The following is a 72,089-nucleotide window of genomic DNA, read 5'->3' as shown; positions in this document are numbered from 1 at the left end:
CCTGGCCTATTTAAAACGGGTGCAGCTGGGCCAGGAGCGTAAGTTACGGCAAAAGCCGACTGAGGGCGTCGTTGAGAAATTGATAGCAAGATTGTGCACATTGTTGGCAGTCCTGTTCATATTTCCCCTGACATCATTGACGAGGTAGCTGCTGGAATTTCTACTTTTTCATCCGCTTTGGGCGAATTGCATCGCAAAATTCAGTTTCTCGACGTCAGCGAACCCACTTGTAAACAGATAAGTAGGGTTCAGGCTCAACTCTTTCATTGGTATAAAAGAGTCACAGATTTTGAGCATCTTTAGCTTAGTAGGTAACAAGATGTGGTTAACCAATTGTTCAGTCAGGAGGAAGAACTACAGTTTAGCGCAAGCACAATGGGTTTAGACTGGGAGGCGAGCGGTACAGAGAAAGGTAGCCCCACTGAGAGTCGGTTGGATCAGACTATCGAAGACATAAATTTTCAGGTTGTGAACAGATCAGTCCCAGACTTATCTGATAAGTTACCAAATCCGATTACGCATTTGGTTCAGGGTATTTCGGGACTATCCGTCGGTCAGTTAGCCCAGATTGAGATGATGTTGCGGTTGATTGTTCGTTTTGAACTCGACGCGGATGCTTTACAAATTTCAGATATTGTTATACTTCGTTTCTTATATCCCTTGACTGCGTTTGTTGAGTGGCGTGTTTTCCGAAGTACTTCAGAGCCAGGACACCTTGAATGAGTTGAGGGAGCGTATAATACAAGGTGCGCCACTCAAACCTCCCTGATTTCAAGGACCCAGGAGAGAAAAACCACAGTAGATACGACAATGAAAATTGCACCACATTGTAGAGCATCTAAAAGAATTTATATTCCCTCCTCAGAAGTGCCAAGAATCATCACCAGAGTGCAGCATGGTTGCATGAAGTGAAAATGGCGACTCCAGAGCACCGCCAGCAAGCGGTAGTGTGGTTTAATGAAACAAAGCTTCCGATTACTGTACAAAGAAATTGTCGTCGTGTGGTTGAATGTGATCCACCTGATGTGAAAACATTTAAGGAACAGTGTAGGAAGTTTCTGGCAACAGGTAGTGTTCTGAAACATTCTGGCGGTGCAAGTTACAGAGTTTCAGAAGAGGCAGTTGAGGACACCAGACAAACGTTTCTCAGAAGCCCACGTAAGTCAATTCGTCAAGCATCTAGGCAACATGATGTACCTAGATCAACATTGCATCATGAAGTTCACCAGCGTCTTCGTATGTGTGCTTACAAAGTGCAAATTCTGCAACATCTGACGCCGAATACAACAAACCACACCGATAACAATTTGCTGCAGCGTATTGATATTGATGCCAGCTTCCTGGAAAGATGTTTCTTCTCAGATGAGGCAACCTTTCATCTATTAGGAAGGGTTAACAGGCATAATGTTCGGATTTGAGGTTCCCAAAATCCGCACGTTGTCATTGAACATGTTCGTTATAGCCCTAAATTAAACGTCTGCTGCGGGCTGATGCACGACAAAATTGTTGGACCGTTCTTCTTTGAGAAATAAACAGTGAATTTGTCAGTGTATCTGGACATGTTGGAGCAGTTTGTGTACCCTCAGATACATAACTTGTAACGCAACATCATTTTTCAACAAGATGGACCTCCGCCGCATTGGTCAACGCCTGTTCGCAAGTTCCTGGATAGGAAATTTCCCAGTCGTTGGATCGGACGAGGAGGACCCATTGCCTGGCTACCACGTTTACTCGACATTACGCCGCCTAATTTCTTTATTTGGGGATTCGTGAAGGAGCGCGTGTATGCGACCAAAGTGGACGATATTCCTACATTGCGACATCGTATCGCTAATGCGATTGAAACAATAACAAAGGAAATGTTGCAAAGAGCTTGGCAAAAAATTGAATACAGACTAGAGTTAAAATTGATGGAACGCCAGGTCGACTAAAACAAGCAACATTTACAATAAACCGACCTGGATTATTCTTTGGACAATGCTCAGAAATTTGTGCTACAAATGTGTCACAAGTGGAGGTGTATTGATGACAAATACAGAAATTCTTTGAGATGCTCTACAATGTGGTGCACTTTCAAGGTCGTATCTACTGTGTTTTTCCTTCCTGGTCGTGAAATCAGGGTGGTTTGAGTGGGACACCCAGTACAAGTAAAGCTTTGGCCCCGCATTCAGAATGAATTGGAGCATGAACATCATTGGCGAGTACAAACATGTACCGAGACCTTGGTCGAGTATATCGTGCACATCCGCAAAGCTGTCTTTGCTTTACAGATGGGAGTCATGGGACGTGACAGTGTTTTAGTCGTTTTACAGGGAATGGGGCCGGAAGATCGTTTGCGGATTACCTATGTGTGGAAGGTGGTCACCTTTCTTGAGGTGGACGAATTGGTTTCCTCTATGGAGGTTTTTAGGTTTGCCGACGAGTAGCGTGACCGACGCGAAGGGCTAGAATCCGAGCTTTAAATCCGAGTTAATAAGAGCCGCGATCCACACCCTAATTCTTTGAGGCGCCGGGGGTGCTTCCGATGAGGGGAGAGGATCATTTTGTGCGCAAGTGTCCCGTCCAGAGATATATTCTGAGCTCAGTCAAGAACCTGTTTGCGCCTTTTGGATTCGGGGAGTTTCGTACCCTTATGGAACTATGATTGGTATTTGGAATGTGATGGTTTATGTAAAATGCCTACCTTGTGGCCTATTTTTCTGAGATATTGGGTGGTCAATGGGAAATGGTTGCCTCTGATAGGTGAGGTGCGAGGGAATGTTGTCAAGAATTTGTTTATAACCTTGATTCTCGGTTTTCACTTTATTCAGCGGACTGGTTTGGTGCTGGATTTTGGTAGCAAGATCGTCTTATTTAAGCTTCGTCCTTAAGAGAAGATAGCCCTTTGTTCTTGTTGTACTCTTAACAAAGTCAGTTCGCTTAACCCATTTGATTCTGAGATCAATGAGAGTCATCTGGGGGAGGTTGAAGCTAAGCAGCAACTGAATTACTCTGGGATCCTCACTAATCAGTTGGGAGTAATGGATAAAAATCCAGTACAAGATTAGTTTAACTGATGTTCAAGTGCGACAAGCTCCTTATCTGTCCCCCCCTCACCCATCCTGACCCGAAGATGAGGTTATTGGATCAAAATGTCAATCACATTCTTAGGGATGGGCTTATTAGACCCTCCACATCACGCTTTCCCCATATTTCTGGTCACTCAGGGGAAAGGCAAGGATTACAGGCCGCTTGTTGATTACAGAGCACTTAATCAAAAGGTTATTCTGAAGTCTGTGCCACTTCCTTGCCTGCACAATTGTTTTCCTTGGTATTCTGCGGCTTGTTACTTCACGGTGCTTGATCTGAAGCAAGCCTGTTACCAGATAACGTTGACAGAGTAACTTCACCATGTTACTGCATTTTGCACTTATCGGAACCTATATGAGTTCAATCGGGTGCCCTTTGCTTTATCTACCGAGGCCGCTTTGCTGTCCCAACTGTAGGATCATGTTCTGACCGACCTTAACTTTATCAGCGTCTATAACTACCTTGATGATGTTCTTGTATATAGCCATTCATTTCAATAACATTTGTGTCGAGGCAGTTCTGCTACAGCGTTGAGCAGCTGGATTAACCGTTAAGCCATCTAACGATCTCCATGTGTCAAGGGATGAGATCAGAACTGATCTTACCTCGGTCTTACTACGTTTCAGTCGCCCAAGGAATAAGAATGGGGTAGTTAAACTTATCAGCATGGGCAATTATTTTAGGAAGCTTGTTCTTAATTTTGATCAGCTCGCTGCCCCTCTTAATAATTTGACTGAAAAGGGAGAGACATTTGTTTAAGGGGAGAGCCATCAGGCTGCTTCTGAGGCTGTTAAAACCACCTTGAGTAATCACCCTGCCTTAACAGTAACGAACTTCCAGAAAGGCTTCATTGCCCAGACTGATGCGTTTAATGCTGGCGTCTCCACCGTGCTCTTGCAAGAATGTCCCAGGGAAAGGGGTCCCATCGCTTACGACTTCAGGAGTTTAACTGCTGATGAATTAAAGTATTCCGTTTACGAGTGTGATGTTTTGGCCCTTCTATTCATCTTTGATAAATTTAAATTCTATCTCGACCACACGGAGTTTGATTTGGAGACGGGCAACCAAGCCTTAAGCTGGGTTTTAGCGGGACCTAAAAGACCAGTAGGATGGCCAGATGGGCAGTATGGATATCCGAATTCCACTTCAGAGTTTGGCACATTAAACAGTCTGACAATCCACACTTAGTCGCATGTTCGAGGAAGGCACCGAAGGAGTAGGAGGGTGTCACTCCTCGTCCATGAATCCTGTTTGTAGTGTCATGACCGAGGTACGAGAGCTTTTCACAAACCTTCAGTCTAAACAGGGCCAGGACCTCTTTCAGGACCCATTAGAGAAAATATGCTGGCTGGGGAAACGTACCCGGTTATCTGTTTAAGAAGGGCATGGTTCGTCAAGAGGTTGGGAGATCTACTAATCTGTTTTCCTGTGGAGCTGGTTCCTTCTGATTTTTATCACTTTCATGCTTCCTTGCTGGGACCGATGGCCTTTGTAGTCTGGTCCCTTCAACCCCCACTAACCAACAGATTCCTTGCTTGGGGGGCATCTGGAACTGCCCAAGACCATTGCTAAGGTGCGACAACACGTGACAAGACCGTCATTGTACAAGGATATCCGGCGACTAGCGGGGGAGTGCGAGCTATGTAAGATGCGAAATCCCAATCACAGTTCATGCAAGAGACCTTTGCAGTTCTAGCAAGAGCAATACACCATGGATAAGTTTTTTATTGATTACTTGGGGCCTCTTTCTGGCACAGAGGGGGGGGGGGGGGGGGGTCGTTGTGTTTTGATTGCGGTAGATGCCTTTTTCCCGTTTCGTTTGTCCTGTCCCTATTAGGGGTGTTACTGTGTCGCTTGCATCCACCATCGACCAAACCAGCCAGCTAAAGCCCTGTTGAGTGACAACGCCCCAGCCTTTCTGCTGAAGGAGTTTAAGTAGTTTTGCTGTGATAACGCCATGTCACTACTACCCCTGTTATCATCAGCCCTTTTTTGCCGAAAGGTTGAACAGTTATCTCAAGGCTGATCTTAACAGCTGACACACCATGTCTCGAACCAATTGGGACAGCTCACTCCCTGTGATTAGTTTCACATGTAATTCTGCTCAACACGAGACGGTGAAGGCTACTGTGGCCTCCTCAATGTTGGCCTACTCCCTTAAATCCCGTCTACCCAACTTGTGGAGCATCAATGACCTTTTGCCTCGAGGTATACCGACGAAGATCATAAAACGGAACTGGGATATGGCTAGGCGCAATATAGAAACAGCTCACTGCTGCCAGATGAGGCGTTTCAACGAAGGGAGGCAGTCGTTTCATGCTAAAGCTGGGGATAAAGTTGTTGTTCGTAATTTCAGTGCCATTGGCGGCAGGGACGCGGCTATTTCTAGGAAGCTCGCTTCGCGTTTTGCAGGGCGTTGCCAAATCCTTAGAGTCCTGAGGCTAGTTAACCTTTTGGTCTGCAATCCTGCCACTGGTAAAACCTTGAGGGTGCACGTCAGCCAGGTCAAGGAAGCCAGATATGGCTCCCTTGCCTGGGGATGGGGTTCTGGTTTTACTGGGGGAACATAAAACCTCCGAAAGATTAACAAAATTTCACAATATAATTTTACAGTGACTTCTGATACGTGGCATCCCTAGGCTCTGGCTCACGCCTGAGTTTGAATGCAATTACTCGTAACACAATGACCTTTTACGGTACCTTAAACAAAACTGCATATTCGCGACTGGAATTGGCTTCGGCTGTCATCTTCGCGAACGTTCTCTACAAATTCACTCACAAGTGTATTTCTGCTTTCGTAACACCGCATCTGTGTCGAAAGTTTTAACAAATCACAAAGGAAGTAGACGCTATCTTTTACGGTCATGATTCACTGACCCAATGGTAGAAGAAGGCACTGTTTCCATGTGGGTTGTGATACCCCATCACTGATCACGATGATCCCACTGCTGTCTTCTAGTCACACAGTGTGCCTTCTAACTTACTGCGCCATGTTTCGGGTACCAATTTGACATAAATGTTATAGATTCCACCGCTTATTTTCCTTTCAAAGTGTCAAATTCTCAAAGATGGGAACAAGTTTCAAAAACCTTGAATTAAGCCAGGAACTCCCTTGCCAATTACACTTAATTTGGAACCTCTCATTTTAAGGAATGTTATGAACTTATAAACTAAACTTAAATTAATGTAAGAATGAGTAAATACTAGGTTGTTATTATTTGAACATTTTATCTCTGACTAATTGTTTTGATATTTTACAGTATGTCTGAGCTACATAAAAGTAATCGAATCTCTTATCTCTTTCTCTAGTAAAATTTTCTCTAACTACGTTCTGATCTTCAAGAATCAAGCCATCAAAAATGGTAACTAAATTATCTTTACATTCATCCAATGGAATAAGTTCATCGTTATTTTCAACGAAAGGAGCTAGTTGTTTACTACTTGTACCTTCAATTTTTTGCAGCTTTTTATAAATTCTAAGTATTTTGATTCACCAAACTTCTAGAATAAACATGAAAATGATTAATTTTGTCGCAAGTTTAGCCATCCTGGTGCTAGAATATAATTATCAATCATTAATGTAGCTTTCCTGAACCACTTGCTCCTATTATTGCACAGTTTCTTCTCTGGAATCCATATTTTTGATTCCCCATCAGATTTAACTAAATAACATTCTATTGATATAAATGTCTCATTTATTTCAGTTGGGATATAAATCATCTATTCTCAAAACCGTCTTTGACTCCAAATGTTACATCAAAAAATAGTAAATAGTATTGTGATGGAGAAACGATAGAAATTACTCAGTTAGTCAGTATATCTCAAAAAGCTTAAAAAATTTATTCATACAAAACATCCAAATATTCATATTTAAACAGCTGAAATTTTAAATGGAGTTGTTATCAAAAGTGATGTTACATTATATGTGGATATAAAGTATATTAGGATTTAGTAACCAAGTCGTTGAAGTTAACGAAAAGAGTATTGCTAATGATGTTCCTACAACTATTCCATTCAAATTAATTGCAATTTGGCTGATGGAATGTTTGTAAAGCGTACTGGTCATTTTCTGAGACATACTAATGTTACTACATCATTCAAGCTTAATACTGAATTTGGTGGACCAATAATCATGAACCACATCATCCTGTACATACTCCTGTTTTTGATGCTAAGCAAGATACGGAAATTACAATAACTGATGAAAATGACGAATGACTGACTTTAATGGCGCTTCTGTAAAATTTGTTTTAGAAATGTCTTTGTTGTGGACTAAAAGTTTTTTTATTTGCTGTCGTTTAATGACTATTTTTCCTTAATGAATACAGATGAGAATCGAGAGTTTTCAGGTTCACTTATTCCCTGTGAATGATAAGGCTAAAAATAACGTAAATCTCCTCAAGACCACAGAGATTAATATTAATGTCGAAGATGGTTGGGTTCACCCTGATCATTCTCAGCTATATATGAGCATCAGTATTACTGGAGCTGATTGTACGTATTATCATAAATATGGTGGAATATCATAAAAATTAATAGGCAACTGTGTGGCAAAGCTGTTTCAGGTTTCCACAATAAAGAAAGGAAACAATATTTTCACTAGAATGGAACATCCGTTTATTTCATGATCGGCTGATATTTTAACTTCGTCTATAGCAAATTAATTGGCTATAGAACGACACATTCTTAATAATGAGACATAAAAAGAAAGAAAAACATCTCACATAGACTGACTATAATAAAGCTGGTGTGGAAGAGGCAACCACATTTTCTAAGAAAGGAAAAATTGCTGTGGGATCGATGGAAATTCGTGTACCAACTGTTAAATGTGGACCGAATTATAAACTTAAAATAGAATAAGAAAGACTAAAAAATTTGAAAAATCGCAAAGCTTCCTTCGAACCACAAACCATAGAGATTGCTGAATTAAGTGGGAAAAGAAATTTTTAGTTAGGTACCACCAATTACTATAATTCTGCAGAACGTGACACGCCAATTTCATTTTCTTTGTTTTCCAGACAAAAAGGAAACAAACAACTAAATGGTTCTTCCTTGTTCGAGCAGATTTAGCTACAAAGTACACACCTTACAAAGAGGCGAAATGAAGTTTTCCCCAATAAATCTGGAATCTAAATTTGCCAAGTAATGATCTAAAGGCATACGATGCTTTCCTAGATCTTCAGGGAGTCTTACATTTTAATAGTGATGTTAATGCAACCACCTTCAACTTTACTGAAAATTATCCTTCATACACACGTCAAAAAAAGGTTTGCATCGCCCAGGTTCCCAGAATTCCTGCAGATAGACGTTGACTGTGGATATTATATCACAGACACAGTCCCTTTGACTGTTCATAGATACCACTAAACCCATCCAAAGATGTAAACAACCATGGATGAGAGCGGCTATTAGATGGAGGAGGTTCGACAGCCGATCAGCTCCGGTAATTCACCCAGAAAGTTCAACCATGCCTAGAAGGTCAATACCGTTCGATTCGTGTCCACATTGTTACTTTGTGCCAAAAAGCGCTCTAAAAAAATAAAAATAAATAAATAAAATAAAAAAAAGATTTAAATGGCTCTGAGCACTATGGGACTTCACTTCTGAGGTCATCAGTCCCCTAGAACTTAGAACTACTTAAACCTAACTAACCTAAGGACATCACACACATCAATGACCGAGGCAGGATTCGAACCTGCGACCGTAGCGGTCGCGCGGTTTCAGGCTGAAACGCCTAGAACCGCTCAGCCACTCCGGTCGGCCAAAGCGCTCTCAACAATGGGAGTGTCCAGGTATCTTGGAGTGAACCAAAGCGATGTTGTTCGGACATGGAGGAGATTCAGAGAGACAGGAACTGTCGATGACATGCCTCTCTCAGAGCGACAAAGGCTACTACTGCATTGGATGACTGCTACATATGGATAATTACTCGGAGGAACCGTGACGCATGCCACCATGTTGAATAATGCTTCTCGTGCAGCCACAGGACGTCGTGTTACGACTCAAACTGTGCGCAGTAGGCTGCATGATGCGCTACTTCACTCCGGAGGCCCATGCTGAGGTCCATCTTTGTAACCAAGACACCATGCAGCGTGTTACAGATGGGCCCAACAACATGCTGAATGGACCGCTCAGGATTGGCATCACATTATCTTCACCGAAGAGTGTCGCATATGCCTTCAACCAGACAATCGTTGGTGACATGTTTGCAGGCGACCCGGTCAGACAGAACGCTTTAGACACACTGTCCAGCGAGTGTAGCAAGTTGGAGGTGTCCTGCTGGTTTGGGGTAGCATTGTGTGGGGCCGACGTACGCCGCTGGTGGTCATGGAAGGCTCCATAACGGCTGCACGATACCTTTATGCCACCCTCCGACTGACAGTGCAACCATATCGGCAGCACATTAGCGAGGCATTCGTCTTCATGGACGACAAATGGCGCCCCCATCGTGCACATCTTGTGAATGACTTCCTTCAGGATAACGACATCGCTCGACTAGAGGGCCAGCATGCTCTCCATAGATGAACCCTATAGAACATGCTTGGAATAGTTTGAAAAGGGCTGTTTATGGACGACGTGATCCACCAACCCTCTAAGGGATCTACGACTTGACGAGCGGGACAATCTGGACCAACAGTGCCTTCATGAACTTGTGGATAGTATGCCACGACGAATACAGGCATGCGTCAATACAAGAGGACGTGCTACTGGGTATCAGAAGTACCGGTGTGTACAGCAGTCTGGACCACAACCTCTGAAGGTCTCGGGTATGGTGGTACAATATGCTATGTGTAGTTTGCATGAGCAGTAAAAAGGGCGGAAATGATGTTTATGTTGATCTCTAATCCAATTTTCTCAACAGGTTTCGGATCTCTCGGAATTGAGGTGACGAAAAGTATTTTGTGAAGTGTGTATGTCATAAATATGTATAGAAGAAAGAATGTGTTAGATTCTCAGGAAATAACGATGAAGCTATGTGCAACTTTCAACGATAAAATCCCGAATGACACACTTGTGTATCTAGTGAGGTATAGTAAAAAGAATTTGACATGCAATGCATAACACAAAATTTGATCTTAGAATTTTTAAACTGAAAAGTTGTTTATCTAATTTGAATAGCCCGTTTGAAGTAGATTATGGCAGCATTTTGAATTTTCAAAACCGGTTGAACAGTTGTAACGTAATTTAGCAGCTTGCCAGTGTCACTGGTAGCAGTTTTACAAAAGAGCGCCTGAAAATTTAGCTTTTCTATTAACCAGACAACAATGACTAGTCACAAGCTTCGCTCAGTGGATTTCTTAGGTTCATTTTACGGTGATCCTATTATCAGTATGGCTTTTAATATCACGAGAGGATCAATTTGTTCTAATACTTGTAAACGTTCACACTTATATGCAACAGATTATGAATTCTGGAGACAGCTTTAAGAGGTTAATGAATGCTTTCAAACCTTCGGAGAAAGGCATGTCCCTTATGTACAAGAGCGGATGCGTGATCTGTTATAGCAGTATTAATTTACATTTCATGTCTCTCTTCAGTTAATGCTGAATTAACACGCTCCTCTATATGCCAGTGTCTGAATAGGATACTGTTCGTGAGCCCATATGATTATAAAAATGGTTCAAATGGCTCTGAGCACTATGGGACTCAACTTCTGGGGTCATAAGTCCCGTAGAACTTAGAACTACTTAAACTAACTAACCTAAGGACATCACACACATCCATGCCCGAGGCAGGATTTGAACCCGCGACCGTAGCGGTCGCGTGATTCCAGACTGTAGCGCCTAGAACCGCTCGGCCACTCCGGCCGGCATATGATTATCAATGCGACCATTAAATGTAAAGTAATTAAAAGGAAAGGATAAATGTAAGAGTTCAGCAAACTCACTTTCCTCACTTAGATTCATTTTGCTAAACTTCAAAAAACATTTCATATTGATTTCCATAGTTTCTTTAATGGAGCTATTAGAATAAAGATTCTTAATATCTAGAGAAGCAAGTACCGCCCCATCCGGTACGTCACTGTCCTTTAGCGACCTGACTAATTGAAAGCTATTTTATTAGACTGCAGGACTGCGGGAATATATAAATTTCTTTAAGTTTTGCGTTGTAGGAACTATTAACTTAGCGATTAGCACTCTGAATAGACGAAACAATTTGCCTGATCGGAAAATCCGCTTTATGGCGCTTAATCTGAGATGGCAATTTAGGCATTGTGGAATTCATTACTTTAAGACCCCTTTCAAGAAAAATCTCAATTAAACAAAAAATTTGAATCATTAACACATTTTCTTCAGTCGTGACATAGGGATAAGAGAGGCTGCTTCTTGAATTCTGCTATACCATTTCATCTACAAATATTTAAGTCTTAGAAACGTAATCATCATCAGTAATTAAAACTATAGAGCTCCCTTGTCAGCCTTCATGACTAAAACATTATTTTCAACAACTTGGCAGTCAGACTATTAACAGAAATTTGAAAAGGACTTTCGTAAGGAGCACTACGCTTGACATGTCGTAAGATACTGAGCGTCTCAGTACCAATGACAGCTTGTGAGAACACAGAAATTTTTATCTGTTCCGTAATCGTCGTCTTTATCAACCTATCGTTAACTTTTGCGTGCAAACTGAAACCGAAGGCCTTATTTAGGACAGAAAACTCATCAGTTGAAACTCAACATTGATCAGATTGACCATTTCCTTGGTGGACGCTTGCTGCAGTCAAGCTGGCACTCGTGCTATGAGGGGATTCAGCCTCCGTGTATGCCTACGACAAATTACTTATACACTACGTTCCCACCATACAAAATCACATACTTGCACACACAATTTAGCAAACTGCCCCTGAAAGAGAAGGGAGTGTATATGAGGTCGCAGAAACCTAGCCTCATGGCTAGCCAAGTCTTAAGCTCCATGTGCGCATCTGTTTCCACACCCCTGCCCCCAGTTGCACTCGCATCTGATCTTAATTCACCGCGCATTACATGGTGTGTTTTTTCAGTTTTAACATAGCGAAATTCGATGTTACGCCGTGAGGCATACAGGAATTGTTGAGCATGATCTTAATTTGGCTTCTAACTTGAGATGTAATATTTCATGAATTCATGAAAAGCTCAGCATGGCACAACGTACTGCAATTGCGACTTGAACTCGTGCATGAGATATGCGACCATTGTGATTAATCGAATAAACATATATGTACAATGCTGTTAGGTCGCTAATAACAGATATTGGGTTTTCCATAGAAATGTTCTATTCAATCCAAACTATTTACTGCTTGTTTAGGGCGTGACCCATCATCAGTGTGTTAAAAAATATATACATCATGAGCGCAAAAATACTTCACAGCACGCACAGTATACAGAATACATACCAGTGTACATAAAAATGTTAGTATACGAGATTTGACAGAGAAGAACAAAAAAGAGCAATGGCTGAATATGAAAATTAAAGTGAACACATCATGCTAACCAGGGAGTAGTAACCCAAAGCCCGCGAAATGGCATGCAGAACTAACGCTTCAAATGATGTCAAACACAAGAAAACTTAAAGAAAGTAACAACAAGGCCACAGTTAGCCAAGGGTGACAAAACGAACATAATCAAAATTCACATCATTAAAGGGAACAACCCATACAGCATAATAATATACATTAAAATACGTATGTATTAAATGACAATAAGGAATCTTAGCAGTTGCTTATAAATACGATGTGATTCAAAATAGTCAGGGATGAAAGAAATGGAGGGAAGTACAGCAATTGAAATCTATTAAAATCATCAGTTTTTCAATTTGTAAGGTCCCAATCAACTTGAGAACCGATCAAACGTACCACCGAAACTCGTCAGCCTATTGCTGCTGCTAAATGAAGAGTATTATGTTAGTTGGTCAATTTTCACGTATTCAGTATCTATATAATGATGACTCTTCAGGTATTATTTCAAGTTAGAAACGGTGGTCTGAAGAACGTCACGCTACTAGTGCAGATGATAGACAAACTAGTGGTTCACATGTCGTCCACACATTGTGACGCAGTAGCGCATTTGACGCAGTACTTTTCCCTTCTATGCTGTGATAATATTTCAAAAATCCGGTATCATCTCGTAAATCGTGACAAGGCTGTGCAATCGGCTGTTCTTCGACTGTATCAACAGAAATCTTATGGACTTCACTCATAATGTGAGCGCTGGCCCTGCTCGATATCTCAATCTTGCACCGTATGGGTGCATGACACATCGTCTAACATAAGGAGGGAATTGTGCTACTGCGCAAATGCATGTTCCACATTCCCAAAAATGAACTGTGCACGAAACCTGAGTCCAGTTGCATGAGACCAGAGTTCCTCACATTCGTTGAGGAATGTAACTAAAAAAAGAAAACAAACAAAAACAATGTCCAAACAGGCCTTGAAGGCCGCCGTGCCATCCTCAGCCCTTAGGCGTCACATTATGCAGATACGAAGGGGCCTGTGGTCAGCACATTGCTCTCCCGGCTGCTGTAAGTTTACGTGATCAGTATTGCTACTTCTCAGTCAAGTAGCTCCTCAGTCGGTCTCACAAGGCTGGGGGCACCCCGCTTGCCAACGGCCCTCGGCAGAACCATGCGGTGACCCATCCACGTGCTAGCCAAGCCCGACTTCAATTTAACTTCTGCGATGTCACAGGAACCGGTGTTACCACTTCAGCAAGGCTATTGGTACCAAAGAATGTAACTCCCATGTATAAATTGTGTGATTACTTTACAATTCATTTAATGTGCAAAGTAACTGACTTTACGAGTGTACAGAACGCGAAGTACCAGAAATGCTTGAAATTATGGTTAAAGTCTTATGGAAATCGCTAATTTCTCTCTTTATTTGACGCCATATGAATGCAGTCTGCGTAATTGTACTCCAGTTAAAGTATAAAGTAATTTTTCATGCATTCGTGCAAAGATGTAATTTTCAAGGTACATCCAGTAGTAAATGTAGATATCGTCTCCAAACTGTATTGCGTGTGGAGTCGGTAATAAAGTAACTGAGGTTGCAGTTTGACTGCATGCACAGCGAAAATGTTGTAAACGATAAACTTTATCCGTCATTTTGTGCGGGGCGCCAGCGAAAAAAAAAAAAAAAAAAAAACTCTAGGGTTGAAATTATGTGTAAGTTTGGTGGCAATCGCTAAGCGCTCTGATTCTCAAGTACTGCATGAATATAGTGCTGCGGGTATTTGCACAGTTAAGCTACCTCAAGGCAAACACACAGTTTGTAACTCTTTATGTCTTCGTCTTATTGTGCTTAACTTATAACATAAGCTCTTAACGTTTACATTATGATGGCCTTTTAAATTTGGTGAAGAATTATGCGAAATATTGAAATTCAAGTTTTTTTTTTTACCCTGGAAGCTGGTTGTGTTGCTGGTACTGGGTTCCAATACAGTCATTTAGTAATATAGATTTTGAAAAGTACATATTTAAAATACGTTTTTACTAATTAGGACAATATTTGGTTCTGAAATCAGTATTGGCGTCGAACACCATAGAATAACATTACAAATGGCTGATTTATAGATCCATACTTTCTGGAATGTTCTTGATTCTGCTTCCATAAACCTTGAGTGTATCAGTTATCACTATTAATTACTATGTACCCTGTGTATTCTAATTTTAATGATCCAACAACATCGCCTTGGGATGCGCCTGCATCTGCTGTTACATCAGATGGTTTCTATCTTAGTAAAAACTAGATATCATATGAGCTAGTTAATCCCATTTTTTTAGATTAGATTAGTTTAGATTAGTAATTGTTCCATAGGTCATGAATACGACACTTCATAATAATGTGGAACGTGTCAGGGTAATAAAAGGTATCTATACAAGATATTACATTACACAAAATATTACATGACACTCAATATTTTTAATTTTTTTGTGGGGGTTGGGAAATTACCCACTTACTATATCCAAAAATTCATCTAATGAGTAGAAGGAGTTGCAATTAAGAAATTCTTCTAATTTCCTTTTAAATGCTATATGGGCATCTGTCAGACTTTTGATGCTATTAGGTAAGTGCCCAAAGACTTTTGTGGCAGCATAATTTGCCCCCTTCTGAGCCAAAGTTAGATTTAACCTTGAGTAGTGAAGATCATCCTTTCTCCTAGTGTCGAAGCCATGTACAGTGCTATTACTTTTGAATTCGTTTGGACTGTTAATAACAAATTTCATAAGTGTATATAAATATTGTGAGGCTACAGTGAAGATTTCTAGCTCTTTAAGTAAGTGTCTGCAGGCTGATCTTGGATGAGCTCCAGAAATTATTCTGATTACACGGTCAATGAACAGTCTTTTACTCAATGATGAGTTACCCCAGAATATGATGCCATACGAAAGCAGAGAATGAAAATAGGCGTGTAAGCTAATTTCCTGAGATGTATATCGCCAAAATTTGCAATGACCCTAATAGCATAAGTAGCTGAACTCAAACGTTTCAGCAGATCCTCAGTGTGTTTTTTCCAGTTCAACTCCTCATCAATGCATACACCTAGAAATTTTGAATAATCTACCTTCGCTACCGATTTCTGATGGAAGTCTATATTCATTAATGGTGTCTTTCCATTTACTGTGTGGAACTGTATATACTGTATTTTGTCAAAGTGTAATGAGAGCCCAGTTGCAGAGAACCACTTCATGATTTTCTGAGAAACATCGTTTACAATTTCACCCGTTAATTCTTGTCCGTTGGGTGTGATACCTATACTTGTGTCATCAGCAAAAAGTATCAGCTTTGCATCTTCGTGAATATAGAATGGCAAGTCATTAATATATATTAAGAACATCAGAGAACCCAGGACTGAACCTTGCGGCACCCCATTCTTGATTGTTCCCCAGTTTGAGAAATCACCACTGTTTATTTCAACTTTCTGCACTCTTCCAGTTAGGTATGATTTAAACCATTTGAGCACTGTCCCATTCATACCATAGTACTTGAGCTTATCTAGAAGTATTCCATGATTTACACAATCAAATGCCTTTGATAGATCACACAAAATCCCAACGGGTGACTTCCGGTTACTCATAGCATTTAATATTTCATTAGTGAAAGTATATATAGCATTTTCCGTTGAAAAACCCTTCTGGAGAACAAACTGACATTTTGTCAAAACTATATTTTTACAAATGTGTGAAGCTACTCTACAATAGATTATTTTTTCAAGAATTTTGGATAAGGAGTCAGAAGAGAGATAGGGCGGTAGTTGTTGACATCAGACGTATCCCCTTTTCTATGCAGTGGTTTAACAATATCATACTTCAGTCTATTTTGTAGGTTTAGCCGAATATTGGGAAGGGTGTTATTCCTCTGTGAACATTAGTCCTTTTACCTTAGGATATGAGAGAGTTAGACGTGTAGTCGTGGGCTGTGAATTTCAGCCGTCACAGGGATTCGAACTGGCTTGCTTTCGCGATGAGCGCAGTTGCACACGCGTGCATTAACAACCTGCGTGCATCTGCAACCTCCACTATGGAGACGTGTTTTCTCTCGGCTATGAACGTCAATAGAAGGCAAATTACAGTGCACGTTTGAGAAAAACGGGAGATATTAAAGGTGAGCTGGCCGCGGTGGCCGTGCGGTTCTAGCGCTGCAGTCCGGAGCCGCGGGGCTGCTACGGTCGCAGGTTCGAATCCTGCCTCGGGCATGGATGTGTGTGATGTCCTTAGGTTAGTTAGGTTTAAGTAGTTCTAAGTTCTAGGGGACTGATGACCTAGGATGTTGAGTCCCATAGTGCTCAGAGCCATTTGAACCATTTTTTGCCATTAAAGGTGAAGCTACTAAGTAGACAATGAATGGTGCATAGGAAGGAGAGGATTCCGGCAGCAGGGAGCAGGCAGGGAGGGTGCAACTGGAAGGCGGTCCACCGGACTCGACACCCAGCGGGGGACGCGGCGCCTAATTGTCGGCAACCCGATTAGCGGGCTGGCGTCCCTGGCGCAGATTAAATCTCGTTTCCTGGCGCCGCGCTGGCACACAGGGGCCAGGGCAGCCAGGCCAAGCCGGGGCTGGCCGAATGGCAGCGGCCTCGCCGGCCAGCCGTCGGCCGGGCTCGTTATATGCCCCGAGTCCACTTGGTCCGACGGTCGCTTTGATCGGTGATGCAAATAAAGGCAACCATTAAGACGTTTGTTAGAGGATCTTGTTAATCCGGATGGCGTCCTTCTACTGGATAAAGCCTGTAACTCGGTCATTTCTGTACACAAGGCCATATGCTTAGTGCTATGTACAGAGATACTGACTTTTCTGCTGTTCCGGTAGTCAGGTCTAATGTAACAATCAATTTTGTGTCGTTTAGGAGAACACGACACAAACAATAAATAAAAGAACATGATACACATGTATTTTTCACATTCTTAATTTACCTTTTTAAACACGTGAGGCAATACTGACCCTACGCCTTATCTTAGAAGAAAGATTAAGGAAAGGCAAACCTACGTTTCTAGCATTTGTAGATTTAGAGAAAGCTTTTGACGATGTTGATTGTGATATTCTCTTTCAAGTTCTGAAGGTGGCAGGGGTAAAATACAGGGAACGAAAGCTATTTACAATTTGTACAGAAACCAGATGGCAGTTATAAGAATAGAGAGACATGAAAGGGAAGAAGTGGTTGGGAAGGGAGTGAGACAGGGTTGTAGCCTATCCCCGATGCTATTCAATCTGTATATTGAGCAAGCAATAAAGGAAACAAAAGAAAAGTTCGGAGTAGGTATTAAAATCCATGGAGAAGAAATAAAAACTTTGAGGTTCGCTGATGACATTGTAATTCTGTCAGAGACAGCAAAGGACTTGGAAGAGCAGTTGAATAGAATGGACAGTGTCTTGAAAGGAGGGTATAAGATGAACATCAACAAAAGCAAAACGAGGATAATGGAATGTAGTCTGAAAGTATTCGGATGGAGTGTAGCTATGTATGGAAGTGAAACGTGGATGATGAATAGTTTAGACAAGAAGAGAATAGAAGCTTTCGAAATGTGGTGCTACAGAAGAATGCTGAAGATTAGATGGGAAGATCACATAACTAATGAGACGGTATTGAATAGAATTGGGAAGAAGAGGAGCTTGTGGCACAACTTGACTAGAAGAAGGGATCGGTTGGTAGAACATGTTCTGAGACATCGAGGGATCACCAATTTGGTATTGGAGGGCAGCGTGGAGGGTAAAAATCGTAGAGGGAGACCAAGAGATGAATACTCTAAGCAGATTCAGAAGGATGTAGGCTGTAGTAGGTGCTGGGAGATGAAGAAGCTTGCACAGCATAGAGTAGCATGGAGAGCTGCATCAAACCAGTCTCAGGACTGAAGACTACAACAACAACAACAACAACAACAACAACAACAACAAATTTACCTTTTAATCATTATTTCCCTTTTCACTTCTACGTTGGTATTTTTCAGTTTTCTTTGAAACTACTCTTTCATTTACAATGAGTATTCAATAAATGGATAAGTTAACAAAATCAATCAATAGTATGCTTATGTCTAACAGTATACTGTTAGCATCAATTATATTCTTGTTTACTGCAGGGAGGAACATACCAACTAATTTTCCAATTCTTGTGACTGAATGTGAAAGCTCTTCGCAACCAAAACAAGTCATAATTCAAAGAAGCATCAGATCAGAATAGAAAACTTTGTAACTGAGGAAAAAACAAATGTCAATCAAAAACTTTTATTCAAGATATGTTGTCAAATGCGCCATATAATTTGTAACAAGAAATCCTTTTGTAAAATTCATTAAACTTTAGAAATCTGCTTATATAAGTTGTGACAAATAAAAGGGCCAGTTGATTAGTGTCACGTTATATAAGCAAACACATCTGCGACAGCGTGGCTCAGTACTTTATCATGGCTCAGAGACATTCACTGGAATGATGTTTACAGTGCTTATGGCATGAATGAAAAATATAACACTTTTGCTAATAAAGTGCTTACCTTATTTGAACACTGTTTTCCCCAAAAACTAACCAAGGTTAGAGCAAAGTCTACAAAGAAGTCATAGATTACTCAAGGAATAGAGGTATCTTGCAAAACAAAATGAAAACTGTATCTGTCAATCCGAAACAGTTCTGATGGCGATGCTATAGCACATTATAAGAAATACTGCAAAATATTAAAGACTGTAATATGGGCATCAAAGCAAATATATTACAAGGAAAATATTGTCATTGGATAACAAAATAAAGACAATATCGGATATAGTGGAGGAGGAGACAAGTAGAACCAGACATGAGGAGGGGAAAATAGCATTAGGAGTAAATGATACATTGGTGACAGATGTGTAAAGTGTGGTAGAACTTTTTAACGAACATTTTATAACTGTTATTGAAAAGATGGGGTTGTCACGTTTTGTAGATGCTGCCATGGAATACCTTAGGCCAGGCATTTCAAGTAACTTTGATAATATGAATTTTACCCTCACTACCCCAGCAGAAGTAATGTCCATCATAAAATCAAAACCACCTAGTGGGTATGATGAAATATCAACAAAGTCAATTAAAGAATGTGATTCTCAGTTAAGTAGCATATTAAGCTGTCTGTGTAACCAGTCGTTTGTCAGCGGATTATTTCCTGAATGGTTGAAGTATGCTGAAGTTAAGCCACTGTTTAAGAGAGGAAATAAAGAAATAGCGTCCAATTTCCGTCCAATTTCATTTTTGCTAGCATTCTCAAAAAATTTAGAAAAGGTAATGTACCATCTTATCACAAACAACATCACGTCAAAGTCGCAGTTCGGATTTCTAAAGGGTTCTGATATTGAGAAAGCTGTCTACACTTACAGTGAAAATGTAATTAATTCATTAGACAAGAAATTACAGGCAGCTGATATATGTTCTGATCTGTCAAAGGCGTTTGACTGTGCAAATCACAATATCCTTTTAAGTAAATTAGAATATCATGGTGTAACAGTTAATCCTGCAAAATGGTTCAAATCTTATATCTCTTGCAGGAAACAAAGGGCGTTATTTGGAAAGAGACATGTATTAAGCTGTCAGTCATCACCCAACTGGGAACTAATTGCATGTGGGGTCCCACAAGGTTCCATCTTAGGGCAATTAATTTTTCTTGTGTATATCAATGACCTTTCATCAGTAACATTACTGGATGCCAAGTTTGTTTTGTTTGTTGATGATACAAACATTACAACAAATAGCAAATCAAGAGTAGTCTTAGAAAGGTCGGTTAATAAAATATTTGTGGACATTAATCACTGGTTACTGGCCAATTCTTTGCCACTAAACTTCGAAAAAACACACTACATGCAGTTCAGAATTTGTAAGGGGTGTCCCACGACTATATGCCTAACGTATGATGACAAACAGATAGAAGAAATGGCCAGTGCTAAATTTTTGGGATTACAGCTTGACAGTAAATTCAACTGGGAGGAGCACACTACAGAACTGCTGAAGCATCTAAACAAATCTCTTTTCACTATGCGAAATCTGTCAGACATAGGGATATAAAAACGAAAAAGCCGGTAACTTGCCTTACTTTCACTCCATAATGTCATATTGGATTATTCTTTGGGGTAATTAATCAAGCCAAGCTAAAGTTTTCCAGGCACAAAAAACGTGCAATGAGAGTTACAAGTGATGTGAACTAAGAACATTCTGCAGAGTCACGTTTAGGGATACTAACTACTGCTTCCCAATACATTTATTCCTTAATGAAATTTGTCATTAAAAATATATCACTTTTTCAAGCAACAGCTCAGTTCATGGAATCAATACTAGAATTAAGAATAAACTTCACAAGGATTTAAAGTCACTTACTCTTGTAGAAAGAGATGTGCATTATTCAGGAACACACATTTTCAATAACTTGCCAGCATGATAATTAAAAAACAGTCTTGATTGCAAATTTCTTTTAATCACAGTGACCGGTATCAACCCTTAAGTATGATCTTCAGATTCTGAAATAACATACGTACAGATAGAGGGAGCCTTAGAGTATCGTATATACACTGAAATACAATTACGAAGTACATATATCCAGAATTGCAGGTGGACTTCCATGGAGCAAGCTGCGCCGACCCACGACGCTGAATTGACTGCTAAACAGATAGGCAGGGAGGGGTCTTAAGTAGCTCTAATCCCACTCACCGTTCCGTGTATGACTTCAGTGCTAACCAATCAGAAGTATAGTGTGCACTATTAGCATAAAATGTATTACAATATTCTATATTACTAAGATTTGCAGCGGAGTTATAGATAAAATATATCGTAAAGTTGCTATGAAATAGTTATTCGTCAGAAAATATAAACTGTAGTAAATAATGAGCTTAAAATAAACTAGTCCAGGCTGCCCTTTGTTATCGGTTCTGTAAAATACGCCGGCCAGAGTGGCCAAGCGGTTCTAGGCGCTACAGTTTGGAACCACGCGACCGCTACGGTCGCAGGCCCGAATCCTGCCTCGGGCATGGATGTGTGTGATGTCCTTAGGTTAGTTAGGTTTAAGTAGTTCTAAGTTCTAGGGGACTGATGACCAGAGCAGTTAAGTCCCATAGTGCTCAGAGCCATTTGAACTAGCCTGTAAAATACGTGCTGTTGGTAAATATATATGGAATACTGTCGAAGGTTGCTATAGCGGTAGAGAGGAGCTACTAGCAAAGATAATCTATATAGACATTGAGGGTTGACGTAGAAACGGCGTCCTCTATCAATGCGACATTCTGAAAAGCTGGCACAGAGTGTTGTAACGACAGCAAAGAAGATCTATGTAGACATTAAGGGTTGCTGTAAAGACGGCGTCCTCTATCGATGTGACACGCTAAGAATGAATAGAAAATATAGTAATGAATAAGAGTCGTTAAAGATTCAAAAATCGTAACTTGCCAGGAGCCATAAAAATCCTAACAATCAATGAAATTAAGTTTAAGAGAAGCCTAAAGGAATTGTTGGTAGCCAACTTCTACTACAGTGATGAATTTCTCAGTAGAACAAAATGATTTTCTATATATATATATATATATAGAGAGAGAGAGAGAGAGATAGATAGTATAATTTCAATTTAACTTCTGCACCATTTCACTGCAGTAATGTGTTCATTGTAAATAAGTATTGTAGTAGATGTATTATATGTTTATTACCTTCAAAATAAAAAAAATAACTTTTAAATTCAGTACATTAATGTGATCTTAGTCAATGAGTGTTGTAAAATGATACTTTCATATAGTGTTCATTAAAAAAAGACGATCATTGCACTTGGGACCTGTGGAAGGTAGCTTAGCTTATTTGTTTTAGTTGTAAATATTTATCATATATTACTGAACTCTGCACCATTTCACTGCAGTAATGTGGTCATTGTAAATAAGTATTGTACTAGTTCTATTATATGTTTATTACCTTACAAATAAAACGCATTTTTGAAATTTTAAATTCAATGCATTAATGCAATCTTAGTAGATGATTGTTGTAAAATGATCCTCTCATATAGTGTTCATTAAAAAAAGACGATCATTCCACTTGGGACCTGTGGAAGGTACATTAGCTTATTTGTTTTAGTTGTAAATATTTATCATGTATTATTGCTTTTCTGACACGTTCTACATCCTGGAATCCTGGAGGACCTCCTCACTAGAGGTCAATTGGAATGAAAGTAAACCTAATCTAATCTAAATTTATTTCAGATTCCATGTAGGTGTGACTTGTTGGTGAATATTGAGCATGAATTTGTAAGAAAACTGGAATTGATCATTACTGAAAATTCTGAATTTATCTGTCATATCTGGAATGTATAAAAGGTATGTTTTTTTAGTCATGTTATTTCTCTGAGTTTGGAACCTTGGAGCTATTTATTTAATACGAAGAATACATATATTGTTTATTATTACTCTAACGAAATGTTTCGTTGCTGGTGACATGTATTGAAGTATTTTGCTATAAAAGTATCTGCTGAATGAAACATTCTATCTTATTTTAAAGTTAAGAAATAATATGATGAAACAAATGGATTAATTGGGTACTCAGTTTTCAAGACTTTGTGAATTTACTTTATTTAACTTCAAGGCCTGATGCCTTTGTAAGTTGACTGTCTCCTCAGACACCACAGACGTCATCCCACATTTTATTAACATTAATATTAATTTTTAGTATGTAAATTAAAAATGACTTGATTTTATGACAGAAATTATAACATGAATTTTGTGTTGGATTCAGTCCCACTTTTTCTTACATTCTTTGTTTGTAAAAGTAGGTATCATGAAAAATAGAATCGTTCAGAAAAGCGATGTGCTCGTCAGATTATGACATGAGAAATAAAGGTTGCTGCTGCGAACCCTTGGATTGTATTCACGTGAGCAGAACGCGATAAGCAGCTGGAGATATGGTGCTAGACGGACGTAACTGAGGCAGTTCCTTAAGTCTCAGTCTGTAGGGAGGGGAAGATGGCGACGGTCACAAGGAGTGGGAGAGAGAATGGTGTGCGGTCGCAGTCGGGAATATGTATGTGTGGGTGTGGGCGCGTGCAAGCGCCGAACTAGCGATGTATAACGACTGGAAAATTCTTGTTTAGGGAAAAAGAAAGGAGAGAGTATTAAGAGTGAATAATAGACAAAATAACGTGATCGTTTCCCCACTCCATAATGTGACTGACAAAGAAGGTGCTGTCGTACTTTATCTGTACATTAAAAGTTGGTACCAAGTATCTAAGTGAGCAGTTGCAGTGAGTTACTCAAAATATAGTTCAGTTGTTGGTTTCCTGTTTAACTTAATCCCACAAACATAATGTTAAGGGTTTGCAGCGACTTCGTCAGATGGAAGTGACACTGTCAGCCAGGGTTCGCCCCCATGATGCAGATAAAACAAAGAAAATTATTGGCATGCTCTGGAAACCATCACTTGAGGCACAGAGCAAGGATCAAGACATGTTTTCAGTAAAAAGACAATGGGATTCAATATTCAAGAAAAGACGTTGCCCATTTAAGCTTCATCAGTAATATTATGCAGCTGGTTATAACATAAATGAAGCTGCTGCTCAAGGAAATGGACAAATGACCCTTACATGGCTATTAAAGGTAATAAAAATATTGGTTGATACAACAGACTTAATATCTAACAGTCGTCTATACCAGTAGTAACTGCAATCGTCTGTAACTCTAAGGCAGTTACTCTAGTGTAAGTTTTGTTATTTATTTTAACTAGTTGTGTGTCTTATTTTCGTAGAGGTAGATTGTGGGACAGCTGAACAGTATCCTAAAAGAACTCGGAAAACCGCCTGAGAACCGTACTCTGATGACGGGTGTACTAGACCTGTGGCGGTAATCCACTGCCCGGTTTCCATATAGGTCTGGTTCACTTTGCTGTGTCGCAAGCTACCTTGATGAATGTTCTCCACAAGAAGCAATGAACTTAGTATTCACAATCCTATCACATTACATTTTCTAACGTTTTACCAGTTGAATTTTACAACTCGCACAGCTCTCTTCGTAATAGCAGAGAGATGCATTAATAGGCTCACCATCATCCTATTCTGCAACGGTTTTAATATTCTTGAAAGCTGATTCTCTCGCACCTGTACATCGCAACCAGGTCGCTTTGTTCGCTCAATGCGGGCACTCAACTCATTCACGACACAGAGGACGTGTTTCACCACCATACACTGAAAAAAAGAAAAGAAAAAAAATTTGCTGATGTCACTTAAAATTTAGCAGCAAGTGACATAAAAGTGGCGCTAGTAGCGCCATTATGGAGATGAAAATCAGTTTTCCATTAAATGCATGCTGTAACGGTCGTGAGCATTAGTTACCTTTGCGATTGGACGTGGTCAATTGATTTTAGTTCAAAATGGCTCTGAGCACTATGGGACTCAACTTCTGAGGTCATAATTGCCCTAGAACGTAGAACTACTTAAACCTAACTAACCTAAGGACATCACCCACATCCATTCCCGAGGCAGGATTCGAACCTGTGACAGTAGCTGTCGCGCGGCTCCGGACTGTAGGGCCTAGAACCGCTCGGCCACTCCGGCCGGCAATTGATGTTAGTCAAAAATGCCTTTAAGGCAGCGAAGACGCCATTATCAGCATCTCATTGAGTTTGAACGGTGTCGTATAATAGGGTTACGAGACCCTGGATGTTTCCTCTGGGATGTCGCCGAGAGACTTCGCTTGGATCTAGGCACTGTACATGATTGGTGGCAGCGGTGATCACGAGAATATACGGTCGCAAGCAGACTAGGCTCCGAACAGCCGCCTGGCACTGCTGATAGGGAACCCTGCCGTGTTCAATGCATGGCTCCGGCACATCGTACTGCATCTGCAGCACCAATTTCTGCAGCAGTTGGCACCACAAGTGACACAAAGAACTGTTATAAATCGGTTAGTTCAAGGACAGCTCCGAGCCAGACGCCCTGAAGCGTGCATTCCACTTACCTCAAACCACCGCCGTTTGCAACTTTAGTGGTGTCAAGTAAGACCTCGTTAGAGGCAGGTTGGGGTCTGTTGTGTTTCCCATGAAAACTGGTTCGGCTTTGGTGCCAGTGTTGGCTACGAGGAGGCCAGTTAAGAGCTTGCAACCAACTTGTCTGCGTGCTACACACACTGGACCTAAACCTACAGTTGCCGTAGGGGGTGTGACTTCGTATGACAGCAGGAACACTCTCGCGGTCATCACACGCACACTGACTACAAATCTGTACGTGAGTCTGGTAATTCGACCTGTTGCGCTGCCACTCATGAACAGCATTTTGGGGATGTTTTCCAACAAGATAACGCTCGTCCACGAACTACTGTTGTGCTCTGCAGAGTGTCGGCTTGTTGCCTTGGCCTGCACGATGACCAAAGGTGTTTCCAGTTATGGAAACATATGGGGACATCATTGAACGAGAACTCCAGCGTCATGCACAAACAGCGATAATCGTCGCTATGTCGACCGACCAAGTTCTACAAACTGATATCCGGCACCTGTACAATGCATTTCATGCACGTTTGCACACTTGCATTCAACATTGTGACAGTTACACCAGTTATTAGAGCACCAGCACTTCACAAATTTGCAATGACTTGTTTCTCGCTTATATCCACCTCTGTTCTTGCAGTATTGATCACTTAAATGCACTACTGGCCATTAAAACTGCTACACCAAGAAGAAATGCAGATGATAAACGGGTATTCATTGGACAAATATATTATACTAGAACTGACATGTGTTTACATTTTCACGCAATTTGGGTGCGTAGATCCTGAGAAATCAGTACCCAGAACAACCACCTCTGGCCGTAATAACGGCCTTGATACGCCTGGGCATTGTCAAACAGAGCTTGGATGGCGTGTACAGGTACAGCTGCCCATGCAGCTTCTACACAATACCACAGTTAATCGAGAGTAGTGACTGGCGTATTGAGACGAGCCAGTTGCTCGGCCACCATTGACCAGATGTTTTCAATTGGTGAAAGATCTGGAGAATGTGCTGGCCAGGGCAGCAGTCGAACATTTTCTGTATCCAGAAACGCCCGTACAGGACCTGCAACATGCTGTCGTCCATTATCCTGCTGCAATGTAGGGTTTCGCAGGAATCGAATGAAGGGTAGAGCCACGGGTCGTAACACATCTGAAATGTAACGTCCACTGTTCAAAGTGGTGTCAATGCGAACGATATGTGACCGAGACGTATAACCGATGGCACCCCATACCATCAGGCAGGGTGATACGCCGGTATGTCGATGACAAATACACGCTTCCAGTGTGCGTTCACCGCGATGCCGCCAAACACGGATGCGACCATCATGATGCTGTAAACAGAACCTGGATTGATCCGAAAAAATGGCGTTTTGCCATTCGTGCACTCAGGTTCGTCGTTGAGTACACCATCGCAGGCGCTCCTGTCTGTGATGCAGCGGTAAGGGTAACCGCAGCCATGGTCTCCGAGCTGATAGTCCATGCTGCTGCAAACGTAATCGAACTGTTCGTGCAGATAGTTGTTGTCTTGCAAACGTCCCCATCTGTTGACTCATGGATCGAGACGTGGCTGTACGATCCGTTACAGCCATGCGGATAAGATCCCTGTCATTTCGACTGCTAGTGATACGAGGCCGTTGGGATCCAGCATGGCGTTCGTATTACCCTACTGAACCCACCGATTCAATATTCTGCTAACAGTCATTGCATCTCGACCAGCAATGTCGCGATACGATAAACCGCAATCGCGATAGGCTACAATCCGACCTTTATCAGAGTCGGAAAGGTGACGGTACGCATTTCTCCTCCTTACACGAGGCATCACAACAACGTTTCACCAGGCAACGCCGGTCAACTGCTGTTTGTGTATGAGAAATCGGTTGGAAACTTTCCTCATGTTAGCACGTTGTAGGTGTCGCCATCGGCGCCAGCCTTGTTTGAATGCTCTGAAAAGCTACTCATTTGCGTATCACTGCATCTTCTTCCTGTCGGTTAAATTTCGCGTCTGTAGCGCATCGTCTTCGTGGTGTAGCAATTTTAATGGCCAGTAGTGTATGTTACCTAGATAAATGCATTCCAGAAAATTCATTGTTCTTCATAAATTATTTTTAATATTGCAATTTTTTTCGATCAATGTATACTGTACATTACCTGTCTTCCCCTACAGCGTAAAACACTTTACTCCGGATTTCGTACATCTTGTACCGTTTTAGATAGTGGGAGGCGTTTTGCAGGTCGATAAATCCTGTGACTTTGTTTCGATTTTTCGTAGGTCTTGCTTTTTGCATCCATTATCAGGTTGTAACGCAGCAAGTTATTACGAGATAACATTCGTTGCAGTAAGCCACGCAGTCGTCTAGTACGAGGGCTGCAGGATGGCTATGTCTTTTTTCCGCTCTGCTCACAGCACAGCTGACGCTGCCTGCCGTGAGAACTGCATATCGAAAGATTCAGTCGACACGAATACTCATACCATCTACGAATCTGAATAATCCATATTAGTTATTATCCGATTTTGTTCAAATTTCGTACACAGCCTTTTGTTATTAATGGAATGATGCTATCAAAATTTCAGGTTTTTGTTTATTATAGCTCCGGGGATAAAGAGAATTATCTAATGGTTCTAAAGCCTACGCTCGCTTTTTGGAACCAAGTTAGGAACAGTCACAGATTGACTATCATTATCATTTGAAGCCATTAAAAAGTTGTCAGTGCATAAAAATCAAGTAAGTAGAATTTTCTTTTTAAAACTTTAGTCACTTTGCATGACGTAATACAAAAATCGGTCAAATGCCGGGAGTGTATCTTTGAAAGGACACCGCCGACTTCCTTCCCTGTCCTTCCATAATCTGATGAGACAGATGACCTCGCTGTCCAGTATCCTCCCTCAAACAACCCAACCAAAATAATCCCATACGCACCACGCACATCACTGAAATAATGCATGCAAACACGCTCACGACGTTTAAACACCTGAAAATAATTCAATGCAAACAGTCAGTGCAAGTAAAACTTATCACCGGATTCACTGAGTGGAAACTCTCCAGATGCGGGAAACTGACACAAATATCCATTCTAATTACATAATTAATCACAAAGATCGGTCCTAATTACACAACTATATGCGTAGCTATGCATAAGGACAACATAAAATCGCAAAAACTAACTATACAGATCACGTTATCATGCTTTAATTACACAAATAAATGTATAGCACTGCACAAGAACCGTAGTACTACGCAAAAAACTGACAGCTCGTGTTATCCTGTTTGGGAAAAATATTATACCACTCGAAACCAGCGACATAAACTCTAAAACTCTATCCTACACCTACAAGCTAGGGGAAAAACGTTCAACTCACTAGATCCTGCTGTTCGACAGAGTTGAGTTTAAAAAAGTCTATTAGCTCCAAACATATACCATCTATCCCCATTTAACATCAGAGTTCACTACACATGCCTACTCTTGTGTACATAGTTCAGCTTAGTAAGCGTGTACACAACTTTCCCACTAGAGCTCGCCCCGCTAAGCTCAACAGTGCAGGCGCAACGCTCGTCCGTTTCCGCACTACAAGATGGCGCTGCCATAGAGACGGACCAAATTCTGCTTCCGCCGATCCGCATATTAATATGTAACGCAGCCAATGAGATTGCTGCTAATGCAGAACCTTTTCTCCTCGCGGATCACACTCGTGCAGTGATACCTGAATGCGTGAGGTATTATAACGAGTGTAAAGACCTCCGATTAGTCAGTCTGTATTAGTCTGCATTTGTCTGTACCAGTCTATAGTCAAGTTTCAGTCTGCTCCTAATAAGATTATCATATTCCTGTACATAGCCATGAAGAGAAATGTATAGACACTTTTGTCAAGTATCAGAGATATATGTGAGAATACGATTAACGTACCAGTACCAAAGGAACTTCAGATTGTCAATTGCAAACAGTATCCACAACCAAGTTAAGTAATTTTTATGCTTGTTATTATTTTAATAAAGGTGTGTGAAAATTAATCAAGTTCTGTTTAAAGTTGGTCACCGTCAATCTGCTACTTTAAGCGTGCAAGTGGCATTTCTATCGTCTGACCTAACGGCAGAAGATAAACTCGCCACGACAAGACCACGAGATATATTGCTGACACTCGCCTACTTCTTTAGAGCGACAAGTCAATCTGATGGTGTGTGTACCGAAGGTCTTACAGTACGCACACCACACCTACTAAAATCTCACCCTTGCCGAAGCCAGTGGGAGATCCTCGTCCGAAAAGACTGTCTTCTCATCCATATACTAATGTTTTTGACGCTTTTCAGGGACACTGAGAACCATACGTCTATAAACTTAAATCCATCTGCGGTCGCGTGACATAGTATTTATTCGACTCGCATACAGTCACGTGTTCTGTATATGACTGAAAGCATTGTCTGCTTGCGAGCGTTAACTGTAAACCTCTCGTTCATCAGAAGACATCTCAAATCTGTGGGTGACTGGATACAGTCAAGTACAGTGCTATACTATGCCTCCCGATCAGTGCGTTTGGGCCAGGTGTTTGTAGCTGTACTAAACTTATAAGCAGTTTCAAAAACCAGAATGAGAGATTATGTCATGATCGCGTGGACAGAACTGGCATAAAATAGATAGAATTGCGAAAAGTGACGGGCGGGGATAGGTATAAATTGACCAAATATAAATGCCGTGAAATTGAGCAAGTGCTTACGTATCTTCTGGTTGGTGCAGAGCAAATTTGTACATGGGATCAAGTACGCTGCAGCAAGAGGAATCCGAGAAAATGTCGACATGGAAGTGAAGGCAATGAGGGAAGCAGTCAATTTTTGTCCGCTGAGGCAGCATTGTACTGTATGTCTACTGAGGTCTCAGTGATACACGCGAGTTGACTACTGTGTTTGACGATTTTCGGGAAGACAGAGAACCATCTGTCTATAGACTCAAATGTATCTGCGGTCACGTGACGTAGCCTGTGTTCGACTCTCATACAGCCGCGTGTTCTGTATATTATTTAAGGCACTGTCTACTTGAGATCGTTAACTGTAAATCTCTCCTGCATCAGATGACTTCCATCTCATGTGTGATGAAAAGTGACACATTCCTGTAAACGAGCTATGATTTATGTGATGTCGCATCTTGGGTGTAAAATCGAGATTTCTGCTTGTGAGGTACTGCAACCCCCTGTGTATACATTTGCCTGACAGATGTGCTGTTTAGCGAGTTTGTGGTAGAATAACTTGTAATTTTCGCATGTCGGGCGCTGCTGCTATGCGTTTATCTGCGTCCCTCTAAGAGGTTTTCTCGGTTAGTAACGGGTTGATGCACACACAGTATAATTTCTGAACCGTGATCGGATGTGAACAGTGGTCGTTATACGTCACTAGAAAGAGATATAAACGGATTGAGTGCCAAATAGGAGGAACAAAGTAAGAACGGGTGGACGGTTTCAAAAACTTAGGATGCATATTCTCACAGGATGGCAACAAAGTGAAAGAACTGGAAGCGAGGTTTAGCAAAGCTAATGTGCAGTGAGCGCTCAGCTACGATCTACTCTCTTCTGCAAGAAGGAAGTCAGTACCAAGACTAAGTTCAATCTTTCGACCAACTTTGTTGTATGGGAGCGAAAGCTGGGTGGTTTCAGGTTACCTTATCAATAAGGTTGAGGTTACGGATATGAAAGTAGCTAGGATGACTGCAGGTATTAAAGATGGGAACAATGGCAGGAGGGTGTGCGCAATGAGGAAATCAAAGAAAAACTGGGAATAAACTCTATAGATGCAGCGGTCGAGCGAACAGGCTCAGATGGTGGGGGCATGTTACACGCATGGGAGAAGCAATGTTACCCAAGAGACTCATGGGTTCAGCAGTAAAGGGTAGGAGGAGTCGGGGTAGACCAAGGGGAAGATACCTGGATTCGGTTAAGAATGATTTTGAAGTAATTGGCTTAACATCAGAAGAGGCACCAATATTAGCACTGAGTAGGGGATCATGGAGGAATTTTATTAGGGGGACTGTGCTCCAGACTGAACGCTGAAAGGCATAATCAGTTTTAAATGATGATGATGATGATGATGACGGTTGGATAACATATTTTATCCTAGAGAAACCGGGAAGAAGGGTATATGTCATACACTTGAAAAATATTTCTCTCATTGGAATATTAACAGGGCTACATTTCATACGAGTAATAGGTTGGAAACTTAAGCGATCTAACATTATAGCCCGTTTTAAGTGAGGAACGTTTTAGCCTTAGGATTTGGATTGGATTGAATTGTTTGGGGGAAAAGACCAAACAGCGAGGTCATCGATCTCATCGGATTAGAGAAGGAAGGGGAAGGAAATCGGCCGTGCCCTTTCAAAGGAACCACCCCGCATTTGCCTGTAGCGCTTTAGGGAAATCAAGGAAAACCCAAATCAGGATGGCCGGACGCGGGATTGAACCGTTGTCCTCCCGAATGCGAGTCCAGTGCGCTAACCACAGCCCCACCTCGCTCTGTTTAGCCTTAGGAGTGCGTGTGTTTATTTTCTCTCTCTCAACAATACCTTCCAGCTACCGATCCTAGACTCTGGAATAATAGTTTAAAATTGATGGCTTTGTTGATTTACGTAAAAATGCCCTTTTCTAGTTCTTCTTCTTCTTAGCGGTCTGCTATTAGATCACAACACTTAAAAATTTGTTACTGTACATCGGTAAGGAGTGCTAACCTCCAAGACATGGACGCATCTCGAGAAATCTTGTACACTTGGACGTGAAATATAGCTGAGTACTTCTGGTCGGTTGCAGATTAAATAGGTGCCAGTGCCGCAGGGCGGGTTGGTCGATGACAGTGTGAGGGAGGTCATTCAGTCTCTAATTTTAGCATAAGAGTGTGCGAATGCTCTGTGACTCCCATCAGCATAGACATAGATCGTAAATTAAGCAATATGCTGTAGGTGTTAGAAATATGTAGAGCGCTGTCTAATATAATTTGATGATGTATGTGTTCGAGAATTAACAATGAATGGACGTACTGCACAGTCATCTATCCAGATTCGCAAAGTGCAAAAGGGGTGGTTTAGCTGTGGATACTGAAATTGGGAAACATGCTCTCACATCACTGGTCGGAGTTGAAATTAATTTAGAATTGGTAAAATTGTTCATATAATCAATTGTAATGCTTATTATTTCAGTAGATCGGCGGTGTCTTTTCCGTCCACTGGCACGTTGTTGGTTACCACATAATGATTGACTGAAGATGCTTGTTCGAGCTGGAGAAACAGTTTTGCTGAGGGGTGACACCTTCTGGGAGATGCTAGCACTGAAACAGTGATCGCGCACATGACTACAATATGAGGAATCAGTCGAAACGGAACGCATAGCATTCAGATTTAGTTTGTAGTTTGGAAACCCACGCGAACGCTGTAAAACTATTCCAATTTCGTTATCTTGTAAGTGAGTTTTATTTAAAATCATCGATTTTGTGTTATAGTAACGTGCGAAGTCTAGAGGTGTCCCAATTGACCTATCTCACCTCCAAAATTCAAAGTTCCCGCAAAGGGTGGTGGGGGGGTAGGGGTGGGGGGGGGGGGGGGGCGGGACTTGGCAGGGAGGCGCAGCACTCTCCCGCCATCTTGGGTAGCGGTATTCGAGTCATCAGCTGACGTCAGTCACGTCACCGTGCGAGGTCTAGTTTTCTGCGAGAGGCTGTGTTAATGTCAGTTTAGAGCCTGACACAGACCTCGAAGTCGTGGGGGGGGGGGGGGGGGGGAATAAATAAAATGTTTGACAGTGTACACAGCGTGTTAGAGGAGAAAGACTAATGTTTCAAACAACGAGACAGCGTCACAGGTTGTGACTCTTGCGACTTACAGTACAGGTGATGAAACTATAAACTGGGGAGTGCAGTTGATCAAAATGTGAGTATTTAATAGGATCGTCACATGTGCTCGATGCCTGCACGAATGCGGTATTTTGTTTTCCATGTATGTTAGGAGAGAGATGCGGTGAAAATCTTATCGACTTGTCTATTGGTTGAAGTTAGTGGAGCTTTTATAGCTGGTAATATTTCTGTGTTGGATGGTACAGAATAACGAAGATAGATGTTCAAATGGCTCTGAGCACTGTGGGACTTAACTTCTGAGGTCATCAGTCCCCTAGAACTCAGAACTACTTAAACCTAACTAACCTAAGGACATCACACACATCCATGCCCGAGGCAGGATTCGAACCTGCGACCGTAGCGGTCACGCGATTCTAGACTGTAGCGCCTAGAACCGCTCGACCACTCCGGCCGGCTGAAGATGGATGTGAATGGACGCGGATCTGTAGTACTTGTATGTAGTTTGGGGGGCGCACCACAGTACGGTAGAAAAAGTCATTGTCCTTCTAGGAGTTCTGGTTTCCATTGAATGGTCAAAACACAGTCCTGTCTCAGTAACGCAGCTTAGCCTGTTTCTACATGGGTTGCAGAAGGTGGTAGATATACACTCCTGGAAATTGAAATAAGAACACCGTGAATTCATTGTCCCAGGAAGGGGAAACTTTATTGACACATTCCTGGGGTCAGATACATCACATGATCACACTGACAGAACCACAGGCACATTGACACAGGCAACAGAGCACGCACAATGTCGGCACTAGTACAGCGTATATCCACCTTTCGCAGCAATGCAGGCTGCTATTCTCCCATGGAGACGATCGTAGAGATGCTGGATGTAGTCCTGTGGAACGGCTTGCCATGCCATTTCCTCCTGGCGCCTCAGTTGGACCAGCGTTCGTGCTCGACGTGCAGACCGCGTGAGACGACGCTTCATCCAGTCCCAAACATGCTCAATGGGGGACAGATCCGGAGATCTTGCTGGCCAGGGTAGTTGACTTACACCTTCTAGAGCACGTTGGGTGGCACGGGATACATGCTGACGTGCATTGTCCTGTTGGAACAGCAAGTTCCCTTGCCGGTCTAGGAATGGTAGAACGATGGGTTCGATGACGGTTTGGATGTACCGTGCACTATTCAGTGTCCCCTCGACGATCACCAGTGGTGTACGGCCAGTGTAGGAGATCGCTCCCCACACCATGATGCCGGGTGTTGGCCCTGTGTGCCTCGGTCGTATGCAGTCCTGATTGTGGCGCTCACCTGCACGGTGCCAAACACGCATACGACCATCATTGGCACCAAGGCAGAAGCGACTCTCATCGCTGAAGACGACACGTCTCCATTCGTCCCTCCATTCACGCCTGTCGCGACACCACTGGAGGCGGGCTGCACGATGTTGGGGCGTGAGCGGAAGACGGCCTAACGGTGTGCGGGACCGTAGCCCAGCTTCATGGAGACGGTTGCGAATGGTCCTCGCCGATACCCCAGGAGCAACAGCGTCCCTGATTTGCTGGGAAGTGGCGGTGCGGTCCCCTACGGCACTGCGTAGGATCCTACGGTCTTGGCGTGCATCCGTGCGTCGCTGCGGTCCGGTCCCAGGTCGACGGGCACGTGCACCTTTCGCCAACCACTGGCGACAACATCGATGTACTGTGGAGACCTCACGCCCCACGTGTTGAGCAATTCGGCGGTACGTCCACCCGGCCTCCCGCATGCCCACTATACGCCCTCGCTCAAAGTCCGTCAACTGCACATACGGTTCACGTCCACGCTGTCGCGGCATGCTACCAGTGTTAAAGACTGCGATGGAGCTCCGTATGCCACGGCAAACTGGCTGACACTGACGGCGGCGGTGCACAAATGCTGCGCAGCTAGCGCCATTCGACGGCCAACACCGCGGTTCCTGGTGTGTCCGCTGTGCCGTGCGTGTGATCATTGCTTGTACAACCCTCTCGCAGTGTCCGGAGCAAGTATGGTGGGTCTGACACACCGGTGTCAATGTGTTCTTTTTTCCATTTCCAGGAGTGTATTTCCCCCTTCCCCCCCCCCCCCCCCCCCCCCCGACTCCTACTCAGTTGAGATTTAAATTGGAATGATCAGATTCGTAAAGCTTGAGAAATGGCAGCAGTTGCATGGGGGCTAACTAAAACGAGGTTGGAATTTTACTGTAGCAGATCGGCTCGAGAAAGTCGAGTCGTTTCGAGATATGAGAGCACTAGAAATATGATTCATTAGTGGCTGTAATAAAGGACTTCTCCATAGGGTGCTATCCAGGTATGTGCTTGATAGCGAGGACTTGATTCAAAGTCGTATACTGCATTTCTAGGGGATAGCGTAGCACTAGAGATCTGAAAAGCTAGTGTACATTTCTTACGACATCATCCACTGTTTGTGATCCTTCTCAATCATGCATGACCTATAGCCCAGTCGATGTATCACGGAACCTCTAACATGGCATAGAGAGAGAAAGAGAATGCTTTACAAATACTGGATAAATATCTAGCCACGGAGGCTTGAAGGGGTTGAAAATACTGGTTTCATAGCACGTTCCTTAGCATAATAATTTTATAAATTGGGAGCATCTGGTTTATAAAGTATATGCTTGTGTTCTGAGATGAGTGTGAAGGAGATGATTACGTCCAGTGGTAAGGAAGGCGTGGAATACTGTGATAGCACAGGGGGGAGTACGAGGGCTATCCACAAAGTACATTACGTTTTGGAATTAAAAATAAAGTATTGGAAAATTTTTTATTATATACAGATGGATGCCACACTTAAATACTAATTTTCTACATAGTTGCCATTTAAATTAAGGCACTTATCGTAGCGATGGACTAGCTTGGAAATTCGTTCGTCGTAAAATTCGACCGCCTGCGCCTTCAAGCACGTAATGACTGTCTTTTGGGACAGAAAAGGTGTGATTTTTGTGGAGAGGGACTACAATAAACTCTCAAAGGTACTGCCAAACTCTGCACAACCTCAGAAGAGTAATACAAAACAAGCGCAGGGGAAAGTTGGGCTCAAAGATCTTGCTGATTCACGACAACGCCCGGGTCCACACGGCAAATGCCACTCGTGAAGTTCTCGAATCTTTTAAGTGGGAGTTGTTTCCTCATCCGCCGTACAGTCCCGACCTGGCACCGAGCGACTTCCACTTATTCCCAGCAATGAAGAACTGGTTGGCTATGCAGCGTTTTGATGACGACGCACAGCTTCAAGAAGAGGTAACCACGTGGTTGAAGACGCAGGCGGCCGAATTTTACGACAAAAGAATTTCCAAGCTCGTTCATCGCTACGATAAGTGCCTTAATTTAAATGGCAACTATGTAGAAAAGTAGTATTTAAGTGTGGCTTTCATCTGTATATAATTTAAAAAAATTTCAATACTTTATTTATTTTTAATTCCAAAACGTAATGTACTTTGTGGATAGCCCTCGTATGTCAAGTAATAAGAATGTTACAGATATTTCTTTTTCCAGAGCCGTAAGCAGGGCGTATTTCAGATACTTCGCTCATTGTCGAATGTCGTTCTGTTGTAAGTATGGCGATCAGATATATATGTGTTCGATTTGGTATGATTATTCTGTCTATGTGGGACCTGTGGTGAGAATGATTCAAGTTTCCCGCTAATTGTGGGGGGGGGGGGGGGGCATTCAAATGGAGAGGGCTGTTACAATGCGGCAATGCATTTGAATTAACCGTGTAGTCGTCTAGACGACATAATAGCGAACTAATACTTAGTATGTGTTGGACAGCTTTTGTGATCAAGTGGGAAATTGACAGGATTGAATATGGACGTGTGTTTGCGCTGGTTCATTATTCTGTTATCATGTAAATTGTTCGGTAGAGTGCTGCTTCGCATTTGACTTCTTTATTTAGTTGAGAGGAGGTCGATTGTGGAGTGTGCATCTAGCAGGTGGAAGACACTTTCTGCCTAGATATGAGAAAGACGTTATTTGACTTTGTAAATTATAGGGCGTGATTTGGAATTTTCTAAATCACGGAAATCTGTATTCGTAAGTGGATATACTGGTTTAGACATAAATGTGTTCGGAGAGGTGATGACTTTCTAAGCCGAACGTGCAAAAACTATATAGATTTTGGCCCATAAAACTGGACTTCGTCTATTTTCGTGTACATTAGGACATTTATTGTGATTGGTTGGAAGCGTTTTGTTTTATTATATGAGTGAAGTTGATGTTAAATAAATAATACTCGAACGCTCAACGGCGACTCCCGTCCGGCCCTGCTCGAGCGTACTACATGACGTAAAAACAAAGTCTATGAACGTGAGGTGTTGTGGGGCTTTGCCAACGATGATTCGTAGCATTAGGGTCGAACAGGATACACTTGACGGGGGAAAGCGGGGCTTTCGCAGCGAGGCATTTCGGTGAGGCAGGTGCCGTGAGATTGTTAGCTTAGTAGTTCGATCTCGTAGTTTGTGATTGTACGAGTATATGGATGAGACCTAGACGACAAAATAACCACGTGATGGACAAAGCAAGGAGAACATCAAAAGCAGCCAAGTACTGGCGAAAAGGGATTCCTCGCCAAGAGAAGTCTTCTAGTATCAAAGCAATGCCTAAATTTGAACCGGCCGGAGCGGACGAGCGGTTCTAGGCGCTTCAGTCTGGAACAGCGCGACCGCTACGATCGCTGGTTTGAATACTGCCTCGGGGCATGGATGTGTGTGATGTCCTTAGGTTAGTTAGGTTTGAGTAGTTCTAAGTTCTACGGACTGATGACCTCAGATGTTAAGTCCCATAGTGCTCAGAGCCATTTGAACCTTAATTTGAGTTAGAAATTTCTGAGAATGTACGTTTGGACCACAGTATTGTATTGTACATCGATACCCTGAAAATCGCATTTAAGTGCCTGACAGAAGATTCATGGAACCACCTTCATAATTCTCTGTTTATACCAATCTCGCACAGACACGCGGAAAAAAATCAACACCTATATATTTCCGTACGAGCTCTGATTTCCCTTACTTTATTATGGTGATCGATTCTCCCCATGTAGGTCGGCGTCAACAAAATATTTTCGCATTCGGAGAAGAAAGTTGTGGATTGAAATTTCCTGAGAAGTTTCCGCCGCAACGAAAGAAACGCCTCTGTTTTAATGATGTCCACCCCAAATCCTGTATCAGTTCAGTGACTCTCTTCTCCCCTATTTCGTGATAATACAAAACGTGCTTCCCTTCTTTGAACTTTCTCAATGCACTCCGTCAATCCTATCTGTATTCCAAAAGAGGACGATCAAGCGTAGTGTAGGCAGTCTGTTTAGTAGATCTGTTACATTTTCTTAGTGTTCTGCCAATAAAATTGTAGTCTTTGGTTAGCCCTTCACACAACATTTTCTATGTGTTCCTCCCAATTTAAGTTGTTTGTAATTGTAATTCTTAGGTATTTAGTTGAATTTATGGCCTTTAGATTTGACTGATTTATCGTGTAACCGAAGTTTAACGGATTTCTTTTAGCACTCATGTGGATGGCCTCACATTTTCGTTATTTTAGGGTCAACTGCCAATTTTAGCACCATACAGATATGTTTTCTAAATCGTTTTGCTGTTTCTTTCTGATGACTTTACAAGTCGATAAAAGACAGTTTCATCTGCAAACAACCTAACACAGCAACTCAAATTGTCTCCCAAATCGTTTATATATGTAAGGAACAGCAAAGTTCCTATAACACTACCCTTTGTTAACCGCCAAAATCACTTCTGTTTTTACTCGATGACTTTCCGTCAATGACTTAGAACTGCGACCTCTCTGACAGGAAATCACGAAACCAGTCACATAACTGAGACGATATTCAATAAACCATGCAATTTCACTACAAGCTGCTTGTGTGGTACAATGTCAAAAGCCTTCCGGTAATCATGAAATATGGAATCAATTTGAAATCCCTTCTCAACAGCACTCAACACTTCGTGCGAGTAAGGAGCTACTTGTGTTTGACGAGAACGATGTTTTATAAATCCGTATTGACTGTGTATAAAAAATGGTTCAAATGGGACTTAACATCTGAGGTCATCAGTCCCCTAGAACTTGGAACTACTTAAACCTAACTAACCTAAGGACATCACACACATTCCATGCCCGAGGCAGGATTCGAACCTGCGACAGTAGCGGTCGCGCGGTTCCAGAGCGAAGCGCCTAGAACCGCTCCGCCACATAGGCCGGTGACTGTGTATCAATAGACCGTTTTCTTCGAGGTAATTCATAATATTCGAACACAATACGCGTTGCAAAATCCTGCTGCATATCGACGTTAATGATATGGGCGGTAATTTAGTGGATTGCTCCTACTGCCTTTCTTGAATATTGGTGGACCTTAAGTCGCTGAAGGACTGCTGATGATTTCAATAAAACCGTCACATAAGGAGCGGAAGTCACATGTTTAGGTGATGGTAACTGTTGTTTCTAATGACATATGTTCGCACCTCCGTACTTACAACAGTAGTGGACTTGTCTCTAACACAATTGCAACATTTCGAATAGTCCGTTTGTTGTATGTTGTTATGGGTAAAGGAAGTGACTGATTCGTTAGCCTGTTCCCGAACAGTGACTTAAATTTGCTTTGACATACTATTAAATTTCTGTATGTAGTATGCTGACATTTTATACGTTATATTCTACGAATTTGTTTGTTAAAGCGTTCTTTTCTAAGGTCTTAATTTAGACTGTTGCAGGCTATTGAAACCGTGAGTTACCAGGATCAGGAAAGAGACTGAAGGACTAGGCCCCATTACCTAACGTCATTTGCCTGTGAAGAAAAAACAACATTTATTTTTATATATTTCCTTTGACAACAGGTCCCCTTTGAAAACAGGTAGAAAAATTGAAGTTAATTTGCCATTAGGGGGGTTCAAAATGGCGAGTGAGACAACGGTTAAATTACGATAATAATAACGTCAAACAGGTTCAAGAAATAAGACCTTAACGATATTGGCTTTTTAAATTTTTAAATTAAACAATTTTAAAGAAAGTAGCCAATTAAAATAACGAAAATAGTTCTAGATAAATTTCTTCCAGTGAATTCAAGTCCGAGACATAAAATCGGACACCAAAAAGATAAATATTAACAAAGATAACACAGGGATTTCCCAAAGATTTACGCAAAAGATTTACAATAAATCTTAGAACAAGAGTAAAATATATATTAAACATTAAGGAGAAAATTTCCTGTATGAAGCCAATTAATCAAAGGCCTCTTGGCTGACAGCAAAATTTCGTTTATATTGAAAGTCATATACATATGGTACTCAACTTGAGCACAGACAGCCAGGAATCGCGATTGCAAACTGTGGTGTCACCGCCAGACACCACTCTTGCTAGGTGGTAGCCTTTTAAATCGGCTGCGGTCCGCTAGTATACGACGGGACCCGCGTGTCGCCACTGTCAGTAATTGCAGACCGAGCGCCCACCACACGGCAGGTCTAGAGAGACTTACTAGCACTCGCCCCAGTTGTACAGCCGACTTTGCTAGGAAAGGTTCACTGCGAATTATGCTCTCATTTGCCGAGACGAATAGTTAGCATAGCCTTCAGCTAAGTCAATTGCTACGACCTAGCAAGGTGTCATTTATCCTTTGCTATGTATCTAATGAAGCACATACAGTAACAAGACCAATGTTCACCAATTGTGGATTAAAGTTAAGTATTCCAGCAGCTACGTACTTTTCTTTATAGCATTCATTACGTATCATGTTTCAGACTTCACGCCAGCCTGCGTGAGTTTAAGCGCGTGCCTCTCGGTTACCCGTCACTGTGGATTGGCTGTCTTGCCAGTCCACAACACAAACGAATAGCAAGTCCCGCTGGGAAATGCTCGAGAGCTGTACACACGGCTGCAAATAAGCAAAGCCCACGCGATAAGAAGCTGCCGGCACGGAACACTGCGCCAGGAACTTAGTAAGTGCTGTTAACAAACAAGAAAGGTTTTGTGGCGGTGTTCGTAGCGACAAGCAATTCGCTGTAGAAACGGCTTACGAAGTCACCGCCACACTTTTAATAGCTGGCCGGCCGGTCCGCTGGAACAGTGAACAGAAAGATGAAAACCCAAACACATCAGATTAAATAAAAGTCGGTACTTATCTTTATTAACGAAGATACAGAAACAGTAGTGAACTCGGTGTCTACAGAAATCTGTCTAGTTCGAGTCGGAGCGGCTAGGTCAGCGTCGGCTGACGACAAACAACAACTCTGCTGCGATGAACACACAACTGACTAGCAAGTACACAATTCGGTGGCGAGTATACAACTGAGCGGCGAATACAGAACTGTCCTAGCGCTCGCGACTCCAGCGCTTAAGAAGCCAGAAGCCAGCGGTGGCGCGCGCAGACTTGCGGCGATTTCCTGTCTCGCTGGCGCTGCTTATGCGGACGCGGGCGTCCGGACTTTGATGCTGCCAACCTTTTGGCAGCGGGCTCGGGTGGCATTACTGGCTAGGATATAACAAAAGGTAAGTTTCTGACTAGATTATACTAGAAGTAAGTTATGATTTAACCATGATTGCACTTACAGAGAGTTTCCAATACGTTGATACACCCTAGCAAATAAGCTTCGCTAACATACAACTACAGGAAGGGAGCTGCAATTTCATGTAGGAAGAAAATACAAAAAAACAACTCGCTGGGTCTTACCAGTAGCCGGAGCTACTACATGCTTAAAAAGAGCTGGATAATTGTAAAACCAGAAGTCCACCAGCTCCTAAAACATAGTGAAAAGAAACATTAAAACTCACAACAACTGGTTCTCTTGCATAAGAATTTTAAGGTAATCTCAAAAAAGAAAAAGGAAAACTAGATAAGATGTAGGCCCCTGATATAGCAATGCGTGACAACTGGGCCCATTACATAATCAGAAGTTCTCTTTTTTGTGAGAGAGAGAACGCTGAGCAGTAGATTAAAACAACTTACTTCAAAATAGCACGTAGCAGGCAGGGTAATACACTATTCACAAAATCACAGAGCCAAGTAACAAGGCGTACACAGCGACTCAACCGAACGCGGTGGTCTCGCGGTTCTAGGCGCGCAGTCCGGAACCGTGCGACTGCTACGGTCGCAGGTTCGAATCCTGCCTCGGGCATGGATGTGTGGTGATGTCCCTTAGGTTAGTTAGGTTTAATTTAGTTCTAAGTTCTAGGGGACTGATGACCACAGCAGTTGACTCCCATAGCGCTCAGAGCCATAGCGACTCAATTGAAATGTAAACATGAACATCTGTTCCAAACAGCTTGCGGAGCGGGAAGTCTGTGAGTCTGTGCACACAGCTGAGTAACTAGTCGCGCCACAAACATAAGCGAACCAGATCTTGCCTTCTGCCCAGTCTTAAAGAAATCGTGCCGATCCACACAGCCCGTGAACGTCGCTCGAAGCTATGTTGCTGCTCACCCCCCCCCCCCCCCCCCACACCTTTTCCCGATTCCCCTCTGTGCGAAAACTCCCGCCAAATGGTGAACTGCCCCGGCACCACTTTCTCCTCTCTCTCTCTCTCTCTCTCTCTTTCTCTCTCTCTCTCTCCCTCTCTCGTTCGCGCCGACGTCAGCTAAAAGTTATCGATAGTGAATGTGCCGCCATGGCTCAACGGCTCAGTTATTTTGTGTACGAGGAAACAGATGACATTTTTGTTAATCTGTTTCTCCTGCTGAGAAGCTTAAAATATTTGACTGTGGTCTCTCGCCTCATGGAAAATTGTCGTATGTAACATTTACTATACAGATTGAGTGCCGTAGGCATTCAGTTACTCCAAGTTCACAAATCTTGGCCTTCGTATGCCTCTGCCGTAAACCAGGGTAATAATCAAATCTGGCTATTTAAGTGTTTGAAAGTTGGTTTTTAAATTTATATTTGTATTTTTAATGATTGCCAATTTGTACTATAGTAGGTCAAATAGTCTCACCTGGGGTTATATTTCATGTTTATCATTCTGGTCGCCTTAGCACAGAAGTATGCCTTCTCATTAATTGTTATATGGTTCTTGTGTGTTCATATGTAAGCATGTATTGCTTCTCAGGTTTCGGTCGGAATTTGTGATCGGTTATTTATCAGTTGGTCAGGGTCACTGAAAGTTCAGTATCCTATGATAAACAGTCTAGCTGGTTCTTGTTTGTCACATCTGGTGTTTATATGCTAATTTTAACCTTGTTATTTCAATGTACTGATATTTGTTTTGGATAGCAGGTAGTCACCTCACGATTACATTAGTCCTAGATGGACTGGTGGTTGCGCATCGCATACCAAGTTTCTCCAATCATTTCCTTTCCTGTTTGGTCTTTCGTGGCCGGCCGAAAGGAATTCACTACGACTTGGACGAGTTGTGCCCACACTAGAGGTTCCGTGGTCGTGTGTTTGGTCGCGGAACTGAGGACTATGTCACGCCATGTCGTCCTGCATTTCCGGAATAGAAGTTACTTACGGGATCTTTTTCAGAGCCCAAGCACCCCAACATTCCGCTAGACCAAATCTGTCAAGAGATCAAATTATAACTCGGCCGTTAGTTTTCAGGTCTTTATTTGGGCTGCAATTTATCTTTTTCTTCCTGTAGGTTAAAACTCCCTTCGTGGGAGCAGTGTCGGCTAGTTTATTATTCTGCTGATTAATGGCAATATGATATTCATGTACCGCTGAGTGTATATTGGAAATTGTTCCATTTGCTGCTTATGGTTTGGTAAGTTTAGGCTTTGCTTTGTTCTGTGATGGCGTCGAAGCCTTAAGATCAACTACTTAGGTTTGTTTTCATTGGGATTGAAATGTCTTCCATGTTAACAGATTATTTCTTAACTTACAGCACGCAGAATCTCTGTTCATATTCATTAATACTGTAAAACTGTTTGGTGACAGTTTTGCCAAATATACTTAATCACTGAGTAAATTAATTTAATCGTCAATGACACTGTGTAAAATTCCCAGTAGTCACCGTTCATGTTGGAACAACAACAGAAACAACTGTAAGAATTGTTGTATACTACTAACACATGTTAAGTACTGCGAGATCCTAACATATTGATAAAAATACATACTAAGAAATTTTTTAACCTATACTTAAATAGCAATTCCTCCAAGTCACAGTGGTGGAGATGCATGCCACTGCCACTAGCGATGCTGGTGTTTGCTGCTGCTGAGTGTTTCGCCTTCATTTACTAGAGATGGGGCTGTTGCACTAACAGCAAACGTATCTGCCGACTAGAGCTGAATGATGGAAAGTGTGTGAGGTTTGGGAATTATATACACTCAAGCAGCACCCACTAATTCGGCGGGAACCGATAGGAACGCTGTATCTTGGGGAAAAGCAGGTCTGCAGGCTTGGGCATATTTGAGCGTGTCCTTCGACCTCCCTGGAAACACGCGTTCAGGAGCCGTCCAAGAAACCATTCATGTTTTGTCGGTGTCTCTGAATTGTGCAGGTGTTCCAGGAATCACAAGCCCCCTGTGGGTTACGCAAAGCAAAAAATGGCTCTGAGCACTATGGGACTTAACATCTGTGGTCATCAGTCCCCTAGAACTTAGAACTACTTAAACCTGACTAACCTAAGGACATCACACACATCCATCCCCGAGACAGGATTCGAACCTGCGACCATAGCGGTCTCGCAGTTCCAGACTGAAGCGCTTAGAACCGCTCAGCCACACCTGCCGGCTACGCAAAGCAATCTGTTGGGCTAACCTTAGCACAAAGCAAGCCATTAACGCTTTTAGGGAGCTTAGACTGGAAGTGGCACAGTGTTTCCCACCAGTTACGGAGCTCGGTGGCACTTCCGTATGCAGGTGTTACAGGAATTCTTTCGCTCACTGTCGATGTTTCAGGTGGGACTTAAGCGGACAACGATCTGGTCGTCAACGTCACTGCACAATGTGCGCCTGAGTCTGCTGCCCGCATGTGATTGCGGTTTTGTGTAAAATGGGAATGAGCGTATGGCATCGTTGGCCGGGAGGCCCCATCCGGGGAAGTTCGGCTGCCAAGTGCAAGTCGTATTTCAGTCGACACCACAGTGAGCGACTTGCGCTCCGGTGATGAGGATGAGATGATGATGATGATGAGAACACAAAACCCAGTTCTCGAGCAAAGTAAATCTCCAACCCAGCGTGGAATTGAACCCGGGCCCGCTTGTATGGGACGCGAGAATTTAGCATCCAACTAAGCAGGCTTACTGCGGTATTATGTGAGCTTCCGCGATGGAGACAACGGCCGCGAGAATCTGCTGAGACGTAAGAATCAGCACCCTCTACTCTGCGTGCTGCATTGGCAGCCTTCCTCGTTGCTGCCGAGGAGAGGGTGATTTAATTGTAACACTTCACTCGATAGTGGAGTACCGATATGTTTCAAGACCCCGCTCCCAAAAATTCTTCTGGTTCTACTGATCACGGAAATAATGAGTCAAGTGTTTTTGACAGCCCATGTCCTAGGAACCACGTGAATACGACCGAACGAACAGGCATATAGCAGCTATTCTACAGTTCAGTGTCAAAATTTAAACATTTCACACTTCCTCCAGCCCAGGCAATTTGGGGCAACCGGTTGGTTGTTTTGTATCAGGTGTTGTCTGAGGCTGACCTCAGATGGCTTACAAAAGCGCCATTCGTTCATGGACAATTTTCAGAAAACCGAAACACGATGAATTTTAGGTACATCGGAATTCGTAGAAATTTTAACAAGATGTTCCTATGATAATATCCTCTCAGAACTTTGAAACGTTTTGTGATATCATTATCCGTTATCGAAATTCTTGGTTCAAATGGCTCTAAGCGCTATGGGACTTAACATGTCACCGATCCCCTAGACTACGTAAACCTAATTGGCCGAAGGACATCACCAACATCCATGCCCGAGGCAGGATTCGAACCTGCGACCGTAGCAGCAGCGCAGTTCCGGACTGAAGCGCCTAGAACCGCTCGGCCACAGCGGCCGGCCATAAATTCGAAGGTTTAAAGTTATTTACTTATGCAGAAAACCGCAAAAACCGGTTTGTAGCCGTTTTTGTACTACGGGGCATAATTACCCAAATAACTAACCATATCAGATGGCTCAAATTTAGCAGCAAATTCCTCAAGCATTCCTCAGACATTTCGAAAATCTGTATCGTTACCATGATACACCCAAAAAATCCTGATTTTTGTGTACCAAAAGTACCAACAGTGGGGATGGCTGCTTCTAAAATTTCTATTCATGAAATCTCTCGAAATTTTTACCATATTTTCATAAAACTATTTTGTAGGAGAAAGGTGAAACTTTTTCCAGTATCATTCTCCGTTAACGAGATGCAGAGGTTCAAAGTTAGCGTAGTTATGCACGTAATATCCGGTCTGAGGCGTAAATGTAGTTTTAACTGATGTACTGAAAACTTGTCAAAGGTCCTAGGGTCATCGGAAGGGTTAGCATTTTTTTACCAATAAAAGTTTATGATGCGCTGTCTCTGTACAATGGGCACGTCACGCCTACATAAATATGCCCAGAGTGGTACAGCAGTGACAAAAAATGGGCTGCAAAGGGTCTTAACATGCCTGAAAAGAACTAAAAATGATTGTCAAGAATTATGTGAATCTGGGAGGACTACAAATTCTTTTTTACTCTTTTAAGATACATGAAAAGAAATGGAAAGCAAACAATTTTTTGTTTAGCTAATATTATACATACTTGTTTATTGTTTATATCTGTTGAAATATACACTCCTGGAAATGGAAAAAAGAACACATTGACACCGGTGTGTCAGACCCACCATACTTGCTCCGGACACTGCGAGAGGGCTGTACAAGCAATGATCACACGCACGGCACAGCGGACACACCAGGAACCGCGGTGTTGGCCGTCGAATGGCGCTAGCTGCGCAGCATTTGTGCACCGCCGCCGTCAGTGTCAGCCAGTTTGCCGTGGCATACGGAGCTCCATCGCAGTCTTTAACACTGGTAGCATGCCGCGACAGCGTGGACGTGAACCGTATGCGTATAGTGGGCATGCGGGAGGCCGGGTGGACGTACCGCCGAATTGCTCAACACGTGGGGCGTGAGGTCTCCACAGTACATCGATGTTGTCGCCAGTGGTCGGCGGAAGGTGCACGTGCCCGTCGACCTGGGACCGGACCGCAGCGACGCACGGATGCACGCCAAGACAGTAGGATCCTACGCAGTGCCGTAGGGGACCGCACCGCCACTTCCCAGCAAATTAGGGACACTGTTGCTCCTGCGGTATCGGCGAGGACCATTCGCAACCGTCTCCATGCAGCTGGGCTACGGTCCCGCACACCGTTAGGCCGTCTTCCGCTCACGCCCCAACATCGTGCAGCCCGCCTCCAGTGGTGTCGCGACAGGCGTGAATGGAGGGACGAATGGAGACGTGTCGTCTTCAGCGATGAGAGTCGCTTCTGCCTTGGTGCCAATGATGGTCGTATGCGTGTTTGGCGCCGTGCAGGTGAGCGCCACAATCAGAACTGCATACGACCGAGGCACACAGGGCCAACACCCGGCATCATGGTGTGGGGAGCGATCTCCTACACTGGCCGTACACCACTGGTGATCGTCGAGGGGACACTGAATAGTGCACGGTACATCCAAACCGTCATCGAACCCATCGTTCTACCATTCCTAGGCCGGCAAGGGAACTTGCTGTTCCAACAGGACAATGCACGTCCGCATGTATCCCGTGCCACCGAACGTGCTCTAGAAGGTGTAAGTCAACTACCCTGGCCAGCAAGATCTCCGGATCTGTCCCCCATTGAGCATGTTTGGGACTGGATGAAGCGTCGTCTCACGCGGTCTTCACGTCCAGCACGAACGCTGGTCCAACTGAGGCGCCAGGTGGAAATGGCATGGCAAGCCGTTCCACAGGACTACGTCCAGCATCTCTACGATCGTCTCCATGGGAGAATAGCAGCCTGCATTGCTGCGAAAGGTGGATATACACTGTACTAGTGGCGACATTGTGCATGCTCTGTTGCCTGTGTCTATGTGCCTGTGGTTCTGTCAGTGTGATCATGTGATGTATCTGACCCCAGGAATGTGTCAATAAAGTTTCCCCTTTCTGGGACAATGAATTCACGGTGTTCTTATTTCAATTTCCAGGAGCGTACAAATAACTTTATCTGGCCTATAAAATTTTTTGTCAGTCTTTCAAAGAGGAACATACTCGCTTTTTCTGTGCTCCAGCAGGAGCGTTTTTCGTGTGGTAAATATATCTATATTGCTAATGCTATTTCATTAGTCCGTAGAGCGCCAACTGGCCTTCACGACCGCACTCCACACTTCATCATCCCAACTATAAGGCCCTTACAGTATAAATGTAAGTCGAAAAGTAATCCTGTAGAATGGCCCTATCTGGAGCACAATTTAAAGCGGCTTTCCAAATTATGGGATAATCACAAGTTGAGACTAAACGCTATGTCGGGTGTACTGCCATAGAAAAGTTCCAAGTGATGAGACAAGTTCATCGCTTTTTAGTGTCGAGGGTCTGCATGCAGTTCAGGCATGTAGTATTTCTGGCGGCTGTGTCGGTAGCTCGTATTCCACGTCTCTCCGCTGTGACTCGGTCTAGTTTGGGGTCGGGGGTGCCATAGGGCTCTGTTGTCAGTCCGTTGCTTTTCCTGGTTTATATTCGTGAGCTGCCAGTGTACTTCACAGATGAGTGAGCATTTTTGTTTTCGTTTCTGATGACACGAGTGCTTTTATGACAGACTTGGTATGTAGTATATATGATGCAGCTAATAGGGTAGTTAACAATATTAGCAAGTGGCTCACACTCTTGTGGAAGGCGAATGTTAGTGACCGAAGGTGGACAAAGAGTCAGCCTGAGTTGCGACTGAACGTAGATGGAAGGTTATTTTGGAAGTGTCACGTTCAAGATGTGCAGAAACTGAATACCACTATCTTCACGTTAAGAATTATCTGAGCTGTCTCTGACACTGAAGAGCTCAGAAAAGCGGGTTCGTCTTGTCAGCGGTTTATGTTCGACAACTTGATGTAGGCTGTGTGCGCATTCCTTCATGTAATATGAAGTAAGAGTGTGTGTCGCTTAAATGCGAGGAAAACTTTTGAGCTCTAATATTAAAATTCAGTCTTCGTCTAGTAAATTATGTTTTGTAGAATATGTGAAGTACTTTCGACTCAGCACCTTACCACTTCGTCCCCGCCGGCCGCTGTGGCGAGCGGTTCTAGGCGCTTCAGTCTGGAACCGCACGACCGCAACGGTCGCAGGTTCGAATCCTGCCTCGGGCATGGATGTGTGTGATGTCCGTAGGTTAGTTAGGTTTAAGTAGTTCTAAGTTCTAGGGGACTGATGACCTCAGATGTTAAGTCCCATAGTGCTCAGAGCCATTTTTGAACTTCCTCCCCGCTCCTACTACAACATTTTTTTTTTTTTTTTTGTAAATCAGCTATATGCCGACTGTGTACCACGACCAAGAAACTCTGGCTCGCATGATGCCACGGAACCTGATAAATAAAATAAATAAAAGTTACGTTTATTGTAAAAAAATATTCGGTGATACCGTGCAGACTTTCGAATACTAGGGGGACGATGCTAACTGCATTAAGCAATCAACGCGCGGCGAAGTGCGCCTCCGAGAAGCCGCCTGCACCTCCACTGCGGGTCGCAGAGGGCTGTGGCCGCGTCGCGCTGTCGCCGCCGGTGGAGAAACGGAATGCGCAATCACAGCGGCGTTGCGCCCTGCACTCGTTCGCCGAGCTGCGCGTGCATTATGAACAGCTACTCGTGTGCACCGGGCGAGTGACGCCAAAGTCGCAACCTGCACAAGGCGGCGACGCCTCTCACGCCTGACAACTTTTACGACCAGGTGCCCGATCTTGAGATAGTAGCTGCTTTCAAGAGAGAGGAAACACTTTTTTACTGCTTTAGTGATTAGTTTAGCCAACTTTTCGCAGTGACACTATCAGAATCGAAATGTTTTCAGATGTGTTGTTATAGAAGGACCTAAAATCAGGTGGACAGATAAGACAAGAAATGATAAAGGTCTCTGCAAAGAGGGGAGAGGAGGAATATCGTCTACGTCTACATCTACATCTATGTGATTGAAATCTGGTTTTGCAGGATAGAGCGGATCAGGTCGTGGTTGTGGAGGCGGCCGTAATCAGTTACTGTTAGTTGCACCTAACACACAAACCTTTATTTTCCTAAGAACCACTTAATTACACATTGCTTTAAAAGGATCAAATTAAAACAATACGCTGAAGGCCTAGTTAAAAAAACTTGCAATACCTGCTGGGCTGAAGACCCAAAACCACACTAAAAGCAAAACGGCTGAAAGCCTGAACACAAGCTGGAAAAATTGCTTTAAAAATACACACGACTGAATGCCTTACTTAAAAAAATATTTCACATAAATACTCGGCTGAAGGCTAAACACAAGACACTGAGCAACTAAGGGGTTAGGGCCCGGATAACAAGAATTTCAGATAGAGCAAATTTAAAAAAAAATTAGTTTTAAACAAATCAGTTTTCAAAATTTTAGTTTAAGACAGCTGAATGCCTTATCTTAAAAATATTTCACGTAAAAGCTCGGCTGAAGGCCACACATTGGACATTGAACAAGTCAGGGCTTAAGGTCTGGATAACAAAAATTTCAGATAGTACAAACATTCAAAATTTAGTTTTTAAGCAAATCAATGTTCAAATTTCAATTTAAGCGGCCGAAGGGCTTACTTCAAAATTAAAAGAAAGTAAATTAATAGACGGGTGAAGACATCGCACAGTACATCAGACTGAAATGAAAATCACAAACTAAAACCAGCAGAACAGTGGTGTTCAGAAGTGTTCCAAGGGTCGACCTGTGGAGGCAGCTCTAACGTAAGGTGAGGTGAGACAGGCAGTCAAGAGTAAGGTTAAATAATCGGATGCCAACCTGACCCAGGGACGGCTGAAGGACCGACCAACAACCTAATCAATTCCCTTCCGCCCGACCAATAGCACGATAACGGAAAGTATCAGCCGAGGTCGAGGATACCAGCAGCACTACGTCTTCAAAATTGGCGTCTAAAAGCAGCCAAGGCACAATAACCAGTCTACGGGAAAAATATGAACCAGCAACGAAAAGGCTGTCGACCTACACGCTGTGACGGACAGCATGAACACGGCGAGGAAAAACACACTGCCGGAAAACTACACTAACGACCAGTGCAGGTAACTGGGACGTTAACGGCGACAAGGCAGAAAATATCGCTGATGCACTTCACTGTTAAGTAACAACCAATTTAATAGTTAAAGACCATACAGGAAGACAGTTGTAAAATTTCGCCAACTCCAGCACACCATACACTGCTGCTAGCCAGAACGGCCCAGGAAGCAACAACCGGCAATGAACGAAGAGATGTCACAGCAGTTAAGGTTTCATAACAGGTTAACTGACCACTCAACTTCAGTGTCCAGATTCGGTTGGCAACGAACTTCGTAGCTCTCGCAGCTAGCGTCTCATAATCTGACCGCGCTTGCTTGTCTCCATCGGTCCTGCTCTGACCTCGCACTGTGGAGACTTCCTCGCTGCTCTGTCCCAACCGACCGACTGCCACACACACCACACAAGGAAATATAGTGGTTACACCAAAGATGGTACAGCAGTACTAGTATCGATAAGCGCTGCTGCTGCCACTGACATAGGCAAGTCAGCAACTCGCTATGGTAGTAACTCAGGGAGAAATAAGACCCCAATCGATTGTGACAAAATGCTCGACACTGAACAGCATCAACGCAAGACTGCCGCGGCTCAGTGATTACTCTGTTATTCACAATAAAGTGCCTGGCACAGGATTCAGTGAACCACGTTCATGCTGTCTCTCTACTGTTCCACTCTCGAACGGCGCGTGGGAAAAGCGAGAGTTAAATTTTTCTGTGCGAGCCCTGATTTCTCTTATTTTATCGTGATCATCATTTCTCCCTATGTAGGTGGGTGCCAACAGAATGTTTTCGCAATCGGAGGACAAAACTGGTGACTGAAATTTCATGAGAAGATCCCGTCGCAATGAAAAACGCCTTTGCTTTAGTGAGTGACACTCCATTTCACGTTCCATGTCTGTGGCATTATCTCCCCTACTTCGCGATAATACAAGTCGAGCTGGCCTTCTTTGTACTTTTTCGAAGTCATCCGTCAGTGCCACCTGATGTGGATCCCACACCGCACAGCAATACTCCAGAATAGGTCGGACAAGCGTGGTTTAAGCAGGCTCTTTAGTAGACCTGTTGCACCTTCTAAGTGTTCTGACAATGAATCGTAGTCTTTCGTTTGCTCTACCCACAACATTATCTACGTGATCATTACAAAAAAAAATGGTTCAAATGGCTCTGAGCACTATGGGACTCAACTGCTGAGGTCATTAGTCCCCTAGAACTTAGAACTAGTTAAACCTAACTAACCTAAGGACATCACAAACATCCATGCCCGAGGCAGGATTCGAACCTGCGACCGTAGCGGTCTTGCGGTTCCAGACTGCAGCGCCTTTAACCGCACGGCCACTTCGGCCGGCGTGATCATTACAATTCAGGTTATCTGTAACTGTAATCCCTAAGTATTTAGTTGAATTTACAGTCTTCAGATTTGTGTGACTTATAGCGCGATCGAAATTTAGCGGATTTATTTTAGTAAAAAATGGCTCTGAGCACTATGGGACTTAACATCTTAGGTCATCAGTCCCCTAGAACTTAGAACTACTTAAACCTAACTAACCTAAGGACAGCACACAACACCCAGCCATCACGAGGCAGAGAAAATCCCTGACCCCGCTGGGAATCGAACCCGGGAACCCGGGCGTGGGAAGCGAGAACGCTACCGCACGACCACGAGATGCGGGCTTATTTTAGTACTCATGTGAATAATTTCACACGTTTCTTCATTCGGGATCAATTGCCAGTTTTCGCACCATACAGATAGCTTATCTAAATGATTTTGCAATTCGGTTTGGTCATCTGATGACTTTACAAGACGTTAAATGACAGCATCATCTGCAAACACTCTAAGAGCGCTACTCAGATTGTCCCCTATGTCGTTAATACAGAGGGCCTATAACACTTCCTTGGGGAACGCGGGATATTACTTCTGTTTTACTCGATGACTTTCGATCTATTAGTACGAACTGTGACCTTTCTGACAGCAAATCACGAATCCAGTCGCACAACTGAAACGATTATTCCGTAGGCACGCAGTTTGGTTAGAATACGTTTATCAGGAACGGTGGAGAAAGCCTTCCGGATATCAAAAAGCATGGAATCAATTTGACATCTCCTGTCGACAGCACTCATTACTTTATGACCGTAAAGAGCTAGTTGTGTTTCACAATATTTTCTGAATCCGTGCTATGTGTCAATAGGCCGGCCGGTGTGGCCGAGCGGTTCTGGGCGCTTCAGTCTGAAACCGCGAGACCGCTACGGTCGCAGGTTCGAATCCTGCCTCGGGCATGGATGTGTGTGATGTCCTTAGGTTAGTTAGGTTTAAATAGTTCTAAGTTCTAGGGGACTGATGACCTCAGATGTTAAGTCCCATAGTGCTCAGAGTCATTTGAACCACTTGAACCATGTGTCAATAAATCGTTTTCTTCGAGGTACTTCATAATGTTCGAACTCAGTGTATGTTCCAAAACCATACTGAAAATTGAAATTAGTGATATAGGCCTGTAATTCAGTGGATTACTCCTGTTTCCCTTTTCGATATTGGTGTGATTTGAGCAGTTTTCCGGTTTTTATATACGGATCTTTCTGTGAGCGAGAAGTTGTATATAACTGCTAAATATGGAGCTATTGTATCAGCATACCCTGAAAGACAGCTAACTGGTACACAATCTGGAACGGGGGCCTTGCCTTTATTAAGTGATTTAAACTGCTTTGCTACACCGAGGATGTCAACTTCTACATTTCTCAACTTGGCAGGTGTTCTTGATTGGAATTCAGGAATATTACTTCATCTTCTGACGTGAAGGAGTTTCCGAAAACCGTGTTTAATAACTCTGCTTTACTGGCACTGTCATCAGTGACTTCACCGGGGAAACACTAACAAGAAGACGGGCAGGTAGACTGAAAATGTATTAATATTTCAGGAAGTAACTTCCATGGTACTAGAGGACGCTGTGGAGGGTAAATATTATGGGAGAAGACAGATACTGGAATGTAGCACGTATCTTTTTGGAACATAACGTCTTGGAGGTGCTCAATTCCTCCCTTGTAGTGTCTGCCATTGGCGCTGAACATCTCCGAAAAGTTCATGTGTTTTCTACCCCAACCTGTGACGAAACGTCCAGCTCTTCATTTAATCAACAATGTGAGTCACTGCAAAATAATTTTAGAAGATAGTCTGACATTCAACCAAAATACTTGAAGAATACACATACGTTTATGACCAGCGTATCTGAAACGGCCAGGAACATGGTTGGCGAGTGGAGCATTGGGTCGTTTGCGACTGAGTTTGCTTGAAGGTGGTTGCCAGCTGTGAGAGGCAGCTCATCTCAGCAAGCGCGGTGCCGGTAACAGCAACGTGACACGTCTCTCACCTGCTGGGTATAGACGACTGACGGAAGGCGGAAGCACCTTACGCAGAGGTCTGAGTAAGCAAATTGATGTCACTTCAAGCAACAATACCACTGGCTGACGACATTTAAAATCATACCAAACATTCAGCTGAGACTTGTCCTAAGTAGTACTCCGTCATCAGGCCACATGTGGCCCACCGGGACCATCCGACCGCCGTATCATCCTCAGTGAGGATGCGGATAGGAGGGGCGTGTGGTCAGCACACCGCTCTCCCGGTCGTTACGATGGTTTTCTTTGACCGGAGCCGCTACTATTCGGTCGAGTAGCTCCTCAATTGGCATCACGAGACTGAGTGCACCCCTAAAAATGGCAACAGCGCATGGCGGCCTGGATGGTCACCCATCCAAGTGCGGGCCACGCCCGACAGCGCTTAACTGCGGTGATCTGACGGGAACTGGTGCATCCATTGTGGCAAGGCCGTTGCCGACTTGTCCTAAGAATTAATCAGAATGACATTCAATAAACATTAAACATGATAGCAACGTGCAAAATGTTTCAAACACAAGCATTCACAATCAAGAAATTACATACTTAAGATTTATCTATGTGTCCAGTTGGTATTAAAAGTTACTACATCTTAGCAGACAAAGTAGCGGCCGCTCTCTAAACTACACCTGCAGCTAGAGCGATCAATTGTTAAATTTTCTATGTTTACCATCACTTAAAACTATGCCAGTGGGCACTTACTGTAAAATCTGACTGAAGTAATCGGCACTAGCCCAAGATTAAACTAGCTTTCGAGTTTAGAACAGGGACTTAACAACAGTAGCCTGGTAAAATAATTGAACAACTCTAGCTTGATCAGCAATAACAGTAATTCCCGGCATACGATGGTAGGATTTAGTAGTAACCAGCGTTAAAGACTGCTTTGTCACAAAAGAATTAGAGCAGCTTTGGCCAAAGTACTTTACACGTGAGAGCTAAAGACAGGCGCTGAGAAAAGTGAACGACCACGGCAACGAGCATATGTCCGTTGTTCTTAACAACTTAATAAATATACACCAGAAAATAAGCAGCTTGCAGTTATACCAAATGTTAACATAACACAACAAACAAGAACCTGGTTCCTTAAAACCAGCTAAGACACACAAAATTGACACCTCACTTCATATTACAGTTTCTAATCACACCGCGCTACAAAAATAATAGAGTGACAGTGTGATAGCCACGTATATGAAATCAAACTCAAATTACAAGTTTTACACACTGACTGTAACTCAGTAAAGAACGGCTTCCACAGAGCTTACTTAACAAGGGTACAAATGAAACTACACATAAACGTAACAAAGACCGAAATGGTGATTTTCAGAAAAGGAGGAAAACCACCCAAGAATGAGGAGATCGACATCAGAGGACAAAAAATAAAAATCTCATCAGACTTTCAATACCTAGGGGCGTCATTGCAACCAACAGCCAAATGATTCACAAAACATACAACAGAACGTGCAGCCCAATCAATAATAGCAATACAGGACATCAAAAACATACGCCTACTCAGTCTAGAAACGGCCATGAAATTATTCAACACAAAATTCAGCACACAAGTAAAATTAAAGTCACGATGAGAGTACTCAAAGCAAACACACAGCAACACAAGGCGACAACGTAACAAAGCACGCTTACGTTCACCCAAGAACCGAACAATGAATAAGATAATGACTAATAAAATCCACTCAGTTAAATTTAATACTCTGTGGAACACGGCTGTCGCAGACTGTCACCGAACGACACCACAGAATGATAATATAACGCACAGCAGTGCCTCCAGGCTTAATTAAGTTGCTCAAGGCTCGACACCAGACATTCTAGTCCCCCCCACTCCAGTAAGTGGACAACTTCCTTCCTCATCTATAAACTCATAACTCGTTTCATAACACTGAGAAAAGAATTCAGATTTCAAACAAATGTCACAAGGCTCCCAAAACAACAGTTAACACAAAACCCTAGACAAACTATATGGCATTAATATTTCATCCAGTGGAACTACCAGAACACACATGGCATGTGTGTGGCCCAATCACTGATAACACTTCATAGTGAACCCATTCACAATCAAGCTATAAACGATTCCCGAATACGGCATACATGTTAGACCACGAACACATACACAAACCAAACTCAGTAGAAACCCACCCTGACTACAGTTACTCGCTGCCTGCCCTGGAAAGAAACCCCGACCTCATAAAGACAGAACATGAACGAGGCTAGCCATAATTTTCACGTTTCAAAATACAGGGTGACAATTATGAACGATATGAAAAAAAAACGTAGAGTAGTTAGAAAGTGCGACGTGCACACGCTTCATTCAACATGTAAAGTGTGGTGTCACCGCCAGACACCACACTTGCTAGGTGGTAGCGTAGCTTTAAATCGGCCGCGGTCCATTTAGTACATGTCGGACCCGCGTGTCGCCACTGTGTGATCGCAGACCTAGCGCCACCACAAGGCAGGTCTCGATATACGATAGAGCACTCGCCCCAGTTGTACGGACGACATTGCTAGCGACAATACGGACGAAGCCTTCCTCTCATTTGCCGAGAGACAGTTAGAATAGCCTTCTGCTAAGTCCATGGCTACGACCTAGCAAGGCGCCAATTGTAACAGTGCATGTATCTTACGAGTCTCATTTGTATAGTCAAGAGAGATGTATCACAAGGAGTCATTAAAGTTAAGTATAAAGCAGCTACGTACTTTTCTTGCTACCATTCAATAGTTATCCTGTTCCAGAATTGACGCCAGTCGGCGTGTGCGTACGCGTGCCTTTCTTTCGGCTACTTCAGTGTGGCGTAACAGTCTTGTTACGTCACAACATAAAGGTCACTACAGATGTTCGAATTCAGGTTACGAAATGTTCGATGTGCCTGCCATCATTGGCTATGACGTAGCGGTCGCGCGGTTCCAAACTGAAGCGCCTAGAACCACTCGGCCATTCCGGCCGGCCCTGTCGGAACGTCGATGCTGTGTATGACCTCCTGAATGGTTGTTTCAGGCTCAGCAGTGGTTTTCGCGTTATTGCTGTACGTCGTGTCTTTAATATAGCTCCACAAGAGGAGCCGCACGTGTTCATATCCCGAGAATATGGCGACCAATCGCGGCCGATGCCAGAGCTAGAATGCGGTCCCCAGAGTGCTCCTCCAGGACGTCAAACACCCTCCTGGTTCGTTGGGGTCGAGCTCCATCTTTCATGAACCGCTTCTTTCGAAATCAAAATCAGTTTGAATAATGGCGATGCAGTCATCTTCCAAAACCTTCATGTACCATTTGGTAGTCTCCGAGCCATCAAGGAATATCGCACTGATTATTCTGTGACTGGACATTGCACACCAGAGACTCCTCCGTCGCTAAATGTCGATTCAAGTCCCCCAAATGTGCCAATTTTGCTTATTGACGAACCTATCGAAATGAAAGTGGCCTTCGTCGCTAAACCAAACCATGCTAATTCCCAAAACGCCGTGCAGTCAACCTTGTAGTCTGAATGTCCTTACGCAAACCGTTCAGAAGTTACGACGATTTTACTTCATGTAGTTCAACAACGTCACCCTGTACGATACCATGCAATGTGACAGCTGAGAAAAACTACTCAAAAACACTTCCACTTCCAGAGGCATATTGCAAAGGACCTAAAACTGTGCCCATTTCGTCGTACATCGGCAAACCCACTACGCGACCTCTACCGAAAAGACGGAAGGCCTAACAGTACCGACAGACCGCCGTGTCGTTCTCTGCCGACAGGCGTCACTACATGCGGATTTGTAAGGGCATGTGGTCGGCACACCTTTCTCCCGGCCATTGTCTGTTCACGTGACCGGAGACGCTACCTCTCAGTTAAGCAGCTCCTCAATTGGACTCACAAGGGCTGATTGCACCCCGCTTGCCAACAGCAATCGGCAGACTCAGTCGGTGACCCATCCAAGTGCTAGCCAAGTCTGACAGCGCTTAACTTCGGTGATCCAACGGGAACCGGTGTTACCACTGCAGCAAGGCCGTTGTCAACCACATCCAAACAGCAGGTTGCAGTTCTTGAGACACTTCAGCTAAACGGAAGAGTACTAATTAGTACACAACTCCAATGTACTGCCCATTACAGTGCTATGGAAAGCCTGTCACAACGATCTCCACATATATTTCTTCACGCTTTGGTGGCAGAACGATGAAAGCTATCACCAAAACCGCCAAGAAGCTCCACATTCTGCTATCTAGTTCCGCACTACTTCCCGTCACATGTGAGAAGACCACATCAAAAACCGGGTGCCAATGCCGTACATGGCTGGTGGTGGTATTTCAAACACACCGGAAGGTATGACCACACAGCACAATATCACTGCTACCATTCGATTCATCATTGGTGGAAACGAGGTCCAAGGCACATGATGTGAATATATTTGAGTATCTGAGAAAGCTGTAGAAGCTTAATAAACCAGAAGAGACATGTATGAAGTGGTGAGAGTGAAATGAAAACGAAATTCAAAAATTAAGTAATTTATGTATTTCTGTAGTCCTAATTTAGACACTCAAATATGTGAGAATGTAAAAGAAATAAAAATATTCTAGTTATTTGGCCCTAATTATTTTACTTATATTTCGGCCGTCTAACTCACTACTGAAAGGAGCAGGGAAATGTTACTTAAAGTCCTATATGAAAGCATCAGTTTGAGACATATCAGCACAAAATTTTGAGACGTGTGTGTACATCCTGATTCAATTTTTCAAAGAAAAGATCTCTTGAATTTAGCTAGGAGGCATAAAAATGTGGAATGGTTCTCAGAAGTATTTGTAAACTATACATCAGCTATACAAACATAGATTCGACTACACCAGCACTTCGTCTCGAATCGCTGTTGATAAATTATAAACCAGAAATCAGAATGGAAAGGTCGAGTAACACTTGGATCTGGCCGATGTCTCATGAATCTTTCATCTTATTCGAGACACTCTGAAAGTACATCCTCCTGGAAAGAATGAAACTGAATCGATTCTGCAGGGCATGAAAGGGTACAGGACGTTTGAAATAAATTGTGATATTCTCATGATACTGGTCTCACAAACGTACATAGTAGCAGTGTAGAGTGTACGATTAAATAATAATGAAACTGAAAAAGTAAGTTGATTTGTTCATTAACTATCCAAATTTACAAATGAACTGGCCGAGGGACACCCCTCCACCAGCTCGTAATGGACGCAAATTACAGATAACTCACTTTTTTTTTTTTTTTTTTTTTTTTTTACGATGGGATGAAATGGGCAAGGAGATAAAATGAAGTGACTTCAGGAGTACGAGTCACTATAACAGACGCTGCCAAGGTGTGTCAGTACTAACAAAAATGGTATGTATTACATTATGTGGGTTACTGTAAAAATTTTGAGTTTATTTTAGCGTTTTCATCGGGCTCGAGCTCTAGTCATAATGATTTTTCAGGCTGCTAATGATTTAAAATCACGTGTACATCGGCCTACAGCACTCCTTAAACAATGTGTCGGTTTTCAGTGGAGTCCATGCCCCCAGCCAGTCCATTCACAAAGTGAAAACTACTCGTAGGTGACGTGCTGGCGCAGAACAAAACGAAAACCAATTTATGATGCACAGAAAAGAGGCACCTTATATACTAGTACAAGCAGATTAGTCGCAAACTGTAAATACGCAGTACTGTTCAAGAGCTTTCTACAAAAGTTTGCAAACTGAATCATAAAAATGGAAGCATCAGATACAAGAAAAGTGCTTTGTTGGAGTTGACAGTAATGACCGCTGGCGACAAGAATTGTTGATTAAACTATTCATTGACCTCAGACAACGCTGCTGTTCAGAGGAGATGTAATGCGGATCATTGTGTTCTGTGCCTTTACGATCTATTTCCCTACTATAGATCGCCGGCCTGTGCGGCCGAGCGGTTCTAAATGCTTCAGTCTGGAACCGCGCGACCGCTACGGTCGCAGGTTCGAATCCTGCCTTGGGCATGGATGTGTGTGATGTCCTTAGATTAATAAGGTTTAAGTAGTTCTAAGTTCTAGGGGACTGATGACCTCAGATGTTAAGTCCCTTAGTGCTCAGAGCCATTTGAACCTACTACAGATAGTATTTGTGGAACCAGGTCTTATCTCACGCGATCATGATTTAGAGACGCAATACGACGTGAACTCCACAGAAGTTTCCATCGATGACGTCCTCTGATAATCAACCACTTTGCTCAGCGCAAATTTAAATAAGTATTTCTGCTTTCCCAATTTTTTGTTTGACTCATTTGTCAACACCGTCCTTACTAAAGAGCAATTCCTGCGTCTGCATCAGCCGCGCTTCTTCTACATCTACATCTACATCTACATCTACATGGATACTCTGCAAATCACATTCAAGTGCCTGGCAGAGGATTCATCGAAGCATCTTCACAATTCTCTATTATTCCAATCTCGTATAGCGCGAGGAAAGAATGAACACCTATATCTTTCCGTACGAGCTCTGATTTTTCTTATTTTATCGTGGTGATCGTTCCTCCCTATGTAGGTCGGTGTCAACAAAATATTTTCTTTGGTTTGCGACTGATACTCGTATCTGGAGCAGCGTTGTCATCAACTATTACCTTACTGTATGCGTTGACGTCATGGTGAAAATCGTTAGTCATAGTAAAATATTGAGCCACAGTAATGTCTATCAAAGATCAACGGCCTTGTCGTAGTGGTAACACCGGTTCCCGTGAGATCACCGTAGTTAAGCGCTGTCGGACTTGACTAGCACTTAGTGGGTCACTGTTCGGGTGTGATAAGTGCCGTTAGCAAGAGTGGTTCACTCAGCTCTTATGAGGCCAATTGATGAGCTACTAGACTGAGAAGTAGCGGCGTCCTACCCACGTGCCCTCTGTGTCAGCAACTGGTGGCGCCTGTGGGCTGAGGATGACATGGCGGCCGATCGATCCTGTTGGGCGTTCAAGTACTGTTCAGATGGTGTTTCTTTGTTTATCTGTCATCGGAGCATTCGTCTTGTCATTCTTCAGCGATGGATTACTACATATCAACCTCGATTAAATAACGTATGCCTCTTAGGCTCAGCAGACAAAATGCTAATCACACTCTCAAAACAGTACGCTGGCGTGAAACTTCCTGGCAGATTAAAACTGTGTGCCCGACTGAGACTCGAACTCGGGACCTTTGCCTTTCGCGGGCAAGTGCTCATTCTAGTACGCTGGTGTCTTTGGAGCATCGTGAATGTTGCAGAATTGGTGTAAGTGAATCATGTAACCTTCCATCGTTGACGTAAGCCGTTGCAGTCAAATAGTGTCTACGTGGGCAGGATTTGTATGGCTCTGAGCACTATGGGACTGAACTTCTGAGGTCATCAGTCCCCTAGAACTTAGAAGTACTTAAACCTAAATAACCTAATGACATCACACACATCCATGCCCGAGGCAGGATTCGAACCTGCAACCGTAGCGATCACGGCATTTGTATGGAATCAAAGAACTACCATGTGAGCTACCTAAGCAAGCCCCAGTAGTCGTCCTCACAGCTTCACTTCCGACAGTACCTTGTCGACTAGCAGGCGTGGAAGAAAGGAAATTACGGAGAATGGCTTGGCCACAGCCAGGGGTGGTGAGAGATGAGGTACTGGTGGAAGTGAAGCTCTGAGGACGATTTGTGGATCATGCTTGGGTAGCTCAGTTGGTAGCTTCCCCGCAAAAGGCAATGGTCGCGATTTCGAGCCTCTTTTCTTTTTAAATAATAAAGGTGGGACCCCTTCACGCCCATACCGGCATGATGGCCAACACAATAGGTCTGCTGCCATCTCTGCATAAGTGTTAGTTTTCGCTAAAGTGAGGTCTGGCAGGATGTGGGTACTACGAAGTTTGCGTACGTCTGGTTAATATTAACTATTAATACGCGCTCATCTGGAGATACACTGGGTCTAAAGTTGAACGAATGGTAGCAGTTTCAAGGTCAGAGGGAAAAAAGTGCCAAGGGGAGGGCCAAGGGAAAAAAGCCTGTGCGATAGGTGGGTTGGGTTGCAAGACAGGAGCGGTTGTTTTGCTGTCTGCGAAAGGTCATGCAAGGGTAGGCTTTTTAGTAGTGGGCATCATGTAGGTCGATCCCTTCACTTTGTGCGGTGATGTTATTCGGCAGCTGCTGCTGGGTGCCGGTGTTGGCTTCTCGGTCAGCATCAGCATACCTGTAACAGGTTCATCATCATTTTGTGTCCGATAGGTCATGTAGAAAATTCATTGTGTAGGGTAGTGCTGGCGGTTTGTTTGTGCGTTAGTGTGCGATCTTGGCGGTTTCCCTACTGTAGCCTGTTGGTCAGCTTTAATAGCAGCTGGCATATCCAGTCAATGTTACTGTTTTGTAGGGACTTAGCGATGTTGTCGCTTGTGGGCCTATGGTAGCTTGCCATAGGTGGTTACGTCCTAGCTAGTAGAGTCTTTGGCCGCTTATACACCCACCTACTGTTGTTGCGATCATACCAGAGTAAGGATCAAAGGATTGTTCTAGTGTTCCGAGTTCCTGTATAGTCGTGTGGCGTGTTTTTTGAATACTTTCTCGAGGGTTTCAAGGTGCTATTCATTTTGAAGATCAACGGTGAGTGTGTAGCGTGGAGTGTAGCTAATTATGCGTAGCACTTTGTTCTGTATGATCTGCAGGCGGTGCAGGCGTATAGGAGCTGTGTATCCCCAGACGGGATCAACGTCTTAATCGTTACCTCCGCGTCTTAGGGATACTTATCCTCACCAACTTGAGGCGGTGTTATATGAAATTAGCATGGTGACTCTGTCTTCTGGGAGTGATCAGTTTTTTTTAAAATCCAGAATGCTTATTTTATCAAAAGTAAAAACCACCTATTCCTGGACCTGCTTCTGTGGCACTTTCCATTATCTTCATTCTTTATTATAAGTATTCAGCAGCAGTACTGGCTGACAGAGGAGAGCAGATCTTCATGTCAGTTGTCTACTCCTTGAATGATGCAGCTGAACCGTGATTCAAACTAATATTTTTCCAAATGCCACATGTTCCACTTTGTCATGATGAAAAGGATCATATTCTGCCCCCTGAATAACGAACTACTTTGCGCCAGCCTATTGTTTCAATAAACTAGACGTGCTTGTATTCCTACGTATCTGCGACGTGTGCTCCTTCGTGCGCGTACACGCACACCACCAGCGAGATTGTGTCTGAAATTTTTGACGCCTAGCCGGGAGGTCAAAGCGAAGCCGATAATGGTGCGGGATCAGTGTAATCACAGACAGCAGTCAATTAGAGAGCAGGATATTGCTGATTAGCGCGGGCATAATGCCTCTAATTACCACACCAGCGGCGCTGCAGCCCAGCGGGGTGGGTCGCTCTCGGCGTCTTGAGTTCCCGCCATCAGCCACTTCATTACCTGCCTCGGCGCCGAGAAATTTCGTTGCGGATTCGTCAGCTCAGACTAATGAGCGTGAGGGTGCTACTAACGAAGTGCCAAAGGAGAGCGCTTCACGTCGACGCTTCACGGCTCTCGCTGCCACCTACGAAACAAACGATAATAACTTTTGGCAGTATTTCGATCAGTGAAAGGTATTTACAGTTTGCTAGTGTCACAAATACTAACGCGAATTCTTTACAGACGAATGGAAAAACTGGTAGAAGCCAACCTCGGGGAAGATCAGTTTGGATTCCGTAGAAATGTTGGAACACGTGAGGCAATACTAACCTTACGACTTATCTTAGACGAAATACTAAGAAAAGGCAAACCTACGTTTCTAGCATTTGTAGACTTAGAAAAAGCTTTTGACAATGTTAACTGGAATACTCTCTTTCAAATTCTGAAGGTGGCAGGGGTAAAATACAGGGAGCGAAAGGCTATTTACAATTTGTGCAGAAACCAGAGGGCAATTATAAGAGTCGAGGGGCATGAAAGGGAAGCAGTAGTTGGGAAAGGAGTGAGACAGGGTTGTAGCCTCTCCCCGATGTTATTCAACCTGTATATTGAGCAAGCAGTAAAGGAAACAAAAGAAAAATTCGGAGTAGGTATTAAAATTCATGGAGAAGAAGTAAAAACTTTGAGGTTTGCCGATGACATTGTAATTCTGTCAGAGACAGCAAAGGACTTGGAAGAGCAGTTGAACGGAATGGACAGTGTCTTGGAAGGAGGATATAAGATGAACATCAACAAAAGCAAAACGAGGATTATGGAATGTAGTCAAATTAAATCGGGTGATGCTGAGGGAATTAGATTAGGAAATGAGACACTTAAAGTAGTAAAGGAGTTTTGCTGTTTAGGGAGTAAAATAACTGATGATGGTCGAAGTAGAGAGGATATGAAATGTAGACTGGCAATGGCAAGGAAAGCGTTTCTGAAGAAGAGAAATTTGTTGACATCGAGAATAGATTTAAGTGTCAGGAGGTCGTTTCTGAAAGTATTTGTACGGAGTGTAGCCATGTACGGAAGCGAAACATGGTCGATAACTAGTTTGGACAAGAAGAGAATAGAAGCTTTCGAAATGTGGTGCTATAGAAGAATGCTGAAGATAAGGTGGGTAGATCACGTAACTAATGAGGAGGTATTGAATAGGATTGGGGAGAAGAGAAGTTTGTGGCACAACAACACCACAACTAGAAGAAGGGATCGGTTGGTAGGACATGTTTTGAGGCATCAAGGGATCACAAATTTAGCATTGGAGGGCAGCGTGGAGGGTAAAAATCGTAGAGGGAGACCAAGAGATGAATACACTAAGCAGATTCAGAAGGATGTAGGTTGCAGTAGGTACTGGGAGATGAAGAAGCTTGCACAGGATAGAGTAGCATGGAGAGCTGCATCAAACCAGTCTCAGGACTGAAGACCACAACAACAACAACAGTGTCACATTTAACAGTAACCGACTGCTTTAGAATGATATGAATAGATTATGTTGTCGTACTGAACTGAAACGAAATACACTGAAACGCCAAAGAAAGTACAGGCATGCGTATTCAAATACAGAGATACGTAAAAAGGCAACGCCCATACAAGACAAGAGTCTGGAGCAGTTTTTAGATCGGTTACTGCTGGTACAATGGAAGATTATCAAGATTTAATTGAGTCTGAACGTGGTGTTATAGTCGCCGTACTGTCGATGAGACGCAACTTCTCCGAGATAGCGATAAAGTAGGAACTTATCCGTACTACCATTTCATGAGTGTCCGTGAGTATTAGGAATCCGGTAAAACATCAAATTTCCGACATAGCTGCAACCGGAAAAAGATCCTGCAAGAACGGGACCAACGACGATTGAAGAGAATTGTTGAACTTGACAGAAGTGCAGACCTTCCGCAAACTGCACTGATTTCAGAGCTGGGGCATCAACAAGTGTCAGCGTGCGAACCATCCAACGAAACATATGGGCTTTCGGAGCCGAAGGCCCACTCGCGCACCCTTGATGACTGCTTTACGCCTCGCCTGGGCCTGTCAACACTGACATTGGACAGTTAATGACTGGAAAAAATGTTGCCTGTTCCAACGAGTCTCGTTTCAAAGTGTATTTAGCGGATGGATTTGTACGGGTGTGGAGACGACCTCATGAATCCATGGAGTCTGCATGTCGCAAGGAACTGTTCAAGCTAGTGGAGGCTCTGTAATGGTGTGTGGGTGTGCAGTTGGAGTGATATGTGACCCATGATACGTCTAGATACGACTGTGAATGATGCTCTTTAAATAAATCAAACATCCTATATATTTATTCTTCACGTCTAAATATTTATTTCTCAACATAGTCACTCTGCGGACGAACATATTTCTCCTTAGGAGAGACTAATTTGTTGACACGGTCACTGTAGAATGTTGACGGAACCACAGTCTCACCTATGCTTGTACCGCTTCTTCACTATCAGAGCGAATGCCTGGAAGGTGTTCTTTAAATTCTCGAAATATGAAAAACGGAGGGGGACAACTCGGGACCCTTTGGAGGATGATCAATGACAGTGAACGTCGCAGTGATGCATATGTCGGAGCACTCTACATCTACATCTACATTTATACTCCGCAAGCCACCCAACGGTGTGTGGCGGAGGGCACTTTACGTGCCACTGTCATTACCTCCCTTTCCTGTTCCAGTGGCGTATGGTTCGCGTGAAGAACGACTGCCGGAAAGCCTCCGTGCGCACTCGAATCTCTCTAATTTTGCGTTCTTGATTTCCTCGGGAGGTATTAGTAGGTAGAAGCAATATATTCGATACCTCATCTAGAAATGCACCCTCTCGAAACCTAGACAGCAAGCTACACCGCGATGCAGAACGCCTCTCTTGCAGAGTCTGCTACTTGAGTTTGCTAAACATCTCCGTAACGGTATCACGCTTACCAAATAACCCTGTGACGAAACGCGCCGCTCTTCTTTGGATCTTCTCTATCTCCTCTGTCAGCCCGACCTGGTACGGATCCCACACTGACGAACAATACTCAAGTATAGGTCGAACGAATGTTTTGTAAGCCACCTCCTTTGTTGTTGGACTACATTTTCTAAGGACTCTCCCAACGAATCTCAACCTGGCACCCGCCTTACCAACAGTCAATTTTATATGATCATTCCACTTCAAATCGTTCCGTACGCATACTCCCAGATCTTTTACAGAAGTAACTGCTACCAGTGTTTGTTCCGCTCGCGTGGGGCCTGGCATCGTCATACTGGAGGAGAGGGTACTCCATGTGAAGATGAACTCTTCTAATTCGAAGTGATTATAGCACGCTTGTAACACGGATAGGCATAGTTACATAGCTACACGCTGCAATTCGGAGCCTTCTACTGCAAGAGGGCTGCACATAAACTGACGGAAAAAAGCTCTCAGCACGGAGAAGGAGTTGTGCGAGACAAATGAAAGTTGGCACGCTTGTTTCTACGTCTAAAAGATGACGTCTATTCAAATGTCACCTCAGTAACCTAACAGTGGCGCTAGTAGCACCACTATGGGGACGCAAACTAGCCTTGCTTTAAACACACGCTGTAAAGGTCGTGGGTGTGAGTTACCTTCGAGATAAGACGCAATGAGCCAAAGTTAGTCAACAGTGCCTTTAAGACGACGAAGACGCCATTATTAACAACGCACTGAATTTGAATGAGGTCGTGTAATGGGGCTACGAGAAGCTGGATGTTCGTTCCATGAGACAGCAGAAAGACTCGGCAGGAATACAGCCATAGCACATGTTTGCTAGCTGCGGTGCTCACGAGAAGGTAAGACGCAAGACGATGCGGCTGCAGAAGCCACTTGGCACTACCGAGAGGGAAGGCCGTCGTTCTTGGTGTGTGGCTGTTGTGCAGCGTATTAGATCTGTAGCAGCAATTCGAGCAGCAGTGTGCACCACAGTAACACAGCGAACTGTTAAAAAATGGAGTTATTTCAAGGAGAGCTTCGGGCCCTGTAGCGAGCACTTCAGTGAAACCAAACCACCGCCGTCTGCGTCTTCAGTTGCGTCAGAGGGCTGATTGGGGGTCTGTTCTGTTTGCTGATGAAAGACGGGTCTGCCTCGGCGCCAATGATGGTCATGCTTTCATTAGGAGGAGAGACTGCAACCAACCTGTCTGCGTGGTAGATACACTGGAGCTACACCTGGGGCTACGGTCTGGGGAGCGATTTCGTCTGACAGAGGGGCACCCCACGCACCCAGACTGTGAGGTTGTATCAATGTTGTGAATCGACCTGTTGTGCTGCCATTCATGAACAGCATTCCGTGGTGTGTTTCAACAGGATAACACTCCTCGACGTCTCGCTGTTGTAGCCCAACATGCTCTACACAGTGTCGACTTGTTGTCTTGGTCTGCTCGATCACCAGATCTGTCTGCAGTCGAGCATATATGAGACATCATCGGGCGACCATCCAAACTTCATCCGCAGCCAGCATTAACTGCCCCTTTACTGGCCGACTAAGTCAACAGTCGTAGAACTACACTACTGGCCATTAAAATTGCTACACCAAGAAGAAATGCAGACCATAAACGGGTATTCATTGGACAAATATATTATACTAGAAATGACATGTGTTTTCACTCAATTTGGGTGCATAGATCCTGAGAAATCAGTACCCAGAACAAACACCTCGGGACGTAATAACGGCCTTGATACGCCTGGGCGTTGAGTCAAACAGAGCTTGGATGGCGTGTACAGGTACAGCTGTCCATGCAGCTTCAACACGATACCACAGTTCATCAAGAGTAGTGACTGGCGTATTGTGACGAGCCAGTTGCTCGGCCACCATTGGCCAGGCGTTTGCAGTTGGTGAGAGATCTGGAGAATGTGCTGGCCAGGGCAGCAGTCGAACATTTTCTGTATCCAGAAAGGCCCGTACAGGACCTGCAACATGCGGTCGTGCATTATCCTGCTGAAATGTAGGGTATCGCAGGGATCGAATGAAGGGTAGAGCCACGGGTGGTAACACATCTGAAATGTAACGTCCACTGTTCAAAGTGCCGTCAATGGGAACAAGAGGTGACCGAAACGTGTAACCAATTGCACTCCATACCATCACGCCGGGTGATGCGCCAGTATGGCGATGACGAATACACGCTTCCAATGTGCGTTCACCGCGATGTAGCCAAACACGGATGCGACCATCATGATGCTGTAAACAGAACCTGGATTCATCTGAAAAAATGACGTTATGCCATTCGTGCACCCAGGTTCGTCGTTGAGTACACCATCGAAGGCGCTCCTGTCTGTGATACAGCGTGAATGGTAATCACAGCCATAGTCTCCGAGCTGATAGTCCATGCTGGTGGAAACGTCGTCAAACTGTTCGTGCAGATGGTTGTTGTCTTGCAAACGTCCCTATCTGTTGACTGACGCATCGAGACGTGGCTGCACGATCCGTTACAGCCAAACGGATAAGATGCCTCTCATCTTGACTGCTAGTGATACGAGGCCGTTGGGATCCAGCACGGCGTTCCGTATTACCCTCCTGAACCCACCGATTCCATATTCTGCTAACAGTCATTGGATCTCGAACAACGCGAGCAGCAATGTCGCGATACGATAAACCGCAATCGCGATAGTCTACAATCCGACCTTTATCAAAGTCGGAAACGTGATGGTACGCATTTCTCCTCCTTCCACGAGGCATCACAACAACGTTTCACCATGCAACCCCGGTCAACTGCTGTTTGTGTATGAGAAATGGGTTGGAAACTTTCCTCATGTCAGCACGTTGTAGGTGTCGCCACCGGCGCTAACCTTATGTGAATGCTCTGAATAGCTAATCACTTGCATATCACAGCATCTTCGCGTCTGTAGCACGTCATCTTCGTGGTGTAGCAATTGTAACGGCCAGTAGTGTATATTCCACAAACTGACATCCGACACCTGTGCGAGGACACTATGCATGCACTTTTACATGTTTCCGTTCAACATTTGGCGGCGATATCGGATATTACAGTACCAGCATTTCACATTTGTAATGACTTTTCTCGCACCTGAATTAACCACTGATCTTGCAACTTTGATCATGCAAGTACGTTGCTAGAGAAATACTCTCCTGGAAATTGAAATAAGAACACCGTGAATTCATTGTCCCAGGAAGGGGAAACTTTATTGACACATTCCTGGGGTCAGATACATCACATGATCACACTGACAGAACCACAGGCACATAGACACAGGCAACAGAGCATGCACAATGTCGGCACTAGTACAGTGGATATCCACCTTTCGCAGCAATGCAGGCTGCTATTCTCCCATGGAGACGATCGTAGAGATGCTGGATGTAGTCCTGTGGAACAGCTTGCCATGCCATTTCCACCTGGCGCCTCAGTTGGACCAGCGTTCGTGCTGGACGTGCAGACCGCGTGAGACGACGCTTCATCCAGTCCCAAACATGCTCAATGGGGGACAGATCCGGAGATCTTGCTGGCCAGGGTAGTTGACTTACACCTTCTAGAGCACGTTGGGTGGCACGGGATACATGCGGACGTGCATTGTCCTGTTGGAGCAGCAAGTTCCCTTGCCGGTCTAGGAATGGTAGAACGATGGGTTCGATGACGGTTTGGATGTACCGTGCACTATTCAGTGTCCCCTCGACGATCACCAGTGGTGTACGGCCAGTGTAGGAGATCGCTCCCCACACCATGATGCCGGGTGTTGGCCCTGTGTGCCTCGGTCGTATGCAGTCCTGATTGTGGCGCTCACCTGCACGGCGCCAAACACGCATACGACCATCATTGGCACCAAGGCAGAAGCGACTCTCATCGCTGAAGACGACACGTCTCCATTCGTCCCTCCATTCACGCCTGTCGCGACACCACTGGAGGCGGGCTGCACGATGTTGGGGCGTGAGCGGAAGACGGCCTAACGGTGTGCGGGACCGTAGCCCAGCTTCATGGAGACGGTTGCGAATGGTCCTCGCCGATACCCCAGGAGCAACAGTGTCCCTAATTTGCTGGGAAGTGGCGGTGCGGTCCCCTACGGCACTGCGTAGGATCCTACGGTCTTGGCGTGCATCCGTGCGTCGCTGCGGTCCGGTCCCAGGTCGACGGGCACGTGCACCATCCGCCGACCACTGGCGACAACATCGATGTACTGTGGAGACCTCACGCCCTACGTGTTGAGCAATTCGGCGGTACGTCCACCCGGCCTCCCGCATGCCAACTATACGCCCTCGCTCAAAGTCCGTCAACTGCGCATACGGTTCACGTCCACGCTGTCGCGGCATGCTACCAGTGTTAAAGACTGCGATGGAGCTCCGTATGCCACGGCAAACTGGCTGACACTGACGGCGGCGGTGCACAAATGCTGCGCAGCTAGCGCCATTCGACGGCCAACACCGCGGTTCCTGGTGTGTCCGCTGTGCCGTGCGTGTGATCATTGCTTGTACAGCCCTCTCGCAGTGTCCGGAGCAAGTATGGTGGGTCTGACACACCGGTGTCAATGTGTTCTTTTTTCCATTTCCAGGAGTGTACATTCTTGAAACATCATTACTTTACGTTGATTACTTCTTGGTGTTACGATTTTTTCCGTCAGCTTACGTAAACATAAAGAATCAAGATGTAGGAAGTTTACAGTGTTTGTTTTATTTAAAGAGCTCTAAGAGTTGTCACATAAAAACTTCGGAGGCATTGCTTTTCATCACTTGGTCGCACTGTGAGATAGGATGCCCAATTCCTTCACGGGAAGATGTTTGCGGTTGCCTACGGAACCGTGATTGTAACTAGACGTGCATCTCATGGTCCGAAGCAAACCGACGGCCACGAATACCTTTTGCTGAGGGCTACAAAAATATGGAAATCGTACGGGACGAGATCTGGAATGTATTGAC

The 72,089-nt window shown here is 43.7% G+C and overlaps 2 pseudogenes; both read right to left on the bottom strand.

Annotated features, from left to right (window-relative positions):
* Positions 1-55,169: 55,169 nt before the first annotated feature.
* On the bottom strand, positions 55,170-55,287 carry LOC124778315 (annotated as a pseudogene).
* Positions 55,288-58,734: 3,447 nt separating this feature from the next.
* Positions 58,735-58,853, bottom strand: LOC124778280 (annotated as a pseudogene).
* Between the last annotated feature and the right edge of the window lie 13,236 nt (positions 58,854-72,089).

This window comes from Schistocerca piceifrons, chromosome 2 (genome assembly GCF_021461385.2).
Source record: "Schistocerca piceifrons isolate TAMUIC-IGC-003096 chromosome 2, iqSchPice1.1, whole genome shotgun sequence".
In the NCBI taxonomy this organism is placed as follows: Eukaryota; Metazoa; Arthropoda; class Insecta; order Orthoptera; family Acrididae; genus Schistocerca; species Schistocerca piceifrons.
The sequence above is the reverse complement of the archived record's forward strand: the minus strand, read 5'-3'. Positions and strand labels throughout refer to the sequence as shown.